The sequence below is a fragment of the Parasteatoda tepidariorum genome, chromosome 2 (assembly GCF_043381705.1).
Source record: "Parasteatoda tepidariorum isolate YZ-2023 chromosome 2, CAS_Ptep_4.0, whole genome shotgun sequence".
Taxonomy (NCBI): Eukaryota; Metazoa; Arthropoda; class Arachnida; order Araneae; family Theridiidae; genus Parasteatoda; species Parasteatoda tepidariorum.
Window position 1 is genome coordinate 30,296,552 of NC_092205.1, and position 56,714 is coordinate 30,353,265.

Genomic DNA, 56,714 nt, shown 5'->3' on the forward strand with positions numbered 1-56,714 from the left:
AATTGGATACACCGGAAATTTTCTAAATTTCTTCCGGTTTAAGGACGCTTGTTATTGTTTACATTTGACCACCCATCCATAAGACTTTCGGGTTATTACGATTTCTGATTTTTACGCCCAAAGTGGTTAAGGTACGCTATAGCTTTTATAGTTTATTTCTTTACTTGTACTGTTTACAATATAACGCCTTCTTTCATCTTAAATATCAACAAAACAAACAACAAAAGATTTCGAAAGACTCCGCAAGCCCGCTTTGTTGAAACCTAAAAAATAACAGTGATATTTTTCGAAAATATAGCCAAATGAGAGATAACATTTAAAATATGGCAAACCTAGCCTTTTCATGCCATAATTTTAATTTGTTTAACATTTTTTTAGGCTTACAACTAGTTAAAATTTTTAAATTACCGAAGACTCTTATAAATGATAAATTGCGCGCTTATTCCTAGAATATTAAAAATTTTCACACATCGCATACGAAGCATAACATAAGCGAAGGGATTCACCGGAAGTTTTCTAAATTTTTTTCGGGCTGAGGAAGCTTGTTATTTTTACATTTCCATAAATGCGGTTTTTTTCTTTATAACTGTAACCCCCAAGACCTTCATGGAAGGTTTTGATTGTTGATTCCGAAACGTAAACATTAAATCTGGTAACATTTATGTATCTTTATTCTTTAAATGAAATACTGACATAATTTTTAAAGTAATTTACAATAAACAATTAATTACCTCACTATATATTTTGCTTTGTTGCATTTGTCAATCATAAATAACACCTTATTTAAATTTCTTTAATGTTAATTTGTAAACATTTAAATACTTTTTCTAACTGTATTTTGTCTATAATTTGCCTGCTTAATTTTACATTTCTCCTCTTTTGATTCTTGGTTATTTACATCGTTTTGACTTAAAAATTTGAGCTAAAATTGAAATGTAATGAAAATTGGATGTCAACTAAGCATCCAATTTTTCATGATAATCTATTCGTAATTTATTTTGGAACTCGTGATAGTTTTCAGTTTATGTAATAATAAGGTATAGTTTCTCTTTAAATTGAATCCTACTGCTTTTTGACCCTATTTAAAGATGAATTATTCTTCAATATATAACCCCAACGTTACCTATCAATACACAAATTCTGATACTTGCTTGAAATCTTAAAGATGAAGGAAAGTATTCAGTTGAAAACAAACAATTTATAATTAAATGTTATGAAGACTAAGTAAATTTGAAAATTTATACAATGTTTCTCATTATTAGATTTTGAGTATTTATTTTATTATTGGTTGTGGTATAATCAGATCATGGTTATTTGTCCACAATCATGGTTTTCATAAACGTTTTTTTCTTTCTTGTTTACGAAATCTTTGGGGGAGATTTCCGTATCATGATCTGTAGCAGAATAAATGGCAAGTCTTGGAAACTTCCGGGCAGTGGCCCCTGAGAAACTAAAAAAATCATCACAGCTAATTCGAAAGGTATAACTCTTAGCCACCCCTGGGCAAACATCTACATAAATTTTATTGTTTTTAAATTTGCATGTTTGAAATCTATTTGGCACCTTGGCGATTGTAGTTGACGCAACAGATCCTGATACGGAAATATCCCCAAATCTTTTAGATCAAATCCAGCTGTGATTTGTTATTTTTTATTAGAATAATATAAAAGTAGCTGGATGTAAAAGACAAAAGATAACATATTCTTTAAAACTTGTCTAGTTGACCTCTATTATCAAGATTAAATTAAATATATGATAATAGGGTGCAAAATCTGACCAAAGCAAGGAAGCCATCCCCTCTGCAGAGGATCAAAATTTTGATGGCATGTCTTCGGATCATCCTCAGGGATGCTTTCCAGACTGTCGCCAATAGCACATTGTGCAGCTCTAGTGCAACGTAAATAAAGTATTTTCCTTCCTTTTATTGTAGGTACTGATATTCTTCTCAAATGCTAAATCCAGACATTAATAATAATCTCACGTCTGATGATCACAACTGATCTCACTGATACACATCTTTGTGAATTTACCACATGGGAAAATTATGAAAGGGCTTTTTTAACAAATTGGTGAAATGCAATCAAAATAATGTTAAGTTTTCTAGCTGCAAATAGTATAAATGTTTTTATATTTTGCTATTTCAAGAAATAATTTTTAATTAACAAATTGTATGCATTACTAACTGCAAACAGTCTCTTGGAAAATATTTTTTAAAAATAAATCAGTGTAGGAGAGTTTCGAGATAAGGGATGCATATTTTCACAAGTAAAAATTTGCACTATTCACTTTTAAAACTTTATCTTCTTTTTTTTCTTCCTGACATCACATTAAAATTAAAAGATGTGAGGACTAACACTGGTTATATAGTGCAGGGGTGGCAAACCTTTATACACCAACTTGCCATTTTTTCTAAAAAAAAAATTTTATGAGGTCATAGACGTGCCGTTAAATAATTTTGACTTCGTGATTATTGGGAAAATAATAATACGAAATGCTATCAACTCAAACTCATTTACATTGAAAAAAAATACATTTTGCCATGTCTTAAAACAACTTAAAGTAACATCAGTGTAACTTCTGTTGCTGCAGATTCGATGACAAATAACTTATATTAGGTTGTAAGATGTTAGTTTAAGCAGGACTGTTAATTTTTTTTTGCTAGTTATTTATTGTTAGCTTGCTTTTTATGCTTATTAATTGTTTTTTTAGCATTAATTTTTATTTTTTTTATTAATAATTTCTTATTATTTTTTTTGTTTTTGTGAATTTTAATTTATCATAATGTAATAACATTTGTGTAATAATAATTCATAGTGTAATAACAATTGTGATTGGTGGCGTGCCCAAAATATTGTGTCTCGTGCCATTGGTTCGCCATCCCTGATATAGTGGGCCAATTACTTGGAAATTTTAATCACATCTTTTTTAATGTGCATGTACACTGTTATACAGATCTTAAATTCTAATTATCAGTTATTTGAAAGTGAGGTTCACATTCATATTCTATCTTAAGAGATTATTACAAATAAAATTTACTAGCTGTAACTAGTTCACGAAAAATAAGGCTTATTCGTTTTGGGATTATTATTAATGTTTAATTAATGGCAATGACCGGTGTTATCTATATTGTGTTAAAAGTACCTTGAAACTCTGGAATGCTTGACAGTTTGGAAAGTTCCGATTTCAGAAACTAGTGAATTGTAGATATCGTACTTTAAAGCCAGTAGAAATATCAAAAGTTTTGGGTCTAAAAAAAATTTTTAAAAATTATGTTTGATTCTGTCATGAATAAACATTGTTTTTTTTTTCTTTTTTTTGTTTGGTTTCAATTCTACAGTTAACTAGAGGATTAACTGTGATTAAATCTATTTATTTTCGTGTGTGTGTGTTTCTTTTTGTTGTTGTTTTTTTCAATAATTATTGTTTCAGATTTCCTTGTGGTTTTTAAAAGTGATTTTTTTTAAATATAATTTTTTTTAAATATAATATTACAATACACAAATTTCCTCATTTTCCCTGAAATTTGAAATTCTTAATGTGTTTCTTGTCATGAGTTGAACAAAATTGTCCTAATCTTAGAGGCCTGGACTTTCAATGTTATACTGTATTTTTCTAGGTATATACATACTCAGTGATAGTAATTAGGTAGATAAATACCGTTAAATATAAAGTTTTTGATATTTTTAATAGTAAAAATTAAACTGAAATCTTCAATTACGTTGATAGATTAATTATTTCTATAAAAAGGATAAGCAATCAAAATGTTTGTCTATAACTTAATTTGTTGAACATTCTTTTTTCTGAAACTAAATTGATTTTATCTAGAATTTAAAAAAAAAAAAAAAATATTTTTAATTGTTTTTACTATTTTCTATTGCATGTTCTACTAAATGATAGAGTTTTGTATTAATATCTTAATTTTCAAGCAAAATATTGTGGTTATGTGAAACTGATATTTTAGAATATTTGTTACCATTGAAATAAGTTTAATGCTAAAATATTATTCCAAACTTCTGAACAATGAATGCATGTTTTAGAAAATAGTTTATATTTATACATTTTGTTTTAATGATTTGTGTATTTTTTCAGATAAAAAATGTCACACCCTTTTTGGAAATCTAACTTACATAAAACATTTCTACCTTGGCTTATACAAAGGGGTAAATATTTAGAAATAAATTTCTGTTATTTACTAATTAATGTAACGAGGCAATAAGTATCTCATATCAATATAAAACTAAAAAATAATAATTTATAATTTTATTATTTGGCTTGTAAAAATATATTCTTTATTAAAAAATCCATTGAAAAATAGTTTTAGCATATTATGTAAAAAATGTTTTCAGTATTCTTTGGTTATGAAAATTAGTATGTTATTTGTAATTATTAATACATTATGTAATTTGGATTGTGTAATTTGGATTTGTAGTCAAATACAATAGTATATAATTTGATTATGATTAAATTAAGTTCTACTAAGCTTCATTACGTAAAACCTTGAAAGATAACATATATTTTTTGTTTGTTTGAGAAAAAAAAATGTCATGCAATCATAAATAATTGGGGAAAAAAATATGTTTCTGAGTGCAATCATCAAATTAAAAGTGTGTGGCAACATTTTAAACAAAAAGATCATTAATTAATGAATTTGATTCAAAATGGTACATAGTTTTCTTATTTTTTAAAAAATATGTTCTATGTATTATTATTTATTTCTGTGATTTTTCTACTTTTTTTCTATTTTATGCTTCTTTTTTTTATTTATGAGAATTTTATCTCTCCTGGAATATGAAATTGCTTTAAATTTGTATTTATTTCTAATATTCATAGCAAGTTTATTTAAAAGCAGAGTTAATTATTATATTATAGAACAGAGCTAATTATTGTATTATTAATTTAAGTCATGAATTATTAATTCAATAAAATTATTTGGCTATTTTTCAAATTGGTTTTGTTTGTAAAATACAAATGGAAATATTTTCTGTTATTCTGTCTCTAAGTAAATTATTAAAAAAAATTTCTAATTAAGCCTTCCTTTTTTTAACTCGACCTTCATTACAAATTGCATCATATTTTTTTAGCAAAGAATGTTACTGCAGTGCAAGCAAAACCAAAGAAATTAGAAGTTTTCATTGATGACAAGCTTGTCCTTGTAGATCCTGGTACTACTGTACTGCAAGTATGTTTTGTTCTTCTGTTGCTATATTACTTTGAAAAAAATTATGTAAAAAGTTTAGTGTTGAAATCATTGATTCATCTCTGACTTCTTTTTTTTTTCTATTTACAATCCTAAATGATGTTGAATTCCTAATTCTGTTAAGTCTGATGTTTATCATGAAAGGCTCCTTTATATTAAATTTTTTAGGAATTTTTTTTTCAGTGAAACTTCCTATTGTACTGGTTAATATAAATTATTGTTCTATATATTATTGTTCTGCTGTCAATTTTTTGGGGTAATTTTTTCTTTTATCTAAAAAAAGAACTATCAACAAATTATTTGATGCTACCAAAATTTCTTTAGTCATTTTCAAAGTGCGGAGAAGTTATCCATTTTGAAGAAATTATTTCATATGGCCTATATTTTTGAAAAATTTTATCTTAACTATTAGCAGAGTTTATCTTAAAAGCATAGCAAAAACAAAAACTGCTACATTTCCCATTTTTTAGATTGCAATTCAGAGGAAGAAAAGAAACTTGTGTTTTCATAAAATAAAACAATCTAATAAAAATTGGTTTTGACTTTTAATTTCAATTTTTAATAAATCATGTACGTTTAGTATTTTACTTATTTGTTTGATATATTTAACTTAATTTAGTGAACTTGGTGATTAATTAGATAGTTATGTTATATAATTAAAAAAAAAGACTTCAAAAATTTTTTTAATTTTTTTTAAACATTTTTAAGTTGATAGCTAAGTAATTCATATTTTTTAATTAATAGATTTTGCTATATTTTTTGATAATATATACCTTAAACATTTAAATGTTTGATATAAGTATTTTTAAAATATATATTAGCTAAGAATTCAAAAGATTTTAGAATTATCTATTTCAAATAGTGTTGTTACTTTTATCAGACTACTTTCNTGCAATACTAATGTCCAGTATCTAGAAATCACTTTGCATGAATAAAAATATTGTAGTAAAAAATATGTATTTCCTAGCGTATTCGTTACATCTTTCCAGCTCAAACATTTTCGCCATTTTCAATCACGTTCAAAAAGCGGGCATCCAAGCAGTTGGCGATAGATTTCGTTTGGCAATCACCCATTTCAGCTGATCGCCAAAGTTTAGGGTTATAAGAGGGCGGTCAGCCAAGACAGTGCGGGTTTAGGAAGCTTATTATTTTTACATTCACTCTACCTTTCATAAATGCGGTTTTTTTCCTTATAACTGTAACCCCCAAGACCTTCATGGAAGGTTTTGATTGTTGATTCCGAAACGTAAACATTAAATCTGGTAACATTTATGCATCCTTATTCTTTAAATGATTTGCTGACATAATTTTTAAAGTAATTTACAATAAGCATTTAATAACCACACTCTATATTTTGCTACGTTAATTTTGTCAATCATAAATAACACCTTATTTAAATTTCCTTAATGTTATTTTGTAAACATTTAAATACTTTTTCTAAATGTATTTAGTCTAAAATTTGCCTGCTTAGTTTTACATTTCTCCTCTTTTGTTTCTTGGTTATTTACATCATTTTGTCTTTAAAATTTGAGCTAAAATTGAAATGTAATGAAAATTGGATGTCAATTAAGCATCCAATTATTCATGATAATCTATTCTCAATTCATTTTGGAACTCTTGATATTTTCAGTTTTATGTGATAAAAAGGCATAGTTTCTCTTTAAATTGAATCTTAATGCTTTTTGACCCTATTTAAAGATAAATTATTCTTCAGTATATAACCCCAACGTTACCTATCAATACGCAAATTCTGATACTTGCTTGAAATTTTAAAGGTGAAGGAAAGTATTCATTATTCAGTTGATAACAAACAATTTATAATTAAGTGTTATGAAGAATAAGTAAATTTGAAAATTTATGCACTGTTTCTCATCATTAGATTTTGAGAATTTATTTCATTATTGGTTGTGGTATAATCAGATCATGATTATTTGTCCGCAATCATGGTTTTCATAAACGTTTTTTTCTTTCTTGTTTACGAAAACTTTGGGTAGATTTCCGTATCATGATCTGTGGCAGAATAATCACCAAGTCTTGGAAACTTCCGGGCAGTGGCCCGCGAGAAACTAAAGAAAAAACTCACGGAAAGGGGCTAATTCGAAAGGTGTAACTCATAGCCACCCCTGGGCAAACATCTACATGTTGTTGTTTTTTTTTAAAATTTGCAAGTTTTAAATCTATTTGGCAGCTTGGCGATTGTAGTTGATGTGACAGATCACGATACGGAAATATCCCCAAATTTTTTAGATCAAATCCTGCTGTGATTTGTTATTTTTTATTAGAATAATATAAAAGTAGCTAGATGTAAAAGACAAAAAATTACATATTCTGCAAAACTTGTGTAGTTGACCTCTATTATCAAGAACTGAATATATCTTATATGATAATAAGATGCAAAATCTGACCAAAGTAGAGGAGCCTACCTCTATTTGCTAAGGATCAAAATTGTGGTGGCATGTCTTCGGATCATCCTCAGGGATGCTCCAGAGACTGTCTCCAATAGCCCATTGTGCAGCTCTATTACGACGTAAATAAAATATTTACCTTCCTTTAATCGTAGGTGCAGATATTCTTTCCAAATGCTAAATCCAGTTGACTGAAAAACAAAACAAGAAATTGAGGAAATTTTTCATGCATTTATGTAAGATAATAGCTGAATTGATGAAGTATTATTAAAAGCAGATCTACACATCTTTGTGAATTTACCAGATAGGAAAACTATTAAAGGGCATTTTTAACAAATTAGTGAAATGCAATTAAAATAATGTTAAGTTTTATAATAGCATAAATGTTTTTATATTCTGCTATTTCAAGAAATTATTTTTAATTAACAATTTGCATGTATTACTACCTCCAAACAGTTTAAAAATTTGTTTATGTCTCTTAGAATTTTTTTTAAAAAATAAATCAGTGTATGAGTGTTTCTAGATATGGAACGCATATTTTCAAAAATAAAAATTTACAATATTTACTTTTAAAACTTTGTCTAATTTATTATTTTTTTTTTCCTAACATCACATTTAAGGATATGAGGACTAACACTGGTTATATAATAGTGGTCCAATTACTTGGAAATTTTAATCACATCTTTTTAAAAGTGCCTGTTCCCAAAACGAATATACATACATGTCTTAAATTCAATACAAATCTTAAATTCTAAATATCAGTTATTTGAAAATGAGGTTCACATTTATATTCTACCTTAAGTGATTATTGCAAGTAAAATTTACATGCTTTAACTAGTTGAAGAAAAATAAGGCTTATTCGTTTTGGGATTATTATTAATGTTCAATTAATGGCAATGACCAGTGTCATCTATATTGTGTAAAAAGTACCTAATATCTTTGAAACTCTGGAATGCTTGGCAGTTTGGAAAGTCCTGATCTCAGAAAATACAGAATTGTAGATATTGTACTTTAAAGCCAGTAGAAATATCAAAGTTTTAGGTCTGAAAATTTTTTTAAAAAAATTTGTTAGATTCTGTCATAAATCCACATTGTTTTTTTTTGTTTTTTTGGTTTCAATTCTACAGTTAACTACATGATTAACAGTGATGAAATCTATTTTCATGTTTTTTTTCAATAATTATTGTTTCAGATTTCCTTGCGGTTTTTAAAAGTGATTTTTTTAAAATATAATATTACATTACACAAATTTCCTTATTTTCCTTGAAATTTAAAATTCTTAACGTGTTTCTTGTCATGAGATGAACACAATTGTCCGATACTGGCCTGGATACCCAATGTTATACTGTATTTTTCTAGGCATATGGATAGTCTGTGATAGTAATTAGGCAGATGAATACTGTAAAATGTAAAGTTCTTGATATTTTTAATATTAAAAATTAAACTGAAATCTTCAATTACGTTGATAGATAAATAATTTCTATAAAAGGGGTAAGCAATCAAAATGTTTGTCTATAACTTATTTTGTTGAACATTCTTTTTTCTGGAATTAAATTGATTTTATCTAGAATTAAAAAACGTTTTTTTTTAATAATTATTTTTACTATTTTCTATTTCATGTTCTGCTAAATGATAGAGTTTTGTGTTAATATCTTAATCTTCAGGTAAAATATTGTGGTTATGGGAAACTTATATTTTAGAATATTTGTTACCATTGAAATAAGTTTAATGTTAAAATATTATTCCAAACTGCTGAACAATGAATGCATGTTTTAGAAAATAGTTTATATTTATACATTTTTTTTAATGATTTGTATATTTTTTTAGATAAAAAATGTCACACCCTTTTTGGAAATCTAACTTACATAAAACATTTCTACCTTGGCTTATACAAAGGGGTAAGTATTTAGAAATAAATTTCTGTTGTTTATTAGTTAATGTAACGAGGCAATAAGTATCTTATATCAATATAAAACTAAAAAATAATAATTTATAATTTTATTATTTGGCTTGTAAAAATATAATTTGTATTAAAAAATCCATTGAAAAATACTTTTAGCATACTATGTAAAAAATGTTTTCAGTATTCTTTGGTTATGAAAATTAATATGCTATTTGTAATTATGAATACAATCTGTGATTTGTAGTCAAATACAATAGTATATAATTTGATTATGATTAAATTAAGTTCTACAAAGCTTCATTAAGTGAAACCTTGAAAGATTACACATATTTTTTGTCTGTTAGTTGGAAAAAAGAAAGAATGTCGCGCAATCATAAATAATTGGAGAAAAAAAATGTTTCTGAGTGCAATCATCAAATTAAAAGTGTGTGGCAATATTTTAAACCAAAATATCATTAATTAATGAATTTGACTCAAAATTGTAGATAATTTTCTTTTATTTATTTTAAAAATATGTTCTGTATATTAATTTATTTCTGTCATTATTCTCTCTTTTTTTCTTTTTATGATTTATTTTTATTTATGAGAATTTTAACTCCCCTGGCATATGTAATTGCCCTAAATTTGTATTTATTTCCAATATTCATAGCAAGTTTATTTAAAAGCAGAGTTAATTATTACATTATAAAACCAGGGGTCTGTCCAGGCCGAATTTACTAACGTTTAGCGGTATCTTCACAAATTCAACTTTAGGAAAAACGGTAGTTTCACAAATTCAATTTTAGGAAAAACGGTAGTTTCACAAAATACTTTTTCTTAAAATTTTATTTCTGTATACCTTAATCGATAAATCCATAATTTTGTGTTGATTTTTTAATATAATTTTTAATTTTTCACAAATTATGTCTAAATTTTCACAAAATAGGTACCTTTCAGAAAAGACCTAGACAGACCCCTGAAAACAGAGCTAATTATTGTATTATTAATTTATAGTCATGAATCATTAAATCAATGAAAGTATTTGGCTATATTTTTCAAATTGGTTTTGTTTGTAAAATACAAATGGAAATATTTTCTGTTATTCTTTCTCTAAATAAATTATCACATTTTTTCCTAATTAATTTTTTTAAAATCAACTGTCATTACAAATTCCATCATATTTTTTTAGCCAAGAATGTTACTGCAGTGCAAGCAAAACCAAAGAAATTAGAAGTTTTCATTGATGACAAGCTTGTCCTTGTAGATCCTGGTACTACTGTACTGCAAGTATGTATTATTCTTCTGTTGCTATATTACTTTGAAAAAAATTATGTAAAAAGTTTAGTGTTGAAATCATTGATTCATCTCTGACTTCTTTTTTTTTTCTATTTACAATCCTAAATGATGTTGAATTCCTAATTCTGTTAAGTCTGATGTTTATCATGAAAGGCTCCTTTATATTAAATTTTTTAGGAATTTTTTTTTCAGTGAAACTTCCTATTGTACTGGTTAATATAAATTATTGTTCTATATATTATTGTTCTGCTGTCAATTTTTTGGGGTAATTTTTTCTTTTATCTAAAAAAAGAACTATCAACAAATTATTTGATGCTACCAAAATTTCTTTAGTCATTTTCAAAGTGCGGAGAAGTTATCCATTTTGAAGAAATTATTTCATATGGCCTATATTTTTGAAAAATTTTATCTTAACTATTAGCAGAGTTTATCTTAAAAGCATAGCAAAAACAAAAACTGCTACATTTCCCATTTTTTAGATTGCAATTCAGAGGAAGAAAAGAAACTTGTGTTTTCATAAAATAAAACAATCTAATAAAAATTGGTTTTGACTTTTAATTTCAATTTTTAATAAATCATGTACGTTTAGTATTTTACTTATTTGTTTGATATATTTAACTTAATTTAGTGAACTTGGTGATTAATTAGATAGTTATGTTATATAATTAAAAAAAAAGACTTCAAAAATTTTTTTAATTTTTTTTAAACATTTTTAAGTTGATAGCTAAGTAATTCATATTTTTTAATTAATAGATTTTGCTATATTTTTTGATAATATATACCTTAAACATTTAAATGTTTGATATAAGTATTTTTAAAATATATATTAGCTAAGAATTCAAAAGATTTTAGAATTATCTATTTCAAATAGTGTTGTTACTTTTATCAGACTACTTTCTTTCCCTTAGGCAGCTGCTATGGTTGGTGTAGAAATTCCTCGCTTTTGTTATCATGAAAGACTCTCCATTGCTGGAAATTGCAGAATGTGTTTAGTTGAAGTGGAGAAGTCCCCCAAGGTAAGCCATGTTAGATTTCATCTAATACTTGTTTCATCGTAATAAATATGTTAAAATTTACATTTTTTTCTGTTTTGAATAGCCTGTTGCCGCTTGTGCTATGCCTGTTATGAACGGATGGAGAGTTAAAACCAACTCCGACATGACGAAAAAAGCCAGGTATGTCTAAAAAAAAACTATTTTTTTAACCAACTATTTTATTTTATCACTAGTGTTGTTGAGTAGCTGATTTGTTTTCAATTTGTAGGGATTAAGGTTCAAATTCTGTAACCTTCTGATTTAGAACCTAACCCAGAAAAGAGAACTCTTGAATTAAACATTGAGTTTAACTTTCCTCTGGCTTTTAAACTTTTTAATGGAATAATTCAAATGTCTTAAATGGCATGAAAACATCCCACGTATAACCCAAAATTTTTTACATCAGCACTGTGGTGGTGTTATGTACTATGTACAAGTTAACAAGAGTGTTGCTATTGTAAGGATTTATTTAAGGATTTAAACCAGGGTTGAATCAAGAAAACCATCCCAGGGGTGATTGTATTCCAGGGGTATCCCAGAATTCCGGGTTTTTCTTATTATTCATCTGGGTCTAAAAATTCAAAGCAGGACATATGATTTTTTCTGGGAATATCGTGGAATTCCGCGTCTCTCAAGACCATTGATTCTTGGACTTCCACAAATCAAAAGCTTGTAATCCAATAAAATTTTCACAGAATTCCTCAATCTAAAATTCACATTTTGAAAGTTTCAATAATTCCCGCTAACGAGATGCTGACATATATGTAATTCTTCTGCCAATTTACAGAAATCCATCAATTGATTCTTTTAGTTTGGCTGACTTTCTTCATATTGGACGTTTGAAACTGTGTGGGAATCCGCTCATATCATGATTCCCACGCGGTTAGAATATCAAGCATCGATTTTGTATTTACCTTATTCAAGTTACACTGTGCAATTTGTATTGATATGGTTTAGAAACCATACGTCCCTATTCTTATTCACACGATTTTAAAAATCCATTGCAATTCTTGTATGAACTAAGATTTTTCTTCAATTAAGTATTAAAAAGGTGTGATATTCATCATTGGTTGCTAATTTAATTACAAATTTTATTTTAAATTTAAAAGCTAAGTAGTTTGTTTTAATTGTTATTACAATGCTTTTTATTGGGTTTTTTTCCCCTCATAATTTTGAAAGGAAATGATAAAAAATCTGATTATTAGCTAGGATAAAACAAACTATTTATTTATTATAAATATTTATTATAAATATTTAAAATATATTTTTCTCACATAAAATGCCATGTGAAATTCATAAAATAAAAATATATTCCAGAGAGGGAGTAATGGAATTTCTTTTGATAAATCATCCCCTGGACTGTCCCATTTGTGATCAAGGAGGTGAATGTGACTTGCAGGTGATTTTTTACTATTTGTTTTGATATTATTTTATAATAATTTTACATTACATTACTTTTATTTATCTTAAAATATGGAATGCTTTAAAAAATTAATACAATTTACTCAAATTTATTTCATATTATTAATGATTATTAATAACATTTAAGCGTTATTAAGTTAAGGAGATAAAATAACTCTTCTACAAAAATGTATCAAACATTTTCTTTTTGAAATATTAACAAAATGTTACATTTTAATATTATTGCAATGAAAAGTACTACAAGAACTTTGCTACTTCAGAAAAATAGCTCTATAACTACTTAAAATATTTCTTACTTGTTGGTATTTCATTTCTAAATTAAACACAATATTTTTTTCCCCAGACCATCGCTTTTCCACTTTTTATTATTTTTCTGCTTAAACTACTCTTTGTTAAATAATTTCTGTTGTACTTTTATAATACCAAGGATGTTCCAAATTAACGACACTGTTGAGAAATTTCTATGTTACACTTTTTATAATGTATACAAACTAACAAAGAAAACTTAAAATCTATAAATTTGCAAGAATTTCAGTCAAGTGCTCGCAATTTAAATTTTTCAATGCAGCTTATTTACAGTGAAACCTCCAGGAAAAGCTACCTCTGTGTAGTGACCATATTGTAGAAAACCTTTAGGAGAGACCATCAAAACCTCCCCCACCCAGCGACCAAGCAAAATTTAACACTAAATGTGGAAATAAGAGAACATGAAAAAATATTGAAACAAAAAATATAAACTAAACAAATAAGTAGATTCAAATGTGTTCAAAATATTAATGAGTGGCTCTTATTTAGAGAGCTCTTTTTGACGATATCTGAAGGAGATCGAAAATTCCATGTTGCAGTCAGAGTGCACTTAAGACGATGCTATCATTGATTTATTTTTAGAGTTGAAAGTTAAATTAGATAACAAAAAATATTATTTTTGAAAAAACTAAGCATCTCAAACAAGCAAACCTCTTCTCATTTTTTAAAGCAACATAAGCGTTATGATATATAATTAAATGCAAAGTTAAGCAAAATATATTTAAAATAGTTATTTATTTAAAATTTATTTAAAATAGTTCTATCTTTCATAATTGGTAAATTTGTTTTTACATATAATTTTATCAGTTGGGGAGATTTTTTTGTCGCTAAATTTTATTCATTGATCGGGTTTTCACAATACCAATACAAGTTACTTTTTCCGCGTCAGGAAAATGACACTAATCAAAGTTAAAATCTCTTACGCAAACTCATGTACACTCGATAGCATTTTGAAGTTAATAGAGGTAACCCCTGAAAACGACCAACCTCCATTAATGACCATTTTACTGTGAAACAGACATTGTTTGCTTCCGAGAGGTTTCACTTTTATATCCTAATTATTTTTTGTAAAGTTATGTGTTTGAGATTTTTATAATCTGTTTTGCTAAGTCATTTTTATTTTGTAATAGTTTTTATTTTTATGTAGTAGTTTATTCTTATTTTGTCAAAACTTTTTATTAACCTTCCATTATTCCATTTATAAATTTTTTAAATGCTATGTTTTCTGATTTGTTGATTTATTAGAGATATATGATACATCAATAATTTTGTTTGAAAAATTAGCTGTAAAGCATTATTTTGTTATGTTAAAATTGAGGCTTTTCATCCCATTAAGCAGCACTTAAATTTTTTTATATTTTTAGTTAATAAATTTGTTCTATTTTATCTCATTTCCTGTATAGTTTTTACAGACCTTATTCTTGACAAGTCTTTAGGCTTAATAGTTGAATCTAACAAAATGTTATGATATTAAAATAGCGGCACTGACCCTTTTTTTTAGAAGAAAAATATTTAAATTAATATTGAAGAGTCTAATAACTTTTTGTAAATGGAGCATTCCCTTACCAAGCCTATGGTATTGGTTTGTTTCAAGTCCAGACTCAAACTCAGGCATCTGTTATAATTGAAAGGCTTACCTTTTTGCCATAATTGTACAACTGCACTTATGAGCAGTAGTAATTAAAAAATTGTTTTCTTCTTTTTTTCAACATTCGTTTGATAATAACCTTTTACTACATTTAATTCAAGCATACATTGAGTGTAGGATGCATTATTATTGCAAAAGTTTTATTCCTAAAGGTTCATCTTTAATATTTTCTTAGTTCAATTAAATGTAGCACATGGTGCTGAGACTAACACAATACTTGTTCACACTTACTTTCTGTTTAACAATACTTTCATACTTTTTTTTATCACTAATTAGTTTTATTACAAAGGTCTTGGTACAAGGTACATTATTTTTTATGTTTAGTAAATTTATTACATTTTATTATGATAAGAAATACTGAAATCTACATCCCAAAACTTTATTTTCAAAGTTCATGTCGAAATTTTATTTTTACTTATTTTTCAATTCGTATTTTGTATATTAAAATTTACTGTAATGTTACTTAATAGTAAAGGTATAATTTTTTTTTCTTAGGATGAAGCTATGGCTTTTGGAAGTGACCGCAGCAGATTTCAAGACATTTATTACACTGGGAAAAGGTAATGTGCCTCAATTATATTTCACAATTTATAAGAGAAATTTCTAACTTGACACAGAGGTCATTTTAAATTAAATATAAATTTTTAACAAACAAAATTGATTTGTTTTGATGTTTCAACAGTTTATGACATCTGTTAATTCATAAGCAAAATCTTACATTCAGGGGTCTACAAATTTTACAGAAATCGGGACCAGTTCTTTGGAGCTAACATTATGATATCTAAAGTAGTTTAACTTTTTCAATACACAATAACTTTTTTGTGGGGCCTGGCTGGTAGGGCACTGGGCCCATGTCCAAGAGGTCGTGGGTTTGATCCCTGCCGGCGAAAGACTCTCCGTGTGTCTGATGCACGTTATATCCGTCGAGTCGCAAAGTTCTCTGGTTACCATAACAAGTCAATACCTCTGGGGGAACTGATCCAGGACTTTACTTGTCTTCTGTATTTTTTTAAATTTACAAGGCTACGGAGTTGAGCATTAGTAGTCGTAAACCCAAAAATTGGGTCTGCTGTTCAACGACAGTTATAAAATATAAAACAAAATTACTCTGTTTTGAGCCTTGATGGCTCAGGGGATAGAGCGTTTGTCTTCCAATGAGGTGAACCGGGTTCGAATCCGGGTTCGTGGAAATGAATCTGCATTCGGCTTGCATCCACCACAGTGCTGACGTGAAATATCCTCAGTGGTAGATGGATCATTGCTTAGAGTCCCTTAGCCATCAGGCTAACCGTGGGAGGTTCTCGTGGTCTTCCTCTCCATGTAACGAAAATGCGAGCTAGTTCCATCAAAAGGTCTTTCACGAAGACAAATATCTCCCAATATCCTTGATCCGGGAGCTCCCTTGTCATCTGGATTGGGTTCAAAATTACAAGGCTACGCAGTTGAACATTAGTAGTTGTAAACCCCAAAAAATGGGTTGTCTGTTCAACAGTGGTTATAATATAAAATAACATTACTCTTTTATGAGTGATCCAAGGTATGTATTCAATTTTAATTCTTATAAAATTAGGCTGATTTAAATCACATAAAATTCTGTTAAATTTCTAAAACTCCCTCTTTTAGTTTTTTTTTTTTTTTTAACAGAAATAAAATTTTATTCATTAAAATAAAATGAAATTTTTAATTATCTTACTGCTTAAATCGCATGATTGTTTAGGTAAGCGATCTTTAAAGTGTAAAAAGTGTGTAAATGCATTGCTAGAAGAAAATAAAATTAAAATTAATGTGTTTACCTGCACTTAAGCAGCTACCAATTTATTTCATAATAGTAACAGTTACACTAAAAAGAACTATTTCTTTAAAAATCTTTAAATTTAAATGTTATTTTAAATAGTTACAATTCTTAAAGTTTGCACAAATCTATCTTAAAATTATTTTTTGATTTTTTTCTTTCTTTTAATTAATTATTTACCTATTAATTTAAAAACTTTGAAAGCTTTACTAAGTGTTGTTTTATTTTTAGGGCTGTAGAGGATAAGGATATTGGACCCCTTGTCAAAACAATTATGACTAGATGCATTCACTGCACAAGATGTGTTCGGTTTGGAAGTGAGGTGGCTGGTGTTGATGAGTTAGGTACAACTGGTCGAGGAAGTGACATGCAAATAGGTACTTATGTTGAAAAAATGCTGGAATCAGAGCTGTCTGGCAACATTATTGATCTCTGTCCTGTTGGTGCACTAACATCAAAACCTTATGCTTTTACTGCTAGACCATGGGAAACTAGGTAAAATTTTGTAATTTGTTCTAGTACTGCTATTTTTATTTATCCAGTATTGATATTTTATTGCTCTTAAATTAGATTTTTTTTTATTTTTTGATTTACGTTTTCGTAATATCTATAAATTCTGTATGAAATCTTCATCCTAAAAAAACTGAAAATATTTTTCCAGTATTTTGCCCTGAAACAAAAACTCTAAAGAAAAGTATTTTACTATTGATCAATGCTTTATTAGTTGATCCCCATTGAAACAAAATTGGTGATACTATGATAACTATTTCGTGTTAACAGATAGCATCTTATATGATCAATCTTAAAAACAGTTTATTATGCTTTATTAATGATCAATTGAATTTTTTTTGCTTTGGTTTTGTTGCTGACGATGATTCCTGTTTCACCAACAAGCACTGATATTTAAAATCTCGCTATAAAATTCAAGAAAAAATATTTTAACATAATCAAGTTAAAAGATGTATCTCCCTTTTTGACTAGTTTTCACCTCACATAATGGCATTCACTCTCCTACCTGCTAAGGGAGAAAACAAATTCATGTCTAGCAAAAGAAGAAAATTGATATAGCATAACTCAAAAAGAATAATTGACTCTTTATTCACTTCCTTATCTGTGTTTTCACGCACAATATCCTTTTGTGTTAAGCAATGATCAGTTTTAAAATTTCATGTTAAAATATGAAGTTCAATATTAATATATTGTTTGCTCCCTGAACCAAAAATGTAAAGTGATATTTCATTTTAAGTGATTTCACATTAACAAGGTTAAACTGTAATAGGCCATGAGACCAAACTATGGTGTCTTATTTGATTATCAGAAATAGTAATATTGTAAGCCAAAACCATCTGTGAGAAATGATTCAGTACAATTCAAATAAAATTTTATCTAAAATTTAGTCTAACTAATAAAATGCTCCAAGTTAGTGAGCTGTAGTGTACTTCCAAAAGATTAAGAAATCTTCTTTAATTTTGCTTGAATAAAATTTTCTATTCATGTGAGCATTTGTAAATTTGTTTACTTCTGGAAGGAAAAAAAAAGGGTTTTATGATTTATTTACCCAGTTCTAAAAAACCTTGTAGTTCTTTTTTTTTTAATGTTGAATGTCCCTAATTTTTCTATTTACTGTTATAATATCGATGTTATTAAAAAGTTACATTTTGTGCTTGGTTTACCCTGCATTTAGTTATAAACACTGACATTGACTCTTCCCTAAATCCTAAAAGTAACTAAATTCTTAAGTATCTCATTATTTTATCTTATTTATTGATTACATATTTTGTGTACACTAAATGCTTATTTCAGATGTTGATGTTGATATTCATTATGTTTAAATTAGTATCAGACATCCATTAAAGAAAAATAGTAATTGAAAGTCAATATTAATTTAGTTTCAAAATGTTAGTGTGCTAAGTGTATGGCATTTGTTTTCTCATTTTGCTATCTAATAGTGGTTTCAGTTTTAAATTAATATGATTTTTTTTCAGTGTTTTAAAAAAGTAATTTTTTTAGTCATTTATATACATATATATATATATTTTTTTTACATATTTATTTATATCTAGAGCACATTTTTTCTTTCTTTTTTTAGAAAATAATAGTTTATTGCTACTTAATAAGTTTTGATCAATTATATAATCTAATTTATTTTAAAGGTATTTATTATTATAATTTTTTTTATAGAAAAACTGAATCTATTGACGTTTTAGACGCTGTTGGATCTAATATTATAGTTAGTACACGAACAGGAGAAGTTATGAGGATTTTACCACGTTTGAATGAGGTTTGTGAATATTTTCTTCTCTGTTAATGAAAATAAGAAAGTTTTTGTAAAGAAAATTAAAAAAATTTTGTTTGCACCTCTTTTCCTTTAGGAATTTTTTTAAATTTAGATTTATTACTTTTATTATTTAAATTCGAAATTATTTTTATAAGTGTACATGTTTATAAATTTTCGCAGTAAATGTGTTGAATAAAAACCTGCTTGACTTATGTTTTTTTATTTATTTACTTATTTTTGTTACGAGCCAAAAATTTCATTCTGTGCTTTGGTTGTGAAAACATGTCTTATTTTTTTCAAATTTTATGACATGATTTATATAAAATTCTCACTGTATGAAGTAGTAATAAGATATGATTTTTAATTGCGTGTATCACATCTTTTAAAACTTAGCTTTTAATTATATTATTGCAATTTAGAAAAAGCTATTAAAATTTAATTAACTCATTCATTTGGTTGTTTTTGTTCGACTCTTTTTAGCGTTATCGAGCATTCAAATTCAAAAGTAAACTGTGCACTAAATAAATATCTATGTTAAATTTTCCTCTGAACTAATTTTAAAATATAAAGTAAAATCAATTTAATCTAGGTAATTTTAATAAGTTTGCATTATTAGTAAACTATCTAATATATTGGATTCTTTAAAAGTAATTTCCCAATAGAAGACTTAATTCTATTTTTCCACACCTAAGTCGTATAATCATTTAAAATTTTGAAAGCTGATATAGGAAGACTTACTTGTGAAAAAGTTTGATTGATTTTCCACAGTAATTTTTGTTTGATGTGCTTTCAATATAGGAAGTGAAAAGCACAATTTTTGGCGTATCTCACATTTTCTATATCAAAAACGTAAAAATGCTGTTCAAGCAAAAATAAAACTATCTGATGTGTAGGGCGAAAATGTAATGACAATACACCAGTTTTAAAATTGGTTTGCAAAATTGAGATGCAATATGCCAGTTTAGGCTTATGAAGACACAATAAAGCCATTAATTGTTGCAAACCGACAGATAACAAGCTGTGAAATCGCTGAGAGGTTGAATTCAGCGAATTAGATTATTCATGATCATTTGAAAGGTTTCATATATAGTACATATAGTTCAACATATAGATTCTTCGTGTTCTTTCAGAAGGAAATTTTGCATTGTCACATTAATCATCAAGAAAATTATTATTATTGTTTCTATTTTTTTGTAAAGTTGAAAGGGAAACTGAAAACTATAACCTTGTCTGAATTATTATTGAAATCACGATCAATGTTTATGTTATACAACGTTCTTAGCAATATGAAAGCTTAAATGATCCTAAAATTCAGCAAATTGTACCAATGCTTACTAGCCTTGTCAGATATAAACTAAAATTGTGAGTGCTGATTAGTTAAAATGTACTGTTACATACTCTGTTAAATAAGAGAATTTAAAAAAAAATAATAAATGTATAAATAGACAAATATATAGATAGATGTATTTTAGAATATGTCTCTTTCAAGTTACGTTTTTAATGACATAATATTAAACAAATGAAATAAGTTTTTGTACATTAAAATATTTCATTTTTGTGCAAAAAAAAAACTTGTTTATGACTTGATGAAATATTTTAAGTTTCAATATTGTGTTGCTACTTATTTTTTTATTATATTTTTTTCATTATTTATAAATATAAAAGAAATAACCAAAATTTTTGAAAGTTACCAACTTATGTAAATGTATATACTATTTGTACAGTGTGCAAAAAAAGAGAATTTCGTAACATTTAATTTAATGATCAGACTAAATGTGAATAACTTTAGGATCAAGCCTTAAATGTAGAAATTAATTAATGTGTATTATATTTTAAGTTGCAAAATCAGGCATAGACAACATACTTTCTTTGAATGAACATACATTTTCAACAAATTTAGATTTTTGATTTTTAAAATATATGAGATTGTTGTAATCTGGAAAATATGACCTGGTTAACTCCTAAATCGACAAAGTGCTCTACCTGTATAATGTCAATTTAGTTGTCTAAGATTTTTTTTTTACTTGTATTGCTCTTACATCATTAATATGATCCCCAATACTTCTTAATATAAAATTTTCAAATGATTTTTATCTGTTACTCATTTTCAGGAAGTGAATGAAGAATGGATTTCTGATAAGACTAGATTTGCTTATGATGGTCTGAAAGCTCAGCGCTTGGTTACGCCCTTGGTCAAATCTGAATCTGGTTCTTTAACTGCCTGTGATTGGGAAGAAGCATTGATTAAGGTTTCAAAACAGGTATGTGGAATTCATGCTGTTATAATTATGTTATCAAGAGTTATTCCAGACGTTTTCTTAAAGGTAAAATATTTTGTGAGAGGTAATTATAATAAATTTTGTAAAGAGTTCTTTATCAGTCCCAAATCTCTCATGAAAATAAATGTTATATTATGAAAGTTGATATCTCCTATTTTTTCCCCAGTTATTTTTCTTTAAATAAATATCACCTCAGTTGATCTAGGATCATGTTGAGATATTTTAAAAATATTTAAATTGTATTATAGTCTTCAACAGCTTTAAGGGATATAATTAGTTTTTATGCTTTCCCTATTTTTTTCTAGAAATAATAATGTTTCCAAATTGGTCAAATTCTATTCTAAATGTTTATAATTTGTTTAATCTGAATATTTATTCCCATTAAAATGCATTATGAATTGTGTGTGTTTATTTGTTTTTTTTTTATTTTTTACATAAATAATTTAAATGTCTTGTTTATTTAATTTAGATCGGATCTGTTTCTCCTGATAAAATAGTTGGAGTTGCTGGGGGATTAGTGGATGCTGAAGTAAGTAAACTCTGTTTAAATTTATTCTGTTACAAAAATTTTTTCAATCATTCTGATTAATTTTATCATGATACATTCTTTATAAGATCAAATAAATAAGGTTTAATTTTAAAATAAATAAAATTTTATTGAAATAAATATTTGCTGCAAACTCATTATTTATGTTCTTGCAATGTTTTCTAACGCTTTTGAGTTTGCTAATAATATCCTACCCTTTCTTTATCAAGAAATTTGTGCTAAGCTTTGTTAACTATTATTATTACCACTCCAATTGAGATTTGTTTTTATTTTGCTTTGTTTTAATCTATTCTTTTATTTCTTATATCTTTTTTATTAACAGAAAATATTATGTTTTACAATATTAACACTTAGAATATTTGACCATAAATTTCTCACTGCATAATTTGGTTGCTCTATTACAAAGTAAACTGTAAGCCACCTTTCCTCTGTGTTATTTAGCATACAGTAGGTATTGAAGAAAAGTCCTTGGCAACTTGCTTCGATAAAATGTATGCCAAATATTTCCATTTATTTATTACCAAGATAGGGATTTTTAGACATGAAAGTTAGGGTCTAAAATTGCTTTGAAATTTCCAAAATCTATATTTCTAAACTCTTATTCTAAGTGTAATAACTGTGCACTTATTGAAATAATAATTATAAAATAAGTATGTATTTTTTTGTAGGTATTTAATGTTTAATATCAATTAAAATTCCATAATGCTTTTATTTTTAAGATTCCGTTTATGAGCTATAAAATACATAATTATAATTATATAGATGTCTATCAATGCATATAAAACCTTGTATACTTAAAGTTCATTTTAGTTTCGTAGGATTAAGATAGAAAATTTTGTTTATTTTTTGAATATATTTCAAAGAGGAATTTTTTTTAATTAAATATTGCAATTATAATTTGGGCATTTTTATTCGTCTTACAGCTTTTGCCATTTTATTTATATGTTTAGCATTTTTTCTCAATTAATAATATATCTACAGTATCTTGTTTTGCGCGATTTGACTAAAAGGATGAAACTAACTATTTTTACATCATTTTTTTTCTAATATGTTACTACAAGGTTCCACATATTATGCTATTTAATAACGAAGCTCCACATAAGTTGTAATTTGTATATTCAATTTTTTATTGCTATGCATTTATTATGTATGAAATTTTTTTTGCAAGAAACGGTAACTCGAAAAGTTGATTTTGAAGTTCATATGTAACTTAATTTTGAAATATTTTAAGCATTTTGCTATACAATTTATGAAACAATTTTAACTGAAGTTTTATGTTAAGCTTGAACCTCTCAATTACCTTCATTTTTTAGGCACTGGTTGCTCTTAAAGATTTTCTGAATAAATTAGGATCAGAGAATTTGTTTACTGAAGAAAAGTTTCCAACTGATGGATCTGGGTACTTATATATTTTTAAGATTGCTTATTTGTTTGTTAAGAAAATGTGTTACAAAGTATTGTACTTTTAAACAAAAACATTTTTCAGCTGTGATATCAGAAGCAGTTATTTACTAAACAGCAAGATATCCGGAGTTGAAGAGGCAGATTTAATTTTGCTTATTGGTACAAATCCAAGGTATGAAGCTCCCATGTTCAATGCCCGCATTCGCAAAGCTTGGATTCATAATAATTTAGATGTTGCTGTTATTGGACCAAAACTTAATTTAACTTATGATTATGAAGTAAGTAACTTTTTTAGATAAAATTGTTTCCTTATATTGTTATTTATATGTTTATTTATGTAAGCTTGAACATGCAAGCACTTTATATCTCATATAGCAAACAAAAGTAAAATGCATGGGAAAATCATGTTAAGCTGAAACACTTGTATTTTAATGTTGCTAACTTATGTTTAATTTTAAGTGTAAGTGATCCATTGCAAGTATGTTAAAAAAATATGAAAATTTTTTAACCTAAACTTTGTGACTTATTTTTCACTATCGGAGAATTTTGATAAGAAATTTCTTGTAATTGATTTTATGCTTTTTTTTTTAAATCAAATTATTAGAATTTATTTTAAGTTTCTGTTTTATCCCTTCTAGATAATCTTTGGATTTTGATGACATTTTCATTTGTTTAGATAGCTTCTTTAGGTCATTTTTTTAACATTTTTTAAAAGAAATACTGAACTATAAGTAAAACCCTCTTTGTCTATTTGTTTTAAAATAAATCAGTGATAATCCTGATTAATATTAATTTTTTTTTAAATCTTAAATGCTTTAGAGTTTTTCTAAATTTAGATTTAAATTTTATATGCTGAATTTTCACACTTAAAAATAAATGCTTTTCAAAAGTTTTTTTTTTCTTTTTTAATTTTATTGATTTTAAATGTTATTGTTAACTATTTTTTTAAAAATTTGTTGTCTATGTTGTTTTATGATTTACTTAATTCCTGTTGGCTACTTAATGTCACAAAACTGACAAAATGTACTAAGAAATTTTCGCATTTTATGTATAAAAAGGAATTTTTTGAAAAACTCCATTTTTAAAACATGCAAATTTTTTGCCTTATCCATAACTAAAAATACTGTTAATCTATTTCACTACTAAAGAACCAATCTCTTCTTGCCTTAACTTTGTAAAGAAAAGAGAGAATGATACTGCTCATGTGAAATAATTCAGACAGTGACATCTGGACGACACATGAGACCTTAAAAACTGAAATTGCGTCTTAAATGCTCTCAATGCTTCTTCTCTATTGGAAATTTCTTTCTTCTAATCAATTTGAAGACTGTATTTAACACAGCTGGGTTTAAAAAACAAAGAGAACAGAAATGTAGTCTTTGAGATGTTCATATAAATGAAACATCTATTCAGACCCTTGATAGTTGATGAATTGTGGATATATCATATTCATAAGACCTTGTGTCTTACAGGTTTGCATTGCTTTCTTTTTTTTATTTGAATCGCGGGAGATTTACTTTCTAGGAGGTATTATCACATTTTGTATCAAGTGATGGGTAAGCTTTAAGGGGTGTGAACCCAATGAATGAAACCGAATGAAGACTAAATGCTCCTGTTTTGTATCATATGACTAACTTGAATATCTGTGTTAATAGGGAAATAATTCATTTATCAGTAGCTACACCTAGAATTATGTATTTATATCAAATTATCTTCTTTTGGTATAGAAATTTTTTTTTATTATTTAAATAAATTTGAGCTATTTTACATTTAATTAGTTCTATGTCGTTAAAAATATTTTAAAAACAATTTACGTTGTTAAACTTCGTTATTTAAGTACCCTTCTCGTAAATGAGCAACTCTCATAAGCGGGCAATTCTTTTGATCCCAAGAGTGTATGCTTAACCAAGTTTTTCTGTATATGTATACATATTTTTAATTAATATAATTTACAGATTTTTTTTTTTTGCAGAAACATGTGAAAATCAAAATTAATAATTCTTTATTTTGAATGTTATAGCATTTAGGAGATTCACCAAATCTACTGAAAGAAATTGCATCAGGAAATCACCAGTTTTCTAAGGTAAGATTCTTCTTTACATACTCCCTTATTTAAATAATTTGTTGCAGTCTGAAGTTGATTTAATAATTAACTAAAATATTTTTCAAATTATCTTTCTGCATTAAAGTATGTAGTAACTATTAAAAAAGCTTACTTTAAAAGTTGAATTCATTAGAAAAATATTTTTGCTATACTTTGTTTTTGTTAAGAAGTTAGTTGCCCCTTAAAATAATTTTAGACAAAGGATACAAATAATTGAATTAGATTATATATTTTTTGTTCTAAATTATTTCCCCTGTGTTATTTTTCAGAAACTTTCAGCTGCTCGCAATCCTATTGTTGTTTTGGGCAGTGAAGTTCTCCAAAGAGCAGATGGAGCATCAATTCATGCACTTGTTCAAAAGATTTCACTTCAGTGTCAAAAAGCAGATGGACATAAAGCTCTTAACATTTTGCACCGAGTAAGTTATTTTTCTTTGTTTTTTTTTCTAAGCTTTTTCTTTGTTTTTTCTATAAGCATTTTCTTTGTTTTTTTATATACGCTTTTTCTTTGTTTTTTCTATTAGCTTTTCTTTGTTTTTTCTATAAGCTATTTTATCACCTAAACTAGAATTTTATAATGTTTACCGGTACAATTTTTTTGCCAACAGATTATTGTTTCATCAATATTGTTCAATAGATTTAAACTAAATTTTGGATTTGAATCAATACTTTATTTAATTTCTTGATAAAATTGTGTAATTCCTTTTTGTTGCATTACTTATTATCCATGCTAATTTTTATTTTTAAGAATATTAAAGAGTACTTTTGATTTTCTAAAACCTCAAAAGTCTTTCATGATTTATTATTTAATAAACTTCTTACTTATCAAATATATATAATGTGAACAATGCTTATAACTTTATTAAATAAATTTTAGATGAAAACCTAAAATGTTTGTTAAAATTGAACATGGGAATGTATTACATTTTACTCTTGTTTGTGTCAACCCTTTATAATGTCTCACAATGAAATAATTAATATTGTTTCTATCAGAATTGACTTTCTTATTAATTAAATTATATTTATTATGTAAAAATTCTAGCAATGTATGATGCAATATAGTATATCAGGTCCAATTTCTCTTAAGTGTGATTTGTAAGCTATGTCATTGTTCCTTAATTCAATATTCAGAAATTAATGATTGTTAAAATATCAAATTTAAAAGTAACTGAGAACACAGTTTTTTGTTAAGGGCTTATAATTGTTTAAATATGTTATTCAACCATCACTTTAATTGGCATAATTTTATTAGAAAATTAGTTGATCAAAGATGCAACTAAAAATTATCAGAATAAGGGATTATGCGATTATAAATTAAAATTAGCTGAAATGAAACTAGCTAAAAATTATTATTATCTAATTTGTTTTAAAGAAAGTACAAGCGGGAGTGGAAAATAATTAATCAAATAACTAATAAAAATAGCAAAAATTTCCCTCTTTCAAAAATTTATAATAAGCTCCAACTAGCAAATATGTTCAATACTCATTTTAACTCTATATTAAATTAATTTAGATTAAATTAATATGCCACCCTGCTTCAACTAGTTAATTAATTTGCTTATGCATAGCTTAATTATTTTAATATAATTCTTATTCTGTAGTAATGAGTTAAAATAATCACAGAAAATTCTCAATATCACTCTTTTCATTTAGTTTGATTTTTATTCCCTGAAAACAAAGTAAATATGAAGTCATTTTGAATAGAGGGAATGTAATTTTATAAATTTTAATATTTTCTTATGAAATTTGTTTCTTTTATGAGTTTCCTTTTGTACTAATTAATATTGTTGATCTAGCTGGGCTTGTTATGTTAATGTTGAGATATACTTTGCTGTAGGATTAAAAGTTTACATGTTACTTAAATTAATATTTTATCTGGTTACACTTAAAATACCTTAAGCGTTCATTTCTGGGGAGTTACTCTGAAAACTCAGTTAAAACATGTGCAGAAAACATGTAATATTCATCAAAGAACATATTCTTAAATTTAATCTTAGATTCTGACTTTCTAGGTAAGAATGTTTTGTAAGCAATAAATTTTATAATTGTAATGAGTAAATAATCTTTTTTATTTATACTGACTTAAAAATCTAATGTTTTCTGATTGATTGATAAAGAATAAAAATAGAAAACACTGCCAGTTAATCTACTATTTAATTAACTAATTTGAAAGCTGATTACCTTTCATGCATTGAAGAATATGCAAGGTCGAAGGTCAAGTGTATGTTAAAAATCTCGATTTCATTATTCATGTGCTTAAAAAGTAGCTAGATTGCTTTTGTGGTGAAGTGTATTGGTTAATGTAAACTTATAGTTATTAATTCGTTTTCAACTTGAATTATCCTTGATGTAAATAAATCTACAAAGCCGAAATGATTTCAAAGGTCATTTTGATTAGACTTTTATAATTAATTTAAGTTTATTTACTACTTGACCAAATTAAATAAGGTTTCTCGTTCAGACATTTAAATTTATTCATCTGTAACCTTGGTAGCAGTCAGTTGTTACCTCAAGTAAAGAGTTAATAGTCAGTTTGGTATTAGAATTGAACATTGAGTACTTGCTCACTTGCCAATTACATCCCCTGACTAGGATCAACATTCTGTGATGTTCTTACCCTGGGTGTTTGCTGTCTTGAAATTAGTTGAGTTATTAACTATGACTGGGATGTTGAAAATTACCTAAACAAAACTGTTGTATTCCCTACTATGTATTTTTTAAAGGTAGACTAGTTTTTTAATGTAGGTTTTTTTTATGTAAGTTGAGCCTAAGTATTTCATAAAGCATATGCATTGATTCAGTTAAGCAAGTTCCCCAATTTACCCTTTATGTAATTCTCAATTTGCTCCTATGTGGAAGACCATTTAGACTTATGCTTTGATGCTGGCAACATAGCAGCGACTAATGCTGTTAAAAATTGCTTACTTCTATTTCCGAACTGTATTGGGTTGTCATCATAAACTAATGCCAAAAAAAAAAGTGTTTTTCTTGCTAGAAAGCTTAGTAATATCATTCGAAACAGTGTTAAGGGTCATTGGAAAATTGTTCATTCTTTTTAATTATACCACATCTTTCTAAGGAATTTGATAAAATAGTTTAACTAATAAATTCTTTGATATTCATTTTAAATATGATGATATATCCTAGGTTGCCAGTCAAGTTGCTGCGCTAGATATTGGTTACAAGTCTAATCCTGATGAAATTGAAAAGATTCAGCCTAAATTATTGTATCTTGTTGGGGCTGATGAAGGTGTAATTTCAAAAGAAAATTTGCCCAAAGATTGTTTTATTATTTACCAAGGTAGATATTAATTTTTTTATTTAGTGTCTCTTTCAGTCTATTACTTTATTTCGCTAATTTCTTTCTTTTTTTCGGATTGGCTAAATTGGTGGATACTTTTTTCGCTTCAAGTCTTATCCAAAGAACAATAACAATACAACAAAGAGACGATTCGTAAATTCAAAACAAATCATTTATACTCTACAAATTGTTTATACTGTACTGTACAAAATTAAAAAATAAAAATAATAAGAAACAAATTTAGTAAAAACTATATTTATGATTTAGTAAAATGTAGACTTTTAAGATTTTTTTCAAAGCTTATTTTTTTATGAACACTTGTTGGTTGTAACATTGTTGCAAATACTGCAGTCTTGTTATAAGTAAGTTCTACTGTACTCAAAATACTTCTGACTGTTATTATCAACTTTTTCTTTTCTTTCATTTTCGTTTTTTTATTATTGTTAATTTTTTATTTACTTTCTTTTAATTTTTAATAGTCCATTGTTCATTGACTGATTTATTTCAACTTTAAATTTTTCTTTAATGTCTGTAAGTTATATGTAAAAGTAATCATAACACGACACTCTAAACTTTATTGAATCAGAAGAATTATAAATCTCAAACATATACAGTTAAATGAATACTATGAAAGAAAATAAAATCATATTTATTTTATTTTTGAATGGTATTCTTATTGATTAAACATTGATCTTAAAATATGCTTCCTATTTTTATTTCTATTTTTATGTGTGTGTATATATGCATATATATGTATAATATTACTCCTGAATATTCTAAATTTTATGTATTTTTCTCATTTCACTAAAATATCTTTAAATATTGATAAGACTATATGAAGTTAATTAGTTTCATTTTCTTATTCTTTATCATTAGGTCACCATGGTGACAAAGGAGCTGAAATAGCTGATATTGTTTTACCTGGAGCAGCCTATACGGAAAAGCAAGGTACTTACGTTAATACTGAAGGACGCTCTCAGCAAACATTACAATCAATAACTCCTCCAGGATTGGCTAAAGAAGATTGGAAAATTATCAGAGCACTATCTGAAGTAAGGCTTTAAAAAATAATTTTAAAAAGAAAGGAAGAGGAGTTTTTTTAGTTTTTTCAACCTTAAAATATAAAAACCTTCATTTCCTAAGTTACTAAGAGGACGAAACCATTACTAAGAGGACGAAATTAAAAATGTCAATGTTTGTTCATTTTTATACCTTTGTGCTAGCTTTCGAGGATTAGCCCAAGATTAATTTATCATACACATAAGAATCTGAAAACATTTGAACAATAAACAATCACAGAGAAACATTTTTACTTCTACGTTTATAGTACATTTAAAGCTTTAAAAATTTCATAAGTTTTTCTTTAGCTATATTTCTGCACTTTTAGGAGCAGTTATTGAAAGTTGTTTTAACTATGAGGCTCTTTTTTTTAAGTAAGAAATGTTTTGTAGTAGAGCAGGAGAAACTTTATTTATGAACATAAATTGCATCACAAACATAAATATAAGCATTTATTCACTTTTCAACATAGCCATTATCAATATTTAACGTTTGTCGAGTCTTGGCCTATTTAAATCCCATTATCAAGGAACTCTTGTCTGACTGTTGTTCCAGCTAGTAACAGTTTCGTTCAACATCTCAGCATTTTCCTAGTTCATGGTCATTTCCATCATTCATTGTACCTACAACAAGCTGCCAGTAACTTTTAGCAAAATGAACTTTTTTTTTTTTTTTTTGAATTCGAAAACCCAATAATTTAACACACATCACATTCGCTGAGATTACTAATTGGCACGGTGACAACTAAAGTAGTATTACCATGCAACCAACGCTGGCAGAGGTGTGAAACCTAATGGGGGCATAGTGAGAGACTTGCCATGAGTTGCGGACCTCGAACTGATGCCGCTAGACAGGATGCATGGACACGATGCATAGTTAGTTCTTACTTTAAAAATGACCCTTGCAAGTAGACTAATTCGGTTTTAACCACTTACTTTAGAAATATTCATAATTTCTACTAATTAATTTTTACTTCCTTTTATGTGTCTTTAATTATTTATTTTTTTATAATATTTTTTTCTTCTATTCATAGGTAACTGCTAAAAAACTTTTTTTTTGGATAGAACTATTAAATAGATAATTGTTTTTTCTAGGTTGCAGGTCACAGACTTTCATATGATAGTTTAGCTGAAATAAGAAATAGAATGGAGCAAATAGCCCCACATCTTACCCAATATAATGAAGTAGAAGATTCTAACTATCTAGCTCAAAGTTCTGAACTTAGTTTTGTAAGTATACCAGCAAAAAGTACTATCACATTCCGTTTGACAAGTTCTCAGTTTGTAAAATTTTTTAGTTATTCTTTAAACAAAATCTATTGAACCTCACAATAATGAATTAAAACTTGCTAAACATTTTGCAGTATATTTTCTGGTATTTATTAGTTATCTTTTTAGTTACCCCAGCATAAATAATTTTTTATAATAACACGAATTTTCTATAATTATAGAATTAACTCTAATATAATTTCTAAAGAAGTTAGTGTAACTCACAGAATCTTATCAGAATGCAAAAAAAAAAGTCATGTTTAAAAAAAATCCATTTTTTTCCTTCGATTAATTTATTTAGAGATTTTATTTATATTTTTCTAAATATAACTGTTAAGTATCATAGGTTATTCTAGTTATTAAATGTCGATAATTTCTTTGGCGATCTTTATCAGAATAGTTATTTTAGAAAGTATATTCACAGCTTATATAGCTTATGCACATTTAAATGTAAATTTTAATTATTATGTAATTAATAATTGACTCCTTTGTAGTGCAAATGAAATGCACAAATTTCAATTGCTGTTTTCCTGACTTTCTGGCCTCCTGTCAGTTAATGATTATTTAAATTGCTTTATTATAAAAAAAATTAGAGTGATAAATATCAGTTTCATGATTAAATGTTAAAAGGTACAAAATATGTAAGGCCAAAATTGTTTTAACTGGTAGTATAATGTCAAAAATACTTTATAAAACTCATAATATTTATAATTTAAAAACAAAAGCAAAAATTATGTATCTTAAACTATGTACCATAATAAGAAGAACAAGTAAGAAAAGTTTTCAAACGTTAACTTATTAGTTACAAAGAAAAAGTATAATAAGTTGCTCTTTTAGCATTGCTCCTATTTCATTTATTCTTTTTTCTCACTGAAAAATATTTTTGATGGAAGAAAAGAAAATGACATTTTTATACAATCATTATTCCTTCTTTTTTTCCATGTTTTTAAAATGAGTTTCCGTTCTCATCATTCCAAACATTTTGCAAAATTTATAGAACTCTGATTTTTTTTGGTAATATTATTTCCTTTCAAAAATGCCCCAAAATCAGAAACGCTTTTAACATTTTTATGAAACTGGTTTAATTTTTATGTATTTATAATTAGTTGTAAAAGTGACGTTTATGTTTCCAATGAGTGATATTTTCTTTGCACTACCTAATTTATAAAGATAACAGTCTAACTTTTAAAACTTTTTCGAAAATGCAATTTAGTTATTTTATCATTAGTGATTAATGTCAGATCTATCTTGTTTTTGAATGTACAAATTTTAACTTGTTCATAAGAATTTTATTTATTTATTTTGAAATGTTTTTGCTGACATCATTTATTTAGAGTCAAACTATAATGTACAAACTATAGCATAAAGTTCAGTTTTCTTATCATATTTTTAGTTTAATGTTTGTTGAATGATACTATATTTAAACAATTATAAAAGCAAGTAGTTTTTGACATTTTTTTCTGATTAGATTCTTAGATTTTATTTCTATACTCATACTATACAACTACAAAACTAATTAATGTTATACTCTTTTGAAAAAAGATAATTAATGTATTTTGAAGCTAAATGTTAAAGAATATTATTTATTTGTAATAAAATAGTCAAACTTGTTTTAACCATCTAAAAAAAATTTATTGATAAAATAATTTTTTTAACTGCTAACTATTCATTCAACAATATGACTATTCACTATTATTTCAACAATAATAACATCTATATCATTTTGTATTTAAAATTCATAATCCTTTTATCCTGCCAAAGGATTGTGCGTGTAAAAATCTCACTTTATTTTTGATCTGCAAATGGTCCTTCACTTAGAAAAAGTCTGTTTTTTTGGCTAAGGCGCCCACTTATCTAGCATTAAATAGGAGAAATATGACCCTTTATTACACAGTTTTCTGTTTGGAAGGGGGGAGGGAATCAGCCTTAACCTCATGGCTAGCCTAAATGAATAACTGAGTAATTTATATTTTTGAAAAAGCTATTACACATAACATACAGACAATAAATGAAGCACAAAATTGAAGAAAATATATCAAGTTCTTTTTTGTTCTAGTTTCAAATGTTTGATGTGTGGCTATTTTGTTTCAATCCAATCTGCAATTAAAGTTGGCTCTTAACATATTGTACATCAGCCTTATTAATTGTTTCTAATGCTTCCAGTGTTTGCAGCAATGGATGCTCATAAACTGTTTCTTTAAATAACCTCATTGCATAAGATCCCGGGATCTTGCCTGCATGCTCAAGACTGTTTATATACCATCAATGCTGAAAGCAATGCAAAGAATTTAATACTCTGGCAGTCCTGCATTTAGAAGTCATAATTTTTTTTATCCTCCCAAATGTGTGTGCATGTAAAAACCTCACTTCATTTTCAATCAGCAAACAGTCCTTTACTTAAAAAAAAAAAATCCTGTTTTTTTTTTTTTTTTCATNTTTTTTTTTTTTTTTTTTTTCCGTTTTGTGCTGAAGCACCCAACTATCTAACATTAGATAGGAGAAATAGGCCCATCATACCTCAGTTTTCTGATTAGAGGGGGAGGAATCAGCCTAAACTTCAGTGGTATAAAAAGTTTGTACATGAACACAGTAAGCATATTTATAAAACAGTGTAACACTAACAACTTTTGACAGTGTAAAACTTTAGAATATCTGGAATAAACTTAATCACAGATAAGATGCTTGTTGTGTAACTAAAGGATCACACATCAAAGAAAAAAATTGGCATTTTTTCAAATTTTATTTATTTATTTGTATCATATTTTTATGTGTGAAATAGTTTTAAAATTATCAATATTTAATTTCCAGTATTTTATTTCTGCAAATCCTACATCATAATCCGAATATTCATTAGCAATCGGAATTAATCTTTGAAATTTTTTTTTGTAAGATGTATTAATATGTTGCTAAATTATTTATTTAAATTTGATATATCATCCGTTATGCTAATAATTTGTAAAAAAGAATACTACTTTTTTTTTTAGAATTTATTTTTAAAAATTTTATATTAAATAATATTATACTTCCTTAGATTGCAGGTGCATTTCTATCTATTTATGATTTTTTTTTCTTCCTAGAATAAAACCATTCAATTGGAGTCAAATCCTCTGGATACCACGTTAAAGTTTTTGAAAGATTTTTATATGACTGATTCTATTAGTAGAGCCTCTGCAACTATGGCTAAATGTGTTCAAGCAGCTGAAAAACTAGATGCTACTTCTTGAATTCTTAATATTCAGTTTAATTTATGTACCTTCTTGTATTGACCTAGACTTCCTGTAAGTTTAGAAAAATATCCTTATTCATATACTGTTGTAATATAATTTTACATTGGAAATTAAATGTTTTATTGATCCTATTAAAAATATTCTTAGTGTAATTGATTATTTGTCTATCATTTAGTTTGCCAAGTGACTATTGTATAATGGAAAAAGTAGTTTTTAACAGAGGCATTTCTTTTCAATAGAAGTTTTTTTTTTCAAAGAAAAAAAAAGAGAGAGAAAGAAAACTAATTTTTTGCTGTAAGATGTTACAAAATTTCAGGAAAACTTATTAAATTTGAATAAACATGCAAAAAAATGAGTTTGTTACCTTTGAAACTTCAATGTAATCTATCTAGATTATTAAAGAATATTTTTAAGAAATGTGTGATAGTTATATTATTTGGTATGTAATTTTGTTTCCCTTTATTATGCAATCATTATATGGTTGCTTAGGGTAATCCTAATATTGGCTTTTGCTGTAATATATTGAAAGACCCATATTCTCACTTGATGCATATACTAATTAAATTTGTATACTTTTACAAAATGTAGAAGTATTACAGGGTTTATAGTTGTCCTGATTTACCTGTTAAAAATATTTTTATCTTATTTATTCTGATTTTTAGCTTTTTGTTTTGATATTCCTGATTTTTAAGTGTGTTTAGAACATCCCATGAACGTGAGTGTTATGAATACAATTGTGAACAAATTATGAATACAAATGTGAATTCTAAACTAATCTACTTGAAAAATTGGAAGATAAGGATTTGGTTTATTGTCCTGGTATATGGACACTGTTTTTCTTTTTCTAAGAACTGATCATAATTATAGTAATATGTTCAGTAATACCTATATTTCTAAGTTAGAGGTGTAAAAATTTATCATGATTTTTTTTTTTAAAAAAAAGCAGATATTAAATAATAAAATTAATAAATTAAATTGAATTGTTTCTTAACTGCTAAATTTCAATTCCAATTTATGTATGTATTTTCAAGTAATAGCAAAGTAATTGTAGCAAAGTTTAGTTTTAATTGTCCAATTGCTATAAAAACTATTCACACAGTATGATTCAAAAGTTGACATTTGTATGATTTTACTATTTAATTTCTAACGTTTCGTGCTAGCTAATTTTAACCAATTATTTATCTATCGCTTTTAACTTAAGTAATAGATAAATTTAACAAAGAAAAGCATTTATATGTCGTAGCTTAACATAAGAATAATGAGGTTGAACTGAGTTAAACATTGAGATATTATAATATAATAACCATCGTTGAACAGCCGGCCCAATTTTTGCGGTTTGCGACTACTAATGTTCAACTCTGTAGCCTTGTAATTTTCAACCCAATCCAGAAGACAAGGGAACTCCTGAACCAAGTATAGGGGAGAAATTTGTCTTCATCTAAGACTTTTTGATGGAACTAACACGTATTTGCGTTACATAGATAGGAAAACCACGAAAATCTCCCATGGTCAGTCTGATGACAAGGGGACTAACCTATGATCCAAAACCACTGAGGATATTTGACATCAGCACTGTGGTGTATGCAGAATTCATATCGATGAGCCATTGTTGGGATTTTATCCTGGTTCACCTCATTGAAAGGCAACGCTTTATCCCATGACCCATCACAGCTCAAAAACATTGAGATGTGAAATTTAACTTGTGTAACATTGCAACAGTTTAAAATTTTTCAAGAGAACTGTATCATTTGATTTTTATTTCTTTCTATTTTGGTTTGCTTTATTTTTGGTTAGCTTCAAGTTTGTTTTGGTTTTCTATTATTGCTCATAATTAAAGCTTTCAAAAATAGTGTCAAATGTATAATAAAAAACATTACATTACTTCAAAATTGAAAGCCTAGTATATTTTTGAATAATGCAAGTTCGGGAAATATTTATTTCTCTAAATAATCATCTTTGTAAACCATTCACTTTCATAATCAATATTACGAAAAAATCATAAATCAATGTTTCCCTATAAAATAATTTAATTTTATTTATTATTAAGTTCTTGCATGTATCATGGTTTATTGAACTGAATAAAGTGGCAGCATTTCTGATAGTTTCAATCATAGTAAATAACAATTATGTTATGTAAATGTTTAATTAAACTATTATGTGATTTTTATCAAGGTTGCTGCAGCATATGGTTAAAAATATTTCCGGAGATTAAACATGTTTTAAGTAGGGGTTGTTTTCTGTCTTCAAGCTAATAATTTTATTGAGTTCTTAAAATGAGGCTCTTTATATCTTAAGTGCATTCTATTATGTTTCACAACAAAGAATTGATAATAATAATTGTCTAAACAAAACTTTTATCTTGATTTAAAATTAAGCTCTGAAAATGGACAAAAGAACCTACAACTTTCTTAAATAGTTTTTAACACATTGTTGACCGAGTTTACTCATCTATTATCTATTTAGATTTAGAAAACCCAGGACAATATAGAATATTCAAAAATTTCATTTCATTCCATTCAGTATAAATAAAATTTATTGGAGTTTATTTTTATTGTTTTACTTTTCCATATTCAATTACAAAATACTTGCTAGTGACGTGACAAAGTTTCTGTGTAAAATTGCCTGTAAACAAGGTGTTAAAATTATACTCATATAAAAATGTTTGGAAGGTGGTAAAAGAATTTAGTAGGGTGACACTTTCAATTGAAAAAAAACTACAAAATTATGTTATAAAAAGAACCACTTTTTTGTAGAAACAGTATGGAGCAGGTTGGAGATAAAGCAACTGAGGCCTGTTCAGATATTTCAGTTGAAATAGTCTGACATTCTTCAAATAAACTATGATTTTCAGTTAGCAGTTTCTTCTGTTGACAAACTTTGTAACTAATCTTCGATATTAGTGAGAATAATTATTCTACTTTCCTAAAAAGAAGCACGCCGTTCATCAAAATTTTTTTTTTCATAGATTTTTCAAAATTTATGTTTTTTTTGAGACATGAAGTAGTATAATGTAATTGTTTTTTTACTCCTTTTATTTACTTATTTTTTTAATTGATTTTACAAATCCTTTGTTAATTTTGGATGCCAGGTAATTTAAATTTTAGTGGCTTTCTATCGTCTTCCACTTTTTGATTGTTATTTCAAATCCTTTGTTATTTTTTGAAGTGATTTGAATGTAATTAGTTTTCTATTGGTTTCCATTATTTTTATTGATTTTTCAAATCCTTTGCTATTTTGGGGGTACTAGGTTTAGTTGTAATTGGTTTTCTATCTCTTCAATTGATTTTTTAAATATTTTTTTAATTTTGTGATGCCAGGTAATTTAAATGTAATTGGTTTACTATTGTTTTCACTTTTTAATTGTTTTTTCAAATTTTTTGTTGTTTTGAAACACCAGGTTATTTGAATGTAATTGGTTTTCTATCCCCTTCCATTTTTTAATTGACTTTCCAAATCTTTTTATTCTTGGGTCACTGCGTAATTTGAATGTAATTATTTTTCTATGAATAGTAGGTGAATGCATTTTTTGCTGTGAACTCACAATGAAGGCCATTTATAACAACTAAAAGTTTTTCTTCGTTTTAAATATGATCAAGAAGGAATTATGGGGCATTTCATACATTTATGGAGGAAGGAATTTGTTTGAGATAACAAACCTTACGAAAATTTAAAAAAATTCAACTCATAAATGAAGAGTTGAATGAAAGAATGTATTTAGCATCATTTAAGTAAAATGAAAAATAATTAAATTTATACAAAAGTTTCTTCTTTTCAATTTTTTAATAATAATTTAATTAAAGGAATATGCTCAACATCGAACCCACAAATTATCTTTTCATAACTTTATAGAATATCTCTAACCTATAACTAAAAACTCTTGAATTTACCTCGTAGATTTTATAAGTTTCTCCTAGTTTCCTGATTTATTAATATAAGAAAATCTTAGAATAAAAGGAAAATTTACGTAAATTACGGATTGCTTCAAAATCTAAACTATTAAAACTAATAAATTATGTCTCATTAGAAGTTTTAAAATTTTCTTTAAACTCCTTATTTTTTATTTTTTTTAATGCGTCAAATAAATTTTTTCTGATGATTGAACTCATTGTAAACAAGGGTCTACCCTTGTTTACAATGAGTTCTTGTTTACAAAATGTTTAAGTCGATTTGTTTGAAAATGGAATAAGTCCATTTGGAGCTATCAATCGTTTGTTTCTTTTTTTACGTTTTTAATACTAATATCGCATTTTTAAAGTTTTATCAAATTATAGTGAATGCAAACATTTTTCTTTAACGTTTGCTAATATTTTTAGATACATTCAAAAGCTAACCTTAAAATATTTCGATACAGGAAGAATAGACTTATTCCACTTTCGAAAATAACGGCTCGTTTCTAGACTTGCATTCCATAATATGATGGAAAATTCCCCCGGTATATTATCAAAGAAAGAATATATATTAAAGCGTAGGAAAAGTTCACTTCCATTAAATTGAAAAATACGTTTTGCAAATTTAATTTATATTTGCTTTTAAATTTATAAAAATTGTGCTTGAGTAAGATTATCTTCAGCCCTCTATTAAATATTTAAGAAAATTAACTAACAAAAGTAAAATTATATAAACATTCACTTTATAACCTGCATGATCTTAATTTAGTAAATCTGGATGTATGTAATAATTATGAATGCTAATACTTAATTTTTTTTTAAAAATTTCATAGCTCGTGAAGATGCTTTTTACACTGATTTGCTCCTCTCAGCCATAATAGTTTTCCTTGCTCGATTTTCTCATCTTCATTTTATTCTCTCTCGGCTACTGAGATTTTTTGTTGGCAACTTAACATTTTATGATTCAAATCACTTTTGTTTCTTCTCATTCACGTTTGGTGAGTCTTGAAAATGGAAGCCTATTTTTGAGTGCTTGAAACATGTCAACTGATATTTCCAATCAGCATAGTTTTGAAGCGACTGAAGTTTTTTTTTTATCAAGTGATATCTTACCGTTGGGGCTGGATAGACTGGCTGGTATGACGTTGGACTGGTGTTCGGGAGTTTGAATCCAGCTGGCTGAAGACTCCCCATCTATTCAATAGTGACTGGTGCTCGTTAAATCTGTCGAGGTCACAAAGTCCTTCAAGTTCACATAACAAATTAATAGCTCAGAGGGTACTGATCTAGGAGTTCCCTTGTAATTTAGATTGGGTTTAAAATAACTAGGTTACGGAGTTGAACATTGATAGCCGTGAACTCAAATTTGGATCGGCTGTTCAACCTCGCGTATAAAATATTTTACCGTTTCAGTTTCTTGGGCTTATTTATTTAATTATAAATGTAGTTATATTATAGTGATCTCCATGAAAAAAAAAACAATGTTCCCTAAGTAACTGATCCCAAAAGTCGAAATAAAAAAATTAAAAGGGCTGTAATTTGAAGCAATTTTTCAATATATTTTATTACAATTGTGTCTCTAGGTATTTAAAATACAACGTTCTTTTTTATTATCGTGGGTAAAAATGGTAGATATTCATGATACTAAATTAAAATAATTACTTTACTAAATGAGGAGAAGAATTGTTGTTCTAAACAAGTAATTAACAGCTTGAAATAATGACAGCAATTACAGATATCTGGTTTCAGAGGACGCGAAGCTCATTAAATAAACGGGAGAGAAGAAACTTAAGAGAGTCATTTAGCAATTCGATAAAATTTTACTTAAGTGTCAATGATAATTTAACGATTTTTAATCATGCCTAATTGGATATTTATTAGTAAAGATATTAATCTAATTAAAGTCAACGAAAGAACTATTAGAGTTTTTGCTTATTTGAAAAATAATTAGATTTTTTTTTAGAGGAAAATTAAGAATAAAAATATCGTAATAAATTTAATCTGCGCAAAATATAAGTAACACTACATGAACTACGAGCGACTTTCTGTTTCGTATAAAGAATTTTTTCTTCTTCTTATTCTAAGCCTATAAATTGAAAGGAATTACCATGCCATTTAGGACTGAAACTGTTACCAGCAATAATTAACTAAGATTAATTACAACTTCAAAAATTTATTCCCGAACCGACGTGATACAGGCAATGTTAGGTCAATTTGTCTGATATTTCATATATGCAGTACCAAGAACTCGCTGAATTGCAAAATAAGTCAGTTAAAACTATCCAATATAAAAGAAAAAGTCAAATATTTTAAATCGGGGCTGTCCGACTGCAAAGAGCCCACGGGCCAGAATTCCGATCACTGATCAGCTGGCGGGCCACAGTTTGAAAAAGTTGAACATTAACCTCTTGTACAATAACAATTAGTAGTTGAATTATGAATTATAAAACAATGGAACAGAAGGATTATAAAACAATTTGCTTACATTTTAATGAAAAAACTGAGGCCGATCAGCTTGAATAAGAAGTTGGCGGGCTGCACAATATGTGTTTTCACATTTTATGACATTTTCACATATTACTATCTTTGACCAATATGTATTTCAGATGATCCCAGTCGTATGTCTCTTTATTTATTGTACTTGCCATACCATTTTCTTAAAACGTTTCCGACCATGGGTGATTATGCAATTCTGAATCCTTGGGGTTTTCTCTTCCTCTTTNATGAATTATAAAACAATGGAACAGAAGGATTATAAAACAATTTGCTTACATTTTAATGAAAAAACTGAGGCCGATCAGCTTGAATAAGAAGTTGGCGGGCTGCACAATATGTGTTGGGGGGCCGCATGCGGCCCGCTGGCCGCCATTTAGACAGTCCTGTTTTAAATGTAACGAAATGTGCTTTTTCAATCTTTCTAAACTGAATGGGGATTTAGCGCCGTATATGATTTACTGCTTAAAAATGAACTGATTCTTGCAAAACTGGGATATTAGAGCTTGAAGTTAATTAAATTAGAACCTCGTATAAAACCTCTTTGCAGTAAATTCAAGAATATTACCATATTTAAATAATTTTTAGTAATGTAGAAAAAACTTTGATTAAAATTAGCAAAATTTGTTTTTCAGTTCTCCTTCAAATGCTAAGATGATTTACGTTCTATTTTGGTTCAATTTTATCTTCATGATTCAAACATTGCTTTAGTGTTCAATGAGCAGGTGGGTGACCACTTTGATCTGATTGCGAAGGGACCGAGGGAGTGCAGTATCGGTTCTCGTTAAATTGTTCTATCGTAAATTGCTCGACTTCGTGCGCAGGTACCAAAGAGGGATAGCATCTCCTCCGTAGAGGATCAACATTATGGTGACATGTGTTCAGGATTATTGTTTTAATTCTCTTAATTTGTGAAATAAGAAATTAACTTAAAATATTTCATATATTTAACCCTTTCTACGTAATTCGATTACTTACGTTAATTTAATTTATTTTCGATTTTAGAGCAATGTACCTTTGGGGTCTTTTACATCAGATATTCGTTTTTCGAAACTAATATGCATTTAAATTTTTGGAGTAAATTTTAAGCTTTCTAAGAATGTACATTTATATAGAATTATGTTCTCAGGAACACGTGTGCAATACATGACAACAAGAAAGCATTCGATGTTCGTTTTTCGAAACTAATATACAATTAAAGCTTTGGACTAAATTCTAAAGCTTTCTAAAGATGTACATTTATATAGAACTATGTTCACGGGAACATGTGTATTACACTATATGACAACAAGAAAGCATGAGCGAACTTGCTACGCCCTTTAGAACCTTCTAAAAGCCTATTATTTGAAAACAGCAACTTTATTCTTCAAAAGACATACTATTTTTTGCGAAAAATTGCTAAAGTATGAAAGTTTTCAGATTTGAAATTTGTATTTTCTGTTGCCTTAGGGAACAACACTTTCATATTTGATAAAATCACCAAAGAATTAGAACAGTTTGTGGATCTGTTTATAGCCTTTCAGACAATAAGTATAATTCTACATTACTTGATTAAAGAACTTCATTCGATTCAAAAATTTCAATCGACTTGTTTCAAGTCCTCAAAAATAGGTGTCCATTTACAAGACTCACCAGACGGGAATTAAAAGAAACATAATTGATTTGAATCATAAAACGTTAAGTTGCCAATGGAAAATAAAGGTGGGAAACAAATCTAGGAAAAACTCAGTGTTTGACAGAGAATGAAAATAATTATGAAATAAAAACCGTTGTGGTTGAGAAAGGCAAATCGGGATAAAATGTATTTCCTTGAACTCTGGAGAGGCTGTGATTTAATGTCTTTAACAAGGGAATCAGTATTCTTATGAGTAAAAGAAAGTTCCAGGGTATCAATATGTTGATTCCCTTGTTATCTGTTGTTGCTGATTCTCCCATTTTTCATTGGCAACTTTACGTTTTATAATTCAAATCACTTTCGTTTCCTCTCATTCACGTCTGGTGAGTCTTGAAAATGGGTGACTACTTTTGAGCGCTTGAAACATGTCGACAGTTATATCCTGTCTGTACATTATTGAAGTGAATGAAGTATTTTTAATCAAGTAGTATCTAACGGCGCCAGTTTCTCGGGATTATTTACTTAATACATATTTCTGCATATTTAACTCGCCCCCCGTGCTTTCCAACAACTTCTCTTAAACATTCATTAAAATAAGATAATATATCAGTTACTATTCATTCTGAATTCGTAAGATTTGTGTAAACTGAACTATTTCAAGGAATATATCATTAGAAATAAATGGTACCAAGTTCATGAATTTAGAGAGAATAGTGACTAAAAAGGGTTATAATAAAAAATGTAGGTAAAGTTAGCGCTTCGGAGGGGGTAGAAGAAATAGTCGGAAACGACATCGTTCTCCTCTTGGCGGTGTTGTTTACAAGATCATTGTTTATTTATTTTTCACATCCGTCGTTAAACAGCCGACCCAATTGTGGGTTTACGACTACTAATGTTCAACTCCGTAGCCTTGTAATTTTGAACCAATCGTGAAGACAAGGAAACTCCTGGATCAGTACCCCCAGAGGTATTGATTTGTTATGAGAACATGGAGGACTTTGCTACTCGACAAATTTAACGTGCATCAGTCACCATTTACTACACGGGTAATCTTCGGCTAGCAGAGATCGAACCCACGAACTCTTGGACATGGGCCCAGTGCCCTACCAACCACGCTATCCCTGCCTTACAAGATCATTATTGGTGGAAATTGACCTACATTGCCGCAGTCACTTGAACTGTCACCGCCCACAGAGGAGAATGTCTCCCTTTAAGAACACCAGGCTGAACACAATATTCCTGACAAAAGCAATAGCTTTAAAGGAAGCCATCACTCAATAAGTCATAAAACAACAAATCACAAGCTAAACTATAATCTGGTCAGATATCCTTTCAAAAATAATAGCACTTAAGAATCAAAATACCCCTCACCAGATTATACAGGACATTAAAAAGCTACTTAATTCTTAAGGTCTCCAAATCTCATGGATTAAAACACATAATAAGGACGATGGAAACGAACCAGCAGATAACTTAGATAAAGAGATAATTAATGAAGGTCAATTTATCAACATCAAAATTCTACATTCATTTTTAATCTTGAAGCTGAAACATAATTTAAGAAGGATTGGCAACACTACTGGCATCATCATAAACCGAAATCGAGAATATTAATCAGAAAAATTTTACCGGATGTCTCATTCAAACCAGTAGATTGGAATAGGCAGCTAATCCTCTTTTTTACACTGCATGGCTCCCTTTAAAGCATATCTAAAACACTTCTGTCTGACTACTGACAACACATGTGCCTATAGAGGCGAAAGTACAGTGGGGCACTATGCAATACAATGCCCGTTTACCACATCCTACCACTTTCAACAACCAAAGCTAGAATTCCTCATGTTCTATCTATAAGAATCTTAAGTTGAAACAAAAAGCAACCAACGTGATTAATTTTCTAGAAGAGTATGAGGAAATCCTTAGTAATTTTCATGAAAAAATGACAAAATTGCGCAATGGTAAGCCCCAACCACTACTAAACTTGACTTATTAGCTATGGAAACTTTCTCATCAAAATACCATAACTAATAGAAAAAATCTTTTTTTCTTTTTCAGTTTTGGTAATTTTTTTATTTTTATTTACTTATTTATCTTTCATGCTATTTTTTTCTATCTGTCTTGTCTTCCAACTTTAACCACTTACCGATAAATGTCCTTTAGAGGCAAAAGTGCGGGTTTAAACGTTGGTGTGTGTTCGTGAACACTTGAATCGTGTTTGGTCACTGATGTATTCAGCGTGGAAGACCAAATTTCTGACCACCATGATCACCAGATTTAAGCAGCGTGAATTTCTTTCTTTGGAGTGCATGGAAAAATGCAGTGTTCGCAACACCTTATGGACTCTGAAATGGATATGGTTGCAAGAATCGTCTGTGCTGTGGCGGACATACAACAAAATCCCGGTGTATTTGGTCGATTCCGCCAATCCATGGCCTGTCGCTGTAACTCATGCATTGCTAGCATTGGTTGAAACTTTTATGACATTTTCACATATCATCTATCACAGTCCATTTACTATCTTTGACCAATATATATTTCAGATTATCCCAGTCGTGTGTTTCTTTGTTTATTGTACCTGTCATACCATTTTCTTAAAACGTTTCCGACCATGGGTGACTATGCAATTCTGAATCCTTGTGGTTTTCCCTTCCTCTTTTTAAAGTTAGTCCCAGTTATCCTCGAATACTTTGTATATAGAAGTTTATACATCGTAAAAACTTCTTTACAACTTTTCATGAATTGTTTGAGATATTATCTCAAATGAAAGTGTTGTTACCTAGAAACTATCGAAAATACAAATTTTAAGTTCATAATGTTTCATATTTAATAATTTTTTCTTTCTTTTGCGTGATTCAGAATATAATATTCGAAACAACGTTCCAGTTGAAGTGTTCCTCTTCTAAAAGCTCTTATTTGCACTAAATTAGCAATTATCCACTAACGTTTATTTAATTAAGATAAATGCTACGAAATCAAAGCCCCGCTTAATAGGATTGCAGTAAATTTAGAATTGTTTGCAGTTTAGACTGATTTCATTTTACTCGTGATCATTAATGCCGCCCATTCATCAATGAACGGTTGGGAGAGGCTTAATTTGTGACTCTAGATTCCACTAATTGCGATATAGAAGTTGGTAATGTCCTAAAATATACTTTTAAAAGAAGAAATTCTAAGGATTTAAACAGGAGTTGGTATATATTCATTTTCCTTTCGAAATTCAATGTTTTGGTTATTTGCGTTTCCTTTAACTTCAGTTTCTACGCGTATTCACACCATTCGTGAATTATTTTCGCTTCCACCAACATTTAATTCGGCGCAGTTTGGATATCGTTAGTACAATCGATTACAAAATGGCGTGAGTTTGTTGTTGTTTTGCAGTACGCCGTACTTCTACAGAAACAAATGGGCACCGTTACAAAGTGTAAGTATGTTTTTAGTTGTATGTTAAGTATAACTATATTTTAGTTGTTAAATATTTATCAATTGTACTGAATAATTTATAAAAATTTTGAAATGAATTCTATCTGATTTTTTTTTTTTTTTTAGCCTTATTCAGATTCGTCTTAATATTATCACTATGCTATGAGTACAAATTAGTTTTATTTTAAGAATTAGTGTAAGAACGAATCCTAAACTGACTGTTCTTACTTTAAATTGTATCCTAAAAATAACTTTACAGAGCCTTATGCGTATCATATCTTATAGTTATTAAAAATTTTAGTGTCAATGATTGGGTCAACTACTTTACACTGAAAGTAGTAAAAAAGAACATTCTTTTGATGTTTCTCTTCACAAACACGAAGGAATTATTTGTTGTGTTTGGTGTGCAGTAGTCGGTATCATTTTTGGTGTTAAGATACTACAAACTTTTTTACAGTGCAGAGAAACCGTGGTTTTTACTGTAATAATTATTTAATTACAGTGATTCAGTTATTTTACAGTTAATCTTACTGTATATAAAAAGTTTGCTATGTCAGTTTTTTCGTTCTATAAAATTTTACGGTAAAAAGTGCCAGCACACAGTGCCAATAATTCTTATCACAATTTTATATTATTATCGCTACTAAAATGGTTTGAAGAAATTAACACAATATAGAATACACAAAAATCATTTTGACCTGACGGGCAAGCCATGTAAAATTAGTTTAGCATTCAACGTGTTAAAATTGAAATCGTTCAATTATATGTTCAACAAAAAAAATTGTACTTGCTTACGCCTGCAGACGTTCGAATATTTCCTTTAGGATCAGAATAAGATGTCTTAGTAAAAATAAATAATTTTGCTCAATAATCATGTTTTAAAATAATGTTCAAAATAAAAAGTTTGTGTTTACAACAAATTTGGTGAGTTCACAACCATAAACAGACGGACATATACAATTCGTGCGTGCACCACTTTGTGCGTGAAACTGATCGTTTAATTGTTAAACATTATTGAATCTCCTTAACTGTAACTTATAATAATATATTATAGTAATTAGAGCCAAAAAATCATAACTTTAAACGGTACATAAGTATAGACGAAGATTTAAATAAGTTTATTCTAAAATGTAGCGTAATAAGGTAATATCTTAGAATTACGTTAAAATAAAGACAAAAACTCTTTTAGTTTTAAACTCTTAATTATGAACAGAATAAAAATTTTAAACGTAATAATAGCAGAGTAGAATGAGAAAAAAAAATAGTGCGTGGAATTCCTCCGCGCGGAAGAAGTTAAACTTCGCAACCTGCGACGTTAATTGTAGAAGAATCAGCAGTCGTAGAAGGATCGCTAGTTCTATTCAGCGACTCTTTTTCCTGCTCCGCTCGCTTCCGTGCTCTGTAATCATGGTAATATTGTGCANCTCATCTTAGATGGTCATTATAGCCAAGTTCGAAATCCAGATGTCATTGACTTGTCCAGAGATAACCATGTGAAAATCCTTCAGAAGAGAACCACTATTCGTGGACGCAAAGCAGCAAGGTCCAGCCTCATCACCGGATCACCATACAAGGATCAGTTGACCAAGTCGCTTGACAAAAGTGCTCTCAAGAAGACGTCCTTAAGTTTTTCCGGGATAAGAGACCGGCCAGGGGGCAGGAGTGGGAAGAAGAAAGGCCTTCAAAAAAGGAAATGCAACGATACGATTCATTATCGGACTGTTCTATGAAGACACTCGGGAAGAGGTGTGGGTGAAATGTGTTATATGCGAAATGTTGGCATACTGAAAGAGCCAGTTATGTTTGCGATTTCTGTAAAAAAAAAAATTTCTTGTAATAAATAAATTCTCTACCATTTTTTATTGTTTTATCCTGTTTTTGAACTATTTTTGGTAACTTTTTTGAAAAGGGCCCATATTTGCACCCCATTTTTCCTGGTGCTTTTTTGAAAGATTTTTGAAAATCTTCGTTTTTGAAATGAAATAACTTATGTTAATCATTGTTTTGCCTTCTCGCATTTAGGAAACTTGTTATAGTTGTTAATGAAAGACAAAAATGTAGAATTTTTCAAATTGAAAGTAACTTTACCAAAAGAATAAAAGAGGGTGCCCATATTTACACCTTTTCCTCTAATATCTTAGAATCACGTTAAAATAAAGAAAAAAAAAACTCTTTTAGTTTTAAACTCTTAATTTAGAACAGAATAAAAATTTTAAACGTAATAGCAGACTAGAATGAGAGAAATAAGTATTACAGGTAAATGCTTAAGGATAAAAAAATATTTTGTAGGAAAACAATTCCTTAATATTAATTTTATGTTAATGGCAACTAAAAAAAAATATAAAAGAAATGAGGGGAAACTAGATCCTACCATGTGATTTTTTGAACCAATAAAAAAGCGCTAGCAACAATTGAAAACTGTGTCAAACTAAACTATTGAATTGAATTTATTGATCACGTGATGAAACAGTCTGATTACAAGATGAGACAACACTATTTTTATTATTATATGTGCCAGGAAAAATTCGCTCAAGTAGGAAATTTGCATAGAACAGTCTAACTAAATTAGAATAATTGTTTGATTGAAAAATTGAAAATTAGTGCATCGATTTGTTCCTATATGTGCAAAATCATATTAAAATAAATTGAGTTTAACTATAAATTGGCATAGCTTTGTGTGCAATTAAAGATCGATAAGACCAAAATTTGATGAACAAAATGTGTTGTTCCGTAAATTCTCGTTACAATAATTAGGAAGCAATTATAATTAATGTTCGAACATCTTATGAAAACTTTGCTTTGTTTAGAAACTAAGCACCTTCTCTTTCATTAAAGGAATTAAGCAGTATATAAATTAATGTATTCACAGAACTATGGAATATTTAAATTGCATTTTTTTATTATTTTTTTCCCGCTAGTCTTTTTAGCTGGTGTTTCATACTTTAATAAAAGTTTACGAAAGACTCCAAGCACTGACAATTTATTGGCGCGCATAGAGAGTTTTTGTTATGAATGGGCCGGAAAAAAACTTTTTTTTTCAACTAGAAAACAGATGTTATTCTATTTAACAGTTACTTTTATACTTACAACTAAGCTATTTGATTATTTCATTGACATATTAAGTTTTGCAGCAATATTAAAAGAACCTACCTTAATTTTTTAAACTGTACCAATTAAAAAACATACACACATTTTATAGAGAACTCTTTTCAGATCTTGTGGCACGCATTACAAAAAAACCTCTTGGTGAACGCAACTTTTCGATTGTAAACTGAAAGATTATTGTAAAATTTTAGTTATTCTTTTGCAAAAAAAGTTATAATGCTCTTTTGAAAAGTTTCTGATAGATTTTTACCTTTCAAAAGAAGTTTCCAAATACTCCTCAGTATTCGAAAACTTAATAGCGCATTCAGCGAATTTCGTAAAGGGCGTTCGGAAAGTTAAAAAGTTTGTTATTGCATTATTTTGATAAATGTTGTGAAATTAATTTCGAGCATAAAAATTGTTTTTTTTTTCTTCTTTAAACTTTCGTTGTTTTTTTTTAGTTTCATTCGAGGTTATTGTACATAGCAAATTCATAATTTTCAACTATTTATTTTAATTTATTATGTAAGTTTTTATTTAAATTTAAGCGGCACCGAGTTACATAAATATAAAAATAATGATTTCTTGCATAATTTTTACATTATGCAAGAATATGATTTAAAAAATAATTTCAAAAAATTTTGAAATTATTTTTGTATCGAGTATGGAAAATCAATTAATCATTGAAAAATTGGTATGAAACGTGGCAAAATAAAATATGGAGCTTAGAATAAAATATGAAAAAGAATTTTTTTGTTGTTTTTTGTTTTATGTTGCCAATTTTTTATTATTATTTTTCCTCTCTTTCTATTATTGCTATGACTTAATTTTAATTGCTTTTCTCTTCCGTGGTGCTCCTTCAAAATATTTACATAGCAATAATTGAATTAAGTCTTTTGTAAATAATCTCAAGTTTTAACACAATCAATAAAGAAAAATCATTATAGAAACTCATTTTTCTCAGCTTATGTATGATAAAAAACTAGTTTTCTCATATTCTTTCTAATATTCAAAGTTTTAAAATAGTAAAATTCAATTATTTCGCCCCTTCTACGTTCATCTACCAATAAAGATTCCCTTGTACAGTCTCAAGTGGAAGAAAAGCTTTATTTTAATTATTAATTTTTCCTTCAAGAAAATGTTAAAGCGATTGCGGATCTATAGTTTGTTAAAATTAGTTGTTGTATTTTCCAGTGATTTCACATAGAGAGACCGAAGTTTTCGTACCAACAATAGTGCTTAAGAGCAATGTTTATATCAACCTGACATAACTGACAGACTGGCAAATTGATGTGTACAAGGGAGGGTACTCTCGAGAATGAAGCGAACCAAGGTAATCCCCTCCTATAGGAAAGAAAGCCTTCGCTCTGGTCAATTTATTAGCCCAACGTGAATAATATCAACTGCGCAGTGGGGGAAATTAAGAAAAATATCATAGCGTTCCGACTACTGAACTGTGCAACGGGAAAAAATAAGAAAGATATCACAGCTCTCGGACTACTGAGCAAATTAGGCAATTAAGGAAGTTATCACAGCGTTTGGTCTAATGCACTGCGCAGTGGGGGTGAATAAAAAGATGTCACAATGACCAGACAACAAAAAGATCGGTTTTCTTGTTTCTAGTAGGTCGTGTTTAGCAGCAATCTGGACTATTTGATACTAATAGTTTGTTCAGGAGAGCGGTTGAAAATTACTCAACTACTAAATTTTTTTTGTTGCATATTTTAGGTTAAGCCCTAAATCCATTAACATTAAGTCCTACTACTTGAAAAGTACTAGTACATTTAGTACCTTAAATCAACAGTAATACGAGTACAATATATCAAAAATGATTCAAGATGTTCACATTTTTATTTTGTGCACATTAGACTAGTCTTCACGATTGAAATAAAATGATTCACGGAAGCTGAAAAAATATTGTAAAGTCATCAGCAAATTCTTTAATTTCGAATCAAAATTTTTTTATAGTTTTGCATTTTAGGCTGTTAAAATCTATCTTCATCCTCAATTTCATAATTACTACATTTTGGTATCAGGGATGGAGAGACTCAAGCGCAGACAAACATTTTATCATGTGTGTAAACTAACTTCATTGCATGGAAAATAGAATTAAAATACACTGGTGGACAAAATTAAGAGATGGAAAACATTTTCGCACATTCATTCACACATGCAAGATACCCGCACACCGCTCCATGTGTTTGACAATGGTTCCGTGAATACCCAGAGGTATAGACAGGAGGTCTTAGAGCCCTATGTGCGTCTTTTCAGGGGCGCTGTTGGCCCTGAGTTCATTTTTATGGACGACAATGCGTGACCACATAGGGCTCTTATGGTTGATGAGTATCTGGAAAGCGAGGATATTCAACGAATGGATTGGCAAGCCGAATCCCCTGACCTGAATCCTATTGAACATGCTTGGGATGCTCTTGGGAGAGCTATTGCGATGCGCCAACCTCCCCCCCCCCAGAACCGTTCTGGAGCTCAAAATTGCTTTGGTGGAAGAATGGGAGGGTCTTCCACAAGTCCTCCTTAACTTCCTTATTAACAGCATGCATACTCGTTGTGCATGCTGTCCGTCTGTCAGGGGTGACCATACACCATACTAGAGGCAACACACACTGCACAAGCCTCACTTTTATTGTCATCTTTTATCCTTAAGTTCAGACTACATTGGATTTATTGGCAATAGGTCTTGCCAGTGAATTGCACTGGAATAAGCTATAGCCATACCAAATTTCATTTATTTATATTCAGTATTTTTTGAGATATTTGGGAAAATGTCTTCCATCTCTAAATTTTGTCCACCAGTGCATAAAGCACAAATGTGTGGAATATTTAATCAGAAATTTGTTTGCATTTGCCATTCTTTTAGGAGCTCTATGAACTTAAAAATATAAACAAGTTATAAATTTATATAAGTTAAAAATTTTAATTAAGTTATATTTTCAAGAGGCTTGAAAGGAGCTTTTATAGTTTATTTATTTTTAATAGATGCGACAAGGTATGATAACCATTCTGCGTTATACTTTATATTTTAAATTTTGCTGAAATAAATTAATAAGCGAAAATAAAAAATTTTCAAATTAATTTAAATAATTCTTTAACGTTTGAAATGATTCCGACTGCTGAAACAAAAATTTAACGAACCAACAATTTAAAGCAAGGTAGATAAAATGTAATTCAAAAGTTCATTTATGAAACTAGCTATCAAACTTCTAACAAGCGCTTCGCATTCCATCATTGGTTAAATTTCTTTGAAACGTACTTTCGTTGAACCTACAAGTTTTCACTCAGGCAGTTACGTGCCAAATAAACCATACTAGGGAAAAGCCTTGACTTCAGAAATTTCCTACCGAGAGATACCGAAGTGAGAACTTTCCGTTATCGAGAGAGTTTCCAAAGATCACATAATATAGGGCCCCAGGTTAGAAAACGGCATTGATCTGCTTCAAGCTCGCATCGACTACAGTGCCGATTTCAAACATCACCAATGGTGGACGAATCATTGGTTATAATCTACATGCCGTAGAGCTAATCGTGAGAAGTTTTCATGTTATTCTTCTTCACGCAACGTACATGTGGGTTAGTTTCATCAAACAGCCCTCCACGAGGGCTAGCTTCCTTGTCCTCCAAGAGGATTTTAATTAATTAACCTAAAATAAGTCGGTAATAAGCTCAATATCGACTATAAAATAGAACAAGAAGAAGGTATATAATTTTATGGATTTGGTGCAGATATCAAATTTCATGATCGATTAATAGGGAGAAGATCCGTAAAAAAGGCATAGTTTTTCAATGAAAGGAGTTCAATTATTATATTCCAAATACAATTATGGTTTTAAAGGCAATTATTTCTAAAACTTTATCCACGTTTCTATAGTGAAAACAATGCAGGTTTGACCATATTTTACATATTTAAACATTTATGCAGTTTATGAGAATAACATTATAGCATGATATCCCAGAATCACGTGTTGTTGTCCATCTGCCATTTGCAATTAAATTCAAGGAGAAATCGCATGGGATATTATTTTCCTTCGTGAAAATATGCTTGTTTTGTTTTTTTTCGCTTCAAGTTCTGTCCTCTGCCATCTATTACTAATATAAATAAAAGATGTTGAAATATTTATTTGCATACATGGATAAGCATATTAAATGCCTGTATATCTATTATATACTTTCAATTGTAATGTTTTCCTTAACATATTTTTTTACAAGTTTTCTACAAAGAAAGGCTTGACCTATCATACCAATACTACGATTTTGGCAGATACAGCTTTCAAAGAGGAAATAGAGAAGAAGCACTGTATGAAAAAATGAGAAAACTTCTCGAAACATTAAGAAAAAAGTTACCCGAGTTGTATCCGGGTACCATTTACCAGTAATTCATACCTAAGAATCCTGCTGCCAGCACCTCATAAGTGTGTTAATTATGTTTGAAGAACTGTCACAGAGAGTGATAAAGATCAGAATAGCTCAGGGGATAAAGTACTTTTGCCCTGAATAACTAGCTTGGGTAAACCTCCCATATTGGAGTACAAACGATAGCTAAATGATTCGCTTATTACCTTAAGCGTAGCCTCGGGGTCCGGGGCACGGAGGGTATTGTGCAAAAAATGCAAATTTTTCCACAATCGATTAATAATTTTAAAAAATATTTTTAATAATTGAACAAAAATTCAGATTATTACATCCGATATCCCATTTTTTTATTCAAATCTTCTCCCGCTTATTATTAGGGATCATCTACTTACGACCACTTTTGGGAGGCACGGAATTTTTTTAAAAGACTATGTGTTGAAAAAAACCTTTAGGAGCGACCATTAAAAACCTCTCCCAACTACCCGACAAACATCTGCACCAAATGCGGAAAAGGTCAAGTAAGGAAACACGAAAAAATATCAAAACAGAAATTTAACAAAACAAATAAGTGGATTAAAATGTATTCAAAATATTTGTCTGGGGCTACTATTTAGAGAGCTCGTCTTGTCGGTACAATCTCATGTTGCAGTCAGAGAGTGCATTTAAGACCAATTTTTTTTCAGAGTTGAAAGTTAAATTAGAAAAAAAAATATTTAAAAAAAAACAAGCATCTCAAACAAACANATCAGGTTCGCAGAAAATGCTGTTTACTAGTTAAATTTAGTAGGAATAACACGATCTGAGACGTAGGCTATAGTATACCCAATTATATCAGGGGATCATTTTTATAAACTCTAAATTTTATTCGTAGATCCGTCTCTTCATGACGCCAAGAGAAATGGCTTTTCCGCACCAAGAAAATGACACTGACTAAAATTAAAATCGTTTGCGAAAAATCATATACCTTCGATAACAATTTTGAAGTCAATGGAGGTACCTCCTACCTCCATCAACAACCATTTTACTGTGGAACGGAGAATGGTCATTCCCGAGAGGTTTCACAGTATTTTTTTAATTAGTTTGGATTACTATAATGTATTTATCAGAGAAAAAAGGTCACATTTAAAAAGAGAAAAAGATTTTAAATTAATGATTTAATAATCGTCTGCTTCCAGAAGCTATTTGGGTATTTTTGTTCCATGTCCTAACTTGTGGATGCTGGTAAAAGCAGCTGTTTAAAAAAGCAGGTGAAGTGAATATCAGTCTATTTTTTTAAAAAGGGTAACAAGGATCTCTGACTATTAATTAAGACTTCGGTTATCTCCCATTTTCTGGAATGTGCTCGTCCATAAGTTGGATCTTTCAAATCATGATCGATTATTTCCTTCAAAATTTGAATTTTGACACTCGTAATAAAAAAATTCTTTTAAAAATTTGCTCTTTTTTCCCATTTTTGTAATTTTTTTTATTTATCGTAAGGTAAGTGAAGATAAATAAAAAAAACTTCTGAGCATTATTAGCATTATTAATCGGTTATGCCCCAATTTTCTGGAATGTACTCGTCCATAAGTTTGGTCTTTCAAAACAAGATCGTTTATTTCCTTTAAAATTAGTTGTTACTTTCATTTGAATTTTAATGCTCGTAATTAAAAAAGTCCCTTTAAAAATTTACTCTTTTTTCTATTTTTGAATTTTTTTTTATTTATTTTAAAGTAAGCGAAATATTTTTATCTTAAGATAACAGAATAATTATCTATTTAAACTGTAATAACTGCAGTAATGTATTTGTAAAATAAAACATAAAATTTATATTTACTTTATTTAACTAGTCATTTTTACCGGTATACTTACTAATTTACTAGATCTAAGAGAGAAACTCATTAGTTAATAGATGTTTTGAATTTAGAAGGGAAAACAAAACAAAACAGGTAAATAATAATAATAATTGCAGGAAAAATAATCTTGCAGATGTTAGGGAAAAAATAAAATATTTCCCTTTCAATACAATAAATATCGCGATAAAAAATAATTTATTTATAATAAACTCCTTTAAAGCTTCTTTGAGAGAAACTCATTACCATATAATCATTGATACTTAAGGGAGAAATAAAAGGGTATAATAAACTATGAATATTCATAATTTAATTTAAACTGTCACTAATCTAGCATAATGTTTGAATTAAAATGAAGAATGAACTGAAAAATGCCTCAGTAATTTCAATTTCGAATTGTTCTTTTTTTTTTTTTTTTTTTTTTTTTTTTTTTTTTTTTTTTTTTTTTTTTTTTTTTTTNTGTTAATTCGAATATTTTTTTCCCCTTTGGTTGTTTATTTTTCGTCTTTTTAAGTTTATATTTATATATGCAGTGCTCTTAAATATGAAAGCGTAAATTTAAAATTTTGTTAAGGAAATGCTGTTTTGAGCACGGTTCGAAAATTAAATTGTCTGACGTGCCCGTGACATGTATTTTTTACCCTTATATACCCGGTCAAGCATTTAAACATTCAGCGATATCGTAAAATACCGATTAATCTCCCCTCAAATTTTGATGAAATCCTTGGAAGGGGCGAACCAAGGGCACCGAAGTAAATGAAAAAATAAAATCGATTAAATTTCATACGACCTAAATATTATTGAATTTTAATAAGATAAAGTTTTTTTATTTTTTATTCCTCTATTATTGCTTATTGTTATTTTTAAAAAAAGGTTTATAGTTACACAATTCAAACGCACACACTTAGTGCCTTGTGTTAAAGTATATAAAATTTTTTTGAATAATTTGATTCTTATGCGTGTAAATATCAGTTGTCATAATTGTCTAAAAATCAGATTAAATTGTCTTCTTTTTTACATTTATTTCGAAATAAATACTTTCAATTCAAAATGCCTTTCCTCTCGATTTAGAATATTTTATATTTGAATTGTATGACTTAATGTTACTTTAATTCATTCAACCTCTAGTGTCCATGAAAATGATATAAAAATTGCTATCTTCTTTTTTCATGCGTTTTCACAATTTTAAATTTACGCTTTTAAAATTAAGTTTTCTTATGTCCTTTGTCATCCTTAAAAAATTATAATATATCAAAAATTATGTTTCCTTCTTTTCGAATCTCTAAAAGTTCAAAAATTCCAAATTATATGCGACAAATGTGTTTTCAAATCATGTTTTTGCTAGTATTTAATTCCACTTACTTTCGATTTTTAATACAACGAAACATGGCATCGAAAATCGTCTTAAGGAAGTGTTCATTTTATTTTTTAATATATTCTTTTCTATTTCAAGGTATATTCTTATATATTCTTTTCTATTTCAATATATTCTTTTCTATTGCAAGATATATTCTTATATATTCTTTTATATTTCAATATATTCTTTTCTATTTCAAATTGGGTATAATA

The 56,714-nt window shown here is 28.2% G+C and overlaps 1 protein-coding gene across 2 annotated transcripts; it reads left to right on the forward strand.

The window, feature by feature from the left end:
- Positions 1–6,278: 6,278 nt before the first annotated feature.
- Positions 6,279–34,601, forward strand: LOC107454963 (NADH dehydrogenase (ubiquinone) 75 kDa subunit). Of its 2 annotated transcripts, none has more exons than XM_043040938.2 (19): positions 6,279–6,459; positions 9,430–9,500; positions 10,674–10,771; positions 11,689–11,796; positions 11,879–11,955; positions 13,132–13,213; positions 15,686–15,750; positions 17,214–17,477; positions 19,164–19,263; positions 21,372–21,521; positions 22,009–22,068; positions 23,400–23,485; positions 23,573–23,768; positions 25,511–25,573; positions 25,864–26,013; positions 28,742–28,895; positions 29,772–29,947; positions 31,049–31,183; positions 34,300–34,601. In XM_043040938.2, exons 2-19 carry the CDS (start codon positions 9,437–9,439, stop codon positions 34,444–34,446), a joined length of 2,175 nt encoding a protein of 724 aa, XP_042896872.1. In that variant the 5' UTR covers positions 6,279–6,459; positions 9,430–9,436; the 3' UTR covers positions 34,447–34,601. The 2 variants fall into 2 exon arrangements, with proteins under 2 accessions (XP_042896872.1, XP_042896873.1); XM_043040939.2 differs by having other exon boundaries at positions 6,414–6,512.
- Positions 34,602–56,714: the final 22,113 nt, after the last annotated feature.

Bases quoted from the DNA above. Each gene is read 5' to 3' on its own strand.
- LOC107454963 (XM_043040938.2), top strand. From the start codon at position 9,437: ATGTCACACCCTTTTTGGAAATCTAACTTACATAAAACATTTCTACCT. The intron at 11,956-13,131 runs GTATGTCTAAAA...AATATATTCCAG, and splicing joins GACATGACGAAAAAAGCCAG to AGAGGGAGTAATGGAATTTC. The intron at 22,069-23,399 runs GTAAGTAAACTC...TTCATTTTTTAG, and splicing joins GGGGATTAGTGGATGCTGAA to GCACTGGTTGCTCTTAAAGA.